Source organism: Dromaius novaehollandiae, chromosome W (genome assembly GCF_036370855.1).
Source record: "Dromaius novaehollandiae isolate bDroNov1 chromosome W, bDroNov1.hap1, whole genome shotgun sequence".
Classification (NCBI taxonomy): domain Eukaryota; kingdom Metazoa; phylum Chordata; class Aves; order Casuariiformes; family Dromaiidae; genus Dromaius; species Dromaius novaehollandiae.
This window is the reverse complement of record NC_088130.1, coordinates 27,677,830-27,749,384: the sequence shown is the minus strand read 5'-3', so window position 1 is coordinate 27,749,384 and position 71,555 is coordinate 27,677,830. Positions and strand designations below refer to the sequence as shown.

The window sequence follows — 71,555 nt, the reverse complement described above, 5'->3', positions numbered from 1 at the left end:
TGCCTCAAATGTTTGCATGCATTTCCTCCTGTTTGAGCAATCTTATGTTTAGTAGCCTTTTACATCTGCTTTAAATTAAGAAATATTCATGTTCTTAGGTTTATACCTCCCAATTTTAAGAAGGTTTTTCCCAGCCTGTATTCTGACTAGCAGTGTTCCCCTCAGCAGAAGTTTCAGGCTAGTTATCTCCACCTTAAGATTCATATTCCTATCTTAAATTTTCACATTTTTAAATTAAAATTGGCATGCTGAAAAAACTTGGCTACCTGGGAGAATTTCTTTCTGTTTGAGAGAGAGATCCCTCCTTGGCATCTGAGGCTACTTAGATGTGATCATCCCTGATCATCCTTTCTCAAAGATTTTTGAGGTTCTGTGTGCAAAAATCTTCTTACAGATTGGTAGATTATCAAAGCATTGGCAGATATCTTTTTCTTTCTTCCAGAAGAAGCAACACTGATGCTTGCCCAGAGAGTATCCTTTCTCCTGCATTTGTAGTGCTACCATGTCTTGGCATTCAGAGAGTGCATTTCTTTTCCTAGTGACCAAAGAATTGTAGACCTTCATACCAAGTGCACCTGGAAGTAGACAACATGACTGCTATAAGGGGAATGTTGCTGAGTGTACATAAACTGGAATTTTACTGGAGCTAGTTGAATTTTAAAATTTAAGTGGAAGGTTACAGTCAGCTAAAATGACCTTAGAGGACCTACGGATAAAAGACACAGAGGTTAATTCATCTGTAAATCTAAGCAGAATGGCATCGTGGTTGGATGGCTGTCTGAAGGGAAACAGTTAATCTAAGTAACTGCTGAAAATTACTTTTGTGAAAAAAAGAGAAATTCTGGAATAAGCGTGTGCTCTTCCAAATGGGATTAACTAGGGTGAGAAACGATGGCAGATGGGTTTTTAAAAAAAAAAAAAAAAAAGAGCGAGCAAACTGTTGTATACAGACACAAAGCAGTGTATCTTATAAATCCCACTAAGTTTCCCATGTAGACAGGGCCTAGGACACAAGGTCATAAGCTTAATTTTCATGATGGCTCCCAGCCATCTCTGAGTAGCCTGACAACAGTTGTGTTGCTCTTGAGTCTGCTAGACATTAGATGAGGTACTAGAAATTCTCCTACCATCTCTGGTGGAACTGAAAAATCCAAGACAAGTTACAGTAAAAGCAGCACATAAATTGGCAGCTTTAGTCAGTGCCCTTTCATCAAAACAAGTTTGAATATTCAAGTTTGCAAATGTAATTGTATAACTCAGAATGACTGCTCCACTTCTCTGCACTCTTTAGTTAGTTGCCATCTGCAATGCTTTCAGAAATACATGTCATGTAGACAATTCTATACATATGATTATTGTCTTACACATATAAAAATATTTTCTCTGTGTACATAAGGGTCTTTGTTTTGTGCTGCCTTAAACAGTACCTAAAGCCAGAAGTGTAAAAAATCCCTTCTCTTTATTTTGCTCTGTCACTGCTACCTGCATTTCACATTTAGTAATGCCTTACTGCAGGAGTAACAGTCTCATTAGTTTCAGTGGCTCATGGAACAAAAGCAGAATGTCTCAGACTGGTGTGATATGGCCAGCAGTTCAGTAATTCATATGTCTCTCTTTAAACCTGTGAATTGTTTTAAATATCTGTGTATTTAAAGTCAGGTGTATTCTTACATGACTTAATTAAATCAGGGCATTATACAGAACAAGACTGTATCTAAGCCTGGCTTACTTGCTCCTTCCTGCTGGTGTTGCCAAACAGTAAGGCCATGTCTACTAGTGTCACATTAGTGCAATCAGAATTAAAAAAAAAGGCACAAAATCAAATCTTGACTCTTCCAGGCAAGGCAGTTGCTCACTTGGGGATTTATTTGGCAAAATTTGTAGTATGTCAGATCTGAGTGAAGATCTGTAAACTGTGCAGTGTCTTGCTAATGTCTTTAATGGAGAAACTTACTCAAGATGAATACAATGACCACTGCAAAATGCCTCATGCATGTGAATAAAAATGCAACCAGTCAATTCACACTAAGAAATTCACAGCGAAGAAATGCTTTTAGAAATGCACATAGCTACTGCACTGTTGGGCTCCCTGATGGTTAAATCTCAGAACACAAGCTTTCGTCCAACTGACAAAGAGCATTCAATTTTCAAGAGTTTATATGGCCTGCTTTCTAGCTGGGAAAGGTTGTTCAAGCATTTCAGTTTTGTTTTTCCACACACTGTCAAAAGATTTTTTGTTGTGGCTTGTGTGCTTTCAAAGGCACAACAGAAATATTCACAAAGGCACTATTCATGTCAGCATTTAACTATTGATTGACACCTCTTCTTCTGCTTGCTGGAAGTGAAAGCTAGCTGAATTGTAGCCTTGGCTGGAAAGAGCTGATAGTGAAACTGAACACCTCGTCCTCATTCCCAAATATCCGTTTCTCTCAGCAAATCTAAAGGAGCTTTTATTGAAAGAGTATTATGTTTCGGAAAGCTAGGCAATAAAAAAATATTTCTTTGCTAGATCTTTCCTTGCATGTATTGCTAGAGGGCCCAGCCCTAACCTCTGCACTCTGGGTAGGTATTTCTACTGTCCTCATCAGTGTTCTGTCTTACAAGAAGTTGTGAGATTATTCTGTTTCCTCCCACATCAATTCAATGAAAGAAAGAGAAACTTACAATGCCAGCAATTTTTCTGCTTAAATATCCAGGGCAGAAGAAAAGCAAAGCTGAAGAAATTGATCTTGTAAATGATGAGCGCTTGTTTTCTATTGTGTCACTGGAAACTTGAGTTCAAACACGAGGCTTGAGTTCAAAATTGAAAAAATAGACATAGATTCTTGGTTTTACATATTTTAACAAAAGGTTATTTCAATGTATTTAAGCAACACTTACACACAGACTTCTACTAAAAGAAGCAAAACTTCTATAAAACAGCTGCCACTTTTGCCTTTTTCTAATATTTTGAGCTTTCATTTTAAAATCTCCTATTTTTAAAACACCCAGCTGAGTGTTGCAAGACAAGTATGTAGAATTTTGTCCTTCAGATACATGGAAGCAGCTTGGCATTCACCATTATTTGCCTGGGGTGAGATATTTAGCAGGCTTTTCATTTCAGAGCTGGACTTTTTAAATAGTTGTACAATGAATGAGGCAGAATCAGCCCTATCATTCTACAATATGAGGATATACAAGGAAGGAGTCTACATTAGCTTCTGAATTGTCTCTCTGGCAAGCAACTAAGATAAAGATCGATATAATTTAACGGTTCAGAATATCTTAATGTGTCAAACAGATGTGAAATAACTCAATCAATAGAAACAACAATATAAGAATCTTTAAAAGAAGGGGAAAAAACACTAAACAGAGAATAGCAAGCTGATCATAAATCTGTATTCCTTGTATAGTATTTTGACAGACTGTTAGTTGTTCTGTTATACTTGAAGGAAATTCCAGACCTCTGAAAGTTGTGCCTTGTAATTTCAAGGGAAAGGGGGTTTTGTTTTCTGGGTGCCCTGTATTTCTGCTACTCTCCTAAGTGTATAAACTCTGATATAGAGCTCACCTGTTGTCTCAAGGCTATTCATTTATTCACATATTCACCTATTCCTTGATGCAGAACAGACTCTCTTGCTCTTCACATTCTTTTAACTATTAAAAAGCAGAAGACCGTGGAGGTCAGATAGAGGTGCCTTATGTCAGCTCTTCATAGAGTCTGTCCTACTGGAGGAGATATCTAGAGGAGATGTCTTCTGCCATTGCAGTAATAAAGCTACTTGTGGCCTCCTACTCTTAACACTCAAAATAGCTATGGATATCTCTGCAACCTGACCATCAAACTTTCATTTGAAATTGTTGTTTACTATGGTTCTATTGACCTTTTATCATGACCTTAAAGACCACATTTCTCCAATTACTGATATATCATTTTACTCTTGCAAAAATCTATGAATAACATTTGTGGACATCTTATGGATGTGATTTTGAGAGCAAGATGATGGAAGAAAAGAGCTTCCAATAAAAGGAATGGATGTAAATAGCAAGTTCCTTTTCCTCTGTAATCTTGTTCTTACATAAACTGAAAACAGAAAATCAGTCTTATAAATGAGAACTATCTAAAAAGCTTTCAGAGAAAACTTAGGAAAATGATCCTGCCAAAATAAAATGAGAAGTTTGCTTGAAGCTATACAGCCATCACTTTGGTAGGGCCTGTGTACATGAAGTACCCTGAGGACTGCACTAAAATAAAATAATTATTCCTTCTTCATAATTCAGAAAGGAAATTCTTTTCCTCTATATAAAAGGAGACCTCTGTCAATGTCATCTCCTTAAATGAAAATTGCTTTATGATCTTCTCTTTCTATTTAATATGCATCTAAGTCTTGTACATACATATCCAAGTAATTGAATGTGTGCATCAGCATCAGCTTTTGTGGTATCCCAGACATTCCTTCACATTCAATTCTTCCTTTCCCTAAGTTTTTTGAAATTCAGCCTGTTGCAAAGCTTATGACTCCCTGGTTGCTGCAGGAAAGGACTATCCTAACATCAGAAGCATACTGCCAAGTTCAGTACCAGAGTCTTAATTCACAGTAACCTGCGTAACATAACAGCTTCAGAAATACATCCCTGTTTTATTTGAATAATGTGTGGGTTCTGTCACAACGATTAGAGTATTTTAAATAGACCTGTTTTGTGGTCCTTTCACTCCACCAGTAATTCTGGTCAGATGAGCAACACTGTTTTAGAATTTTATCCTAAGCCTCGTAGTCTCTTTCTACCGATAAAATGGATGTCCCTTCTCCCCATCTCTGTCCCAGTTCTGCTTCCAGAACTACTTAGAAGTTTGATCCAGGTTATCTTTCTGGACAGCTTTTTTGACCCGCATTATGGAAGACATAGATGAACTGTGTGTATGCATAAACCCTCAGCTGATCTGTTTTGATTTGTTATGGTTATACCTTGCCATGCACTATATTGAATATTAATCCAAAGAGAAAAATGGAGTGGAAGAACACTCTGGTAGCTAGGCCGGGAGAACTGGGGTCGGTTCCTCAAAATACCACAACCTCCGGTAGCTTTGAGCAAACCATCCTTGTCTCTTTGCCTAATATTTTGTGCCTCAAGAAGTGTGTAACAATATTTCCTTTCCCCAACACTTTTCCTGTTTTATCTTCAGACACTGTAAGCGCCTGGTAGTGGAAACTACTTGCTTTGTCCTTAGCTAGAACCAGAATGAGAAAACTATCAAATCTCCAACCTTTTATGCATTGTATTGGAATGACAATAAAATAAATGCTAAAAATATTTGGCCAGTTCTGTTGAGGCTTTTCAAATTAACATACTTTAAGCTGTTGCTTTTCCTCATTGTGCAGCAAGGTAGTTCTAAATATGTTACTGCTAAATCAGTGGAGCAGTTCCTGTATACACATAACTAGTTACCATCTAAACAGCCAAAACACCATTTATCACAAAGACCCTGGCGAGGGCGCATTTCTAATAAGAATTGATGTAATACTTACGCTTGTGAAACAGACAGCCAAGATCACCTATGTCTCTCCATCCCTAGTCTTTGCTACAAAGGCATATCTTTGTGTCAACAGGGTGATGTGACCTGTCCTCATCTTCGATAAAAATACTGGCAAGCTGGAAGAACTACAGCTGGCAAAGTTGGAAGTTAGCTCTGTGACTTTTGTTTGGGGTCAGATGACTGGGCTGAACAGAAACGAAGCTTTTGACAAGCAAAGCGCCTTTTGGAAAGGAAAAAAAAAGAGAGAGAGAGAGAGAAAGCTATGTAAATTTAAAGTCGAAAAAGTTTTTGACATGCACTCTACATCTGGGCAACATGAAGGAAAAACTTAAATATATTCTGACCAGAGGTGAAATGCTGAGCCTTGCCTGCATATGTTTGTTTCTCATTGTAATCAGCAGGAACTACGTGAGCATACATCCAAGGTCAGAGTTGAACCCTGATGTAAGCTCAGATCAATATATGCACGTGATTTCACCAGTTACAGATGACTGTAACAAAGTAGAATTTAAGCCATTGTATCACGGTTTCATGCACTTCATGTTTAAGCAAAGATACAGGACTTTATTTCAAAGGCAGCCCAAGGAAACAAAAATTGGTATATACTGAAGGAACATCTTCCTGTCTCCTCTAATGTAAAAACCCCAGCTATTTATCAGTGTATACTGATACTGTATTATCTGTGTATACTGATACGAGTGCAGCACAGTAAGTCTGAAGGAATAAGACACATGCTAAGAAACCAGACATTAAGGCTGCAGAAGGAGACCCAGCCAGCACGTGGGTTTAAGTTAAACACGTCACTTCTATTACAGTGCACAACTTTAAAGTACCAATCAATCTTTGTGCTTAAGTGCTGATGAGAACTGGAGACTTCCAGATCCAAGAAAAAAAATTGTTCACACACTACTCCAGTCCTTCTGCCATTGAATAAAGGAGTATTTTCCCTTTTGAGATTCCTACTACTTTAAATTAGCTTTGTGTCAGACCTGTTGCTTCCATACCTGGGTGTATACGCACATAATTAAATTTATAAAATAGCAGGTGCCAGGCAGCAGATGGGATGTATTTTTGCCTGACCAGAGACTTTACACTTCTATCTGATATATTTGGAGTAACTGTAGACTATTTCGGTGTTAAATGATATTTCCTGTTTGCACACAGCTGCATTCTGCTTCTTGTGTGACTGTCATAGTAAGTGTCAGATCATAGCATATGTTCTCCTCCCAGAACATTACAATTTTCAATCTGTTGCCTGTGCTGGTCACTCATTAGGAAGAGGACTGTATGAAACAGGTTTCTATAGTATAAGAGAACCCCCCAGACTATCTGCTCTTAGCAGTGCAAAGGGTTTGAAGTACACAGCAGACTAAGTCCTCACTCCTTTCAAGTAGAAGCCATGCAAAACACCTGCTCTAGATCTGGTCACACTTCCATGCATCCTATAAAAGTGGCAAGGCAGGAATTGCTATTTTAATTTAGTTCTTGAACTAATAATTCATATATCTTTGTTTATAAAGAGGCATACAAGATTGGTTGAATATAACAATCTGTCATAAACTGGCACATTGTTCATTGTAATTATTTCTGATGAAAAAGCCGTTTGCCAGGGAGTCTTCCTCATCTCTTCATGAAGCATTGCTCAATTTACATTTTTAGAGCATGAAAAATGACCAAAAAAAATTTCCTACTTTGCTTTTCTACAAATATTCAGCATAGCTAACATTGTAGATATCAAGCTAATTTTCTAAAAAGTAGAAAATGAGCCAAGTCAAGGAAAGTTTGTTTAAAACATTAAGTATTTTTGAAGTGTTTGCATATTATGAAATAATAGTCTTTACAAGTTTCTGTTTTCACAAGTGAAGGTAAGAATTTGTGTTATGGCATGACACAACATGTGCTCTATTTTTAACTGTATTATGATTTTAAATATTTTACTACTAAAGGAAAAGCACTCAGATCTTAAACAAGCTAGCTTTGGAGTAATAGCCAGATGTAATAAAAACATCTTCCAGCTACTACTGTGCAATGTAACAGCAGGACCCTTCCTGGTGACCACTTAGAGTTTATCTTATATTTAAACTTGAGCTGTTTTGGTAATGTGGGGCACAGTCCCATTCCCCTCTTCCATCATGGTCACACTGGTATGATGATACATCAACAGCATGCCACAGCACTGAAGATATCCACCAGAGCTCCCCCAAGAGTTACCACGAATTCTGTTTGAAAGAACAGCAGATCTGGCTCTTGAACTCTCCCTTTTTGCTTTCCTTAGCCATATACAACCTGTGAGAGTTTGGTCTTTAGTATTAAAATGAGTCCTAAGAAAAGGCTTTGCAGATTATGGTGACTCTTCATTCCGTGGGACAATTTCTTTCTCATTTCAATCTCCTCCTCCTCTAGCATCCCAATTATAACTGCACTATCCTATCTATCTGCCTTAAGGCAGGAAGCCTTAGTGCTAGCAAACTAAAGGTACCTATTTCCTTAGGGATCTATTACGTGCAGAGTCCCATAAGCCTTGATGTAACCAGCACTTGCAAGAAGAAGGGAGAAAGGCAAGACAGAGAGCCTGTCAATTTGGTGTACTCCTTCACTGGGTTCAAGCCTTGAAATAAGATATAGTTAGCAGATGTTCCAAAAGAACATTTTAGAATGAAAAAGTGAAAAAAAAAAAAGATTATACATCTCCCGCACTAGAAATATTGCTCTGCCTACCCATTTAAACAGCCCTCTCCACTTTGTCAGAACTTCTCCACATAATCAAATTCCCCTCTCCAGTGAGGCATACAAAATAAGATGAAGGGGGAGGGAAGAAACTAAGATATAAAGCCAGGCAGGAGAAGGGAGAGAAAATAAGATGGAAGAAGAAAAAAGGAGAAAATAAAAAGAGATTGTGAGCTAATGCTGCATTCTCACAAATCAAAGCTAGTCAAAAATAAGGTACAAACCCCATCAAGACTGCTCTTCAAAATGCCTGGCTTACTTGGGCTGCGTTTACAACAATGAGACATTACTCGTCAACTTCCTGTAAAGAAGAGACCATCCTAACTTAAGAAAAACATCATCTGTACTGGAGCATGTAAAATACAGCTGCAGAGCGAGCAATATTTTTCAGTGAGTACTAATGCTACTTAGTGGGTTAAGGCAAAAAAAAGGAAAAAAAAGTGTCTAATTGCAACTGTAGGGGGAAAAGTGTGTCTGTGTGGAAAAAGGTAACTTCCCGAGTTGAAATCTACCCAGGAAGGAGGATTGAAATAGTGGAAAACAGCAAACAAATTCCTGTCAGATGAGCTAATGTTGTGCCCTGTAAAGAAAAGTAATCGGAAAGTAAAGAAAACAAGGAGTGTGGAGCCAGAACATGACAAAAAACCATCACGGAGTCTAAGATCCCAACTAGCACAGGCGCTTCCTGTGCTAGGTCATTGGCACCTCTTGGAAGAACAGTCTGTCTCCTGTTCGGCACAGGAGAGTTCACCAGAATTTATACATGAGAGCTAAAGGAAGATGATTTTTGCATTCCTGCCTCTTTGAAGGGAACCTCACAGGTGTAAAGAGCATTACTGTTCTACTGCCCTTTCCAACCCTGCAGCAGCAAAAACTTACTGTGACATCATTAGGGTAGAGAGAAATCAACACTGTTGAATCCAGTTCTACTCCCGTGGGAGTCAGTGGCAAAACTCAGAGTTATTACAAAAGCACTTGTCTGAAGAGCTTTTCTGAACTTAGCCTTTCTCTTATTTTTTTTAGTTTCCCGTCAATCACATTTTAATGCTTGTTTTTCTTTTGCTGATATTACCCTTCATTAAAAGAATTCTATCGGGAACCTTGCTGTAAACCAGTGGATTATCATCTTAGTCATACATTTCTTCTAAGATGAGGTCATATGTGCTCATTGTACCCACGCAGGAAAAGGGTGTAGATGCCTGAAACTTGTCCATCTCTCCTAATTCTACCAGTTGGTCCAATAAAGACTGCTGAAAGAGGTAAAGTTGTATTTTGTGTAAGTCTCTGTTGCATTGTTTTCTTACTGATTTATGAATGGGGAAAAAGGCTTACAGTTAGGAGGCCTGCTCTATTGCAAAGACCCCTGTTGTGATCTTGTGCAAGTCAGTTACCTTCACTGCACCTCACAGTTTTCTCACATGAAAACGTCAGGATCATCCATAAAGGTGATGCCAAAGGAGGAGTGCATGGAAATTACTGATAAATCTGAAAGAGCCAGTGGTAACCTGAGAAGTTTAGGGCAGCTGACCTGTGAAGTCCTGCATCAGCACATAGGTAGGTAGCAAAGAATCTGTGCTTAGGAGAAACGCCAACAAGGCTGACAAACAGATCTGAGCTGCAGTGTCCCCAAAATGTGTCAGAGCCCAGTGCAGACCCTTACACAGCGGCCCAGCAAGTGTGCTGCAGTAGACCTCTATCAATGTTAAACTAGCAAAAAAGAACAATTCCAGATATACCCATGATTCATTCAAATGAGATGGCTTTAAGAAATACTGACTCCTATAATCCATAATGTCCCCACCCTCGCAGACAAGGCCACGTACTTTGGCCCTGAATAGGAGCTTCGTGTACTTATTCATCAAAAATAAATCTCTTCCCAGCACTACCGATGTTTGGTATGAGCTATTTGCATTACAATAACATGAATAGCAATAACATTGAGAAACCAGTAATGCTTTTACCTGTTAAGTCATTGCCCTTTCACCAATCAATAATTCCAGATCTCATCTAAAAGAATATTTTCCTCAAAGTCCTCAAAGGAATCTCCCAGGAGGAGATCTTACTTGATCTTAGGAAGCAGTAGACAGTGAGTTGACTAAAAAGCGCTAAAATTATTTTCCTCTGAGAGTTTGTTTGTGTGGGGAACTCTGGTCTTAGAACCTCATGCCTACTTTCAGGAGAATTGTTTCATCTGAGTTTATCAGATTTTTTTCTTTGCTATGTGGTTCTTCATGTATGGTTTTTAAAATTCTGTTTATTTGAACATTTGATCACGTCTGTGAACCCAGATTGTGAATACAGATCTGCATGCTATAGAAACTTAATATACTGCTCCTTCTTGTTAGTGCCGTGATAAAGAGCAAGCTGAAGCGGCTTGAAGTCACTGTATTTCTTAACAACAAGGTTAGAGTATCTAGGTAGAGGGTCAAAGGAACAGCTGGCAGTTCCAAGTTGTCGTCCAAAGAGTAGAACAACTGGTACAATACCAGAACATTTTCTTCCTTACCATCCTAAATCTGAAGGGTATAGCTGACAGTTAAAGTGGTTACTGCTCTACCATTTATTAGACGTGACCTGATCACCACACTTTCCTTCCTACCCTGCCCCGAGGGCAGCTAACAGTATGTGTAGTTGCTCATGAACTGTGGTGATTGACCACTCAGCATGTAACATAAATTTGACACCAATTTCAGTTTGTCTAAACAGGCCAAGCTGCAGACTGCAGTGATTCAAAAGCAGTTTCAGCCATCCCTGCTACAAGACTGCAGTCTTCAGAAAATATATGAGGTAGGTAGCTAGTTGGAGGTAGTAACCACTTAGTTTGTCCAATTTTAAATTGCTGTGCGAGTCAAGGTCCAGAGTGTTCCTCCATGAATTGTACAAATGTCTTCACACAGCTCGTCCCAGGGAGCTTGCAGCCCATGGCAAAGCCTGACCTTCAGAGTCGTTCTGTGCTATGGTATAGCTGGCTCTGAGGAAGGGTCTCAGCTCCCCACGCTGTGGACATGCAGCCATGTGCAGCCATTTCATTTTTCAAGTGACAGTGAGATGTCTTTTACAGCTATTCACATAATAGAATCATTTGCTTCAAAGAAATGACTTGCAATTGAGGCAAGTATTTAATACTGCAGTGGCTCCTTGACTCACTCATTTCCTTTGGGTTCTTTTACATCTCAACAAGCATCTCCACAGGTACAAATCTGGGAATTTCACAGGCAATGAGGCAATTTCTGCAAGTCAGTATTTGGCTCTTGTTTTGTTTAGAACTAAGTAGTTTCTAAAACCCCACCTTTATTTTAGTATGAGTCCATGGAAAGCATTTCTACTTGTTTTGAATCATTTTAAGCTCTGTGGAAAAGATCTGCAAAAATGTTTGGGAGTTTTGATTATGAAAGGTACTTTCAGTCGATGTTATAACTGTGATTTCACATGTAAAGACAACTAGAAATTTCTAATGTTCATTTCCATTGGGTCTGGAGTTTCCCTGTAAAGGAACATTTGCTATTTCTAAACCTTTTAGTCTCTCAATAGAAGTGCAGGGTAACTGCACAACTGTAGATGCCCCAGAACATTTATTCTCTTGATATTCCAGTTCTCCATGGGAGATGATGATAGTTTTTTTAACCCTCACAGAAAGAACGGCTAACTAAATGGACTGGAAACTAGCAGGGGGTTTGCAACACCTATATTTAGCTATTTGCCCTGTGTGACAGAAGGTCACTTAATTTCACTGTACCTCAGTTCACTTTCCATTAAAGGGTCTATTATTCCTCCGCTACCATAGGTTAGATATGGTGGAATAAAAACCGAAAAGATTTTTAGGAGCTCAGATACTACAGCAACTGAGGCTATACAATTAACTTAGATATAATTTAACTCATTTGGTGCATCAGAGACTAATTCCTAATGCGTATAGTGTACTTCTGAGATCCATGGAGGACCAGCACTAGCAGTATCACACTGCACGTAAGAAAGCAGCAATACTTTACATGCATGTGCCTTATGCAGTTCATTTTCTTTAAGAACCTTGAGTGCTTTTTCCGCCTGGTTCAAGAGAGAGTTCACAACTGGGATACTGCGCTGCTCTGCAGACTGCCCTAGCTGCTGTGTTATCAGCCATTCGAAGTTTGAGGAGTCTCCAGATAACTTATTAAGTTGGTTTTTCAAGTGCTTTGTGCCAACAGAACAGGGGCCAGAATCCAAGCCATAAATATTAACACAAGTGTTTTATTTTTCTGAGAGATTATCAGAACCCCCAAAAAGATACTACAAATGAAAATAACCTCCTTACTCTGAGTTTATGTTGCAATGAGGCGATGAAGTAAAGTGTGAAAACAGAGAGGTGAACTACTCATTTTAAATGACGCAATGGTCCAGGAAGAGGTTTTTCTCTCACACTTGCCCTTTGTTCAGAGACTGTAATTCTGGATACTCCTGGTGGACATGAAACACTGGCTGTTAAAGTTTTTTGTAAGCAGTGAGGGACTCCCTTTTCCACTGCTAAGTAACCACGTTCAGTGAGGGCCACACAGTCTGAAATCGCAGGTAACAAATGTAACCACTGTTAAGCACTTCCTGTGAGTAGGTGTTTAAACGACTATTGTCTCAACAGATGTAAAATATCATAGGCAGTTTATGTCAGCGTTTTTATTCCAGCCTACGTTGGGTAAAGGTCTTAATGCAAGAGCTGATAAAGGCTTCCTCCAGCCTCTAAGTTTAAATGGTGCTATTTTGCAGGTTTCCCTTGAAGTGAGCTTTCTCAAAAGCCATTTTCATGTCTATGAATATGCTCAGTGAATATCCTCATACTGGCAATCCCAAGCCTCTTTAAAGTCCTAGTTACACTAGAGAAATAATTGTGTGCCACAGGTCTGAGTGCTTCCCAGCAGGTTTTTCAGCATTTCGACTTCTGCAGCATTTGCAGAGTAGTTCTCCAATCCCCCAAGCCTTTCCTGCTCCTCCGCATTGCCCATGCTTGTGCTCAGAACATACAGCTTGAGGCCTCTCCTCTAAGTGAGCGACTGCAGGAGATCCCTGCACCTGGCTGCAAGGACCCACACAGCTGTTGTGCAATTCAGTTAAGGGCAACCCTGCCCACTTGCCTGCCGACAGAAGCAGAAGAAAGGCTTTTCCGAGTGCTGATTGTAAACGTGTGGTATGTCCCAGGGCCATCTTTGTCAGCCAGGGAGAAAAATGCCTTCTGCTCTCAGAGTTTCCTGAGACAACGATGATTTACAAACAAAAAAACCAAGCACTTGGCATTCACAGGGTGATTTAAAAAACTAACAAACCTGGGGGGGAGGGGCCCCCCCACACAGAAAAAACAGAGATACTGAGGGTCTGAGTTTGACTACTGAATGGGAGCAGACAGTGAGATGTAGCTTGTTTTCATAACAGAAGTCCTCCTTCCTAGTCAGTGAACGCACTATGCTCAGGTAGCTTTGTGACTTCTATGGATCTCAGGGACGCTGGCCAGATAAAGTGCTGCACAAGCCTCTTACATTGTTTCTCTAATCCTTAGGAATTAGGGAAGCAGACTGATTAAATGTCATCCTCTAGGAAATGCATTAATTCACATTTTAATCAACATATTGTTAAACATTCCTCACCACCTTTATTCATAGGCTAGCCAGCTAGCCCTGCCTAAACTTGGGAGAGCACAGGGCCCTCAAAAATATAGCTCTACATGAAGAAGATGAAGGAGGGGCTTAAAAATGATTGAAGCACAAGCCAGTGAACAGTAAATATGTTTTATCTTTGTCATTCAGTAAAAAAATCTTATACTGGGAAGTAAAGTGAAAATAGAGTGGATTTAGACAGTATGTCTTCCTCTGAACCTACAACAAGACAGGAAGGGGGCACACCTCAGATGTTGAGAAATCAGGCTTTAAAAGAAAATTATGTACTCATTTGTCTGTACAGGAGTTCTCTAGTGGGTTGGAAAGCAAAAGCAAAGAGCAGTGGGGCCTGGAAAAGAAGAAAGGTGTTTTGTTACTCATTTAGAGCTCCCCACCCCTCTTGTGTAGCATGCACGAAAGAGTGATTAGTTTAGCAGAGCTTGGCTATCCCAGCTTCAACGATCATCCATTCCTGAAGAAATACAGTCTAGCTTGAAGTGCCCACAAGAGTCAAGATTTTAGTTCTATTTATTGGACAAAGATTCATATAAGATACAGGGGTAGAACTAATCTTGGAGGACTGCACAGTTAGTCTGTGGTAGTTTTGCTGCCTTTATTGGCCAGAGAGGCAGGGAGTGCTGATCGTGCCTGAAACCTACCCCTTAAGTGAAGGCAGCTTACGGGCCAGTACACAAACACAGCTCTCAGGTGAGCAAGTAGAAAGAAGAGCTCAGTTAGGGGTGGGCTAATGAAGGATTAGGGTTCTCAAACACATTTTAAGCTTGCCAAACCTAGAAAGAAAAGTGAAGAGTACATAGACTGTCTGACATTCAGTGATAGCAAAGTCTTTCATGAGCTGAAGTAGAAGGAGCAGAACATATAGAATGGCTGAAGAGTACTGAGCTTCAAATTGTTCTGCTTGTCTTTGCAAACATCAGTCACTGTAGGTAGACTACCTCTTTTAACCTTGGGAAGGCTATATTCTTGCAACATAGCTTTCTCTTAAGCATGAGAGGAGTGTGAAAAATAGCTGTAAGGATTAGCTAGTGAACAGCACATCTTGTATCTTTTGTGGTTTAGGAAGATAGTTTTGTAATGGAAACAAAGTTACATATAAAGTGAATTTTGATTCTGCTGTGTCTTCTGTTTGTCAATGCAGGAAGGAGACGGGAACTGCACTCATCAAATGTCAAGATACTTAAATAAATGTCTTTCAGGCTTAAATAAAAGAAATTGAACTAATTTGTTTACCCAGAGATTCTGAGAGAAAAAATGACTCTAGGCTCAATTATCCACAAGAACATAAACAAACTGTATTTACCTGGCAATCGACCCTCTCCCAGCAACAATTCCTCTTAGAGGCTTCAGGGGTCCCACACTTCAGCATGGGGGGGAGAGAAAGCTGCTCACATGTTAGTTCCACAGGGATGGAAAGCCCCACAACACATTTGCTGAACTTCTGTGAGCATAGCCCTCATATGCAACAGCCACACAGACAGGGAAGAGTCTCTTTTGCTTACATATACCCTTTGCTACAGAAGCTCCCCATGTAAAACAAATATCTTTGATAAGTTACTTCTCTTTCTGCAAAATTTGTAATAATGACTCTCCACAACCAAATCTGCAGTTTGCTGAAGTCATGTAAATATTGCACTTCACCCCATTAATGGCATTACTCTACCTTTCTACATCTTCCAGTGGAAGTTCCTTCACTGAAAGCTTAGGCAGCTCACCAAATCAGACTGAGTTTTTAGCATTGCTAGCCTAAGTGACTTAGTAACTTCTACCATATTTTTCAACTTAAGGATCTGAGTTGTAACCCAGATAATTGTCAGTTACCTCTGAGTCTGAAGCTTGTGTACTTTCACATGCTGGAAGGTTTAACATATTGGTTGTTCAGTCATAACAATGTGGAAGTGCTATCGTGTTGTTACTGGCTTCTGTTTTAAGCCAACACAGGTTATGTAGACAAGTTAGTGTAAGTGAAAAGGTGGCTGTGTTTATCATTCTATCACTTGTTATTTATTGATTAAATATTGCTCTGGGTGAGTATTACCTTCATACTTGTGCCTTATAGAGCATAAAATTCATAACTCTGCTTAGGAAGTAACAGAGAAGACTGTGGTATGTGTTCTAAGGACTCTGGACCAAATTCATCATTTCCCTTCAGGTTTCTTGTATTAGTGCCCCTTATGTTGTATGCGCTAGCTTCTATGTCTCTGATACATTGGTTAAAAGTAGCTAGCAAGTACCTTATTCTGAAGCACTGGAGTTCTATTATTTTGTGCAATGTATGATGCTATGCTTACCATGTTTGAACAGTGTTTGGACCAGCTTAGCTAGATGATTGCTATCCCTTTTGCTCCTGTTTCCTCTGCTTCACTTGCCAGGCACATGTGTGGCTAGCTGGAATACTGTCAAACTCGTTATACTCATGGACCTCAATACGACTAGCTGCCACTGTCACCGCTGTTGTGCAGCTTGGTTGTCTCTCTGAGCTTTCCAGCACCCCCAGCCTGACTCAACCTGTGCTCTGTGAGAAGGTGTTGGGTATGTCTTTTAATTTTACCTAGTAAGCAAGGGAATGATGAATATGCTGTATGTTGTAGTTCAGTGAAACTGCTCATTTCCTGCGAGAAGGGGGAGGAAGACAAGGGGCAACGGGCACAAACTGGAATACAATGAATTCCATTTAAATATAAGAAAAAACTTTTTTACCACAGGGTGATCAAATAGCAGAACAGGTTGCCTAAAGGGGTTTTGGCATCTCCATCCCTGGAGATATTCAAAACCCAACTGGATTGTCCTGAGCAACCTGCTCTAGGTGACCCAGCTTTGAGCAGGGGTGCTGGAGCAGATGATCTCCAGAAGTTCCTTCCAACCTCAACTATTCTGTGATACTCTCACAAAGACTTGAGCGCTGTCAAATTAAGATGCTCTAGCCCAATATCTGACTTGAAAAGATTTTTCAGGAATTGGTTCACAATGAATCAGAAAGAAACATACTGAACTTTTGGGTAACTAGAACCCAGGAGAAGTGCAGAGGCTTCTTTATGTTAGAGGTGGTTATCGCTCCACTTGTTTCTTTCCCTTCCAGCTTTGAGCTGCATGTTTGCTTCACCCCTCTCTGGAACGTTATCCAAGTCTACCTCATGCAGATATTCGCCATTTACTGCTGATGCTTCTCCTTGTACTTTTGCCTTCAGGCCAGCTATATCTTTTCTTGCTCCCCTTCTTCTTCTTCCCCCCCCCCCCGCCCCCCAAAAAAGGAGTATTTCAAAGCAACTACTGCCTTCCCATTGGCTCTCAAAGGGTAATTGCAGCAGAAAGTCACCAGTTCATTTACAACTGCTATGCTGCTTACACATTTTTTGAAAAATGTGATAGAGCCTCCCAAACACAGGACCTCAGAAGGTAAATACAGGTTTTTTTAGACTTGTCAGTAAGGAGGGGAAATACGTGATTCATCTAAACAGGCTGCTTTTAAAACTTTAATGGCTGCCCAAGTAATGAGCAGTCACTTAAGACATTAAGAGACTTGCTGCACATTCTCTATTTTTGTCCTTATGTACTGGTTATACTAAATGACTACAATAGCCTCAGTGAAGGCAACTTTACTGATTTTGATACATTTTTAACTTTTTCAAGGTGGTTCTATCATTGTAACTAAATCTTGAGGATAAAAATACGCAGCAGTGAACTCAATGGCAAAACTCCCACTGACTTAACTGGGATCAGGGTTTCTTTACATGTAAAATACCTTTGACTTTTCAAACACTTAAATAGTGTACCACTTAGTGAGTAATGTGGAAATTAGTTAGATGTGAGGACTATCTTAGTTACCAGGAGATAAAGGCTGCAAACTTTTGAATTCTGTGCACAGATCCAGTTTTATTTTAGTTACCTGAAAGGAATTCAGTAGCTATACAGAGTACTTTGGAAACTGGACATTAGTTGTATTAAGTATGATTAGTCTTATTAAAAACCCAAATCTTTGTCCAATCACTTTTGAAAATCATTGTACATGAAGCACTTTATTGCTCCTATTTAAAACAAGATCTGACACACAGATTGTAAAAAATAAAGTAAAAAATGCACAAAACTATCAAAATGGCCTACGCATTAAAACCGAGAAGACTTAGTAAAAAAAGAGCCACTGTTAGTAGTATCTAGTATACTACCCATAGGTACAAGTGACTGGAAGCTTAAAAGTTTATATTATTATTAATTACATTGAGAGCATACATACATGTAGGCCTATTAAGTAGTGTCAGATGATGTTTAGAAACCCTATTTTTGATATTCTCAGTATGGTATCAAAAGTGGAATTAAAAGAGGCTAGAATCAGAAAACAAGCTACTTAATTCTGACTTGACAATAGCCTAAGAAAAGGCATCTAACCTCTGAAGTAGTTTATGGCACTAGTTAGCTTAGTGTTCCATAATCGGTATTCATTCAAGATAACTACAGGTTGCCTGGAAGCTGCCCTACTGTAGTTCTATGTACAAGTTATAGAAATATAGCTGGCTGTCAGCCTTAGCCATATGAGTCTTCTGTCCCTGGTTAAACATTCAGCAGGTCTCGAGCAAACACATGCTGGTGCTTCTCAGTTGTTCTCTTGTGGCACTGCTGTTGCCTAAAAAGAGAGATGAGAGATTTCTTTTTTAAGGACACTTAGTAGTAGACTGTGACCATCTTCATGTTCTTAACATGGGCCTTAACAATACCAGAGTAGCTCAGCACCTTAAAATATTTAATGTATTTCTTTTCAATACTCCTTGCAAGATAAAAAGTTACTACCCACATTTTATAGAGGATACTATGGTCCAGATACCATAGTACCTGGTAAAATTAGCTTCCCTGTCCATTGGGTCTCTGTGTGACCATGGACAAGTCCAGGGCAGAAGAGACAACTGAGGAGTGCTTTCTCCTTTAGGCTGCCTTTTCTGTCAGAAATACTGTGCTGTATTTCATTCTGACAGAAACCAGAACTCCAGTTTGAATAGGCTGCAAAGAAATGACCTACCCTAGGAAAATTCCTGATAGCAAGAACTTCTGATATGTGGTGACAGTCAGGAGACAAAACCAGGTTTTCCTCAGGGAACTTTCACATCTGTATTCTTATGGTTCATACCTGAACTGTGGAAACAGTCTTTCTTGAGCAAGTCCTTAACTTAGTTAACACTGTTCGTGTGTTAACTACCCACTATTTCAATTATTAGGTCTTCTAACTTGTTTATATATTTACTGATTAGTTAATTAAGACTCCAGCATAACCACTAGGGATTTACCTGAGTGTTTTACCTACAGAAGAAACTTCAGACAAATGAAGCACTGAAAGTGCTTTAATAATCTTCTTACTAATGAAGATATACAAGATATACAAAGATATACTTTACACTACTCTCCTTTTACTTTTAACATACAGTTCTCTGCCTTCCTATGTCCTTTTGAGATCTGGCAAACAGAGGAAGGCTTGAGTTTCCAGTGAGCTTTCCAGAAACCCTCATTGAAACCAGAAGGTTTTTGCAGCATGAAGTCATTTCGGACAGTTGGATGGCCCAGGCTAGCTACCACTCTTCCCTTACTGGAATTCCATTTACAGGAATTCATGAAAGAGACCCAGTGATTAAGATTTACCTCTCTCCTGTAAGCCAGATCCCATTTTCCACAAAAAGTACAAACATTGCCAGTCAGTTACAAATCAAGAGTAGGAAATTAGTCCAAGCTAAAATATCTAGTTTCACTTCTTATCTGACCTACTTCATATTCAATAAACACTTAAAATGAAAACAAGCAAATATTGAATTCTTATGTGAATTTTGTTCAACATTTTTTCTATCTTCATTTTCCTTTAAAATCTGAATTATAAATTTGAGCTTACTTTCTCAAAGACCTTTCAAACCTGTGAAGGTTAAAGTTCTGTTTCAGCTGTTTAGTAAAGTTCTAATCACTTAACGTGACAAGCTGCAAAGAAATAATTTACATTGGGCTTGCTGATTATATAAATCTTTAGCTGGATCTTATTAAAGGCTCACTCCTTAGAAGTCCACAGCACTGAATTTCTGGCCTCAGTGAAAGGTGGAAGTGTTCTGTATCTAACAAAAACAGTCTTTCTTTGAACCTCTGTGGCTGATCCAACAAAAATCTGTCTTTTCTCCCGTTGTATGTGGTTACGTTTCCCAACACTCAGAAGAGTGCTAAAAGGGAACCCTATCAAACCCTGCCAAATGTCCTGGCTTGGTCCCCCAAAGCTCGTTTAAGATTTCCTTTCTATCCAAATTCAATATCTTGACATTGCTCAGGAATGCAGACAACAGCCGACCAGTCTACTCTCTCTCAAAGCAAGTGTTTCCATTTAGAAGCTTTGATTTTAAAAAGTCTGAGTACTTATCTTGCCTTACTTCCAGTAAGTTACAGGGTTTAAAACAACTGGCTTGAAACGTGATGCTTTTTGGCAGAACAGTTTAGGCAGGGAATGTTACACATGACTTAAATTGGCTAAAATAATCTAGCTGCTTAACAGCTTTCCATTGACTAGGTTATATTTACTGTCTGAAGATGCTTAACTATAGCAAAGTTCCCATTAACCCTCTTCTCCGCACAGAATTACTCTCCTGCTGATAAAGGGCAGCTAGGCTCTTCCACCCCTCTCACAGCTGGACACCATCCATAGGGGAAGGGAGAGGGGTGGTGAGTGAAGCCAGGGCAGCCAAGTCCAGCATCATCACTAACAGATGGTAAGTTCTCAGCCTCAAAATTCCTATTTATAAAACGTGTGGTTGCATTACTGCACTTTCTTACAAAACAGGGAAGAGAAGTGCCCATAAGGGAAATGCAAATTGACAAACTGAAGAGTATTCTTGAAATAAATCTTACGCTGATCCTAAATATGGATGTCCCAGGAACTGTGAGATTGCTATAACTCCTGTCTGTCCTGCAGAGCCCCCCAAGAGCCAGTGGTCTGCTCTGTGCAGACAAAAGTGCAGTCCCTCTCTCCTGTCCCTGCATGAGGACAAGTGCTTGGTGTCAAAGACTTGCCAGGGACCGTATTACACAGAGTCCTTTCGCCAAACTTCCCATACTTACACATAGAGTCCTTTCGCCGAACTTGCTATAGAATGTCATTTTGACTTTGTGCTTGTGTCCAGTCCTTTGATCAAAGGTGTTACAGCTGTCGAAGGGTGGGCTGTACAAATGCAGGCTAACAGCAGACTCTGTGTGGCTTATGTTCTCCACACGGTGCAAGCCAATGGAGTCTAGACAGGTGAGGGCATGAAATGAAAGGTTGTATTAAAATTTAACGAGATCTCATAAATACGTGGAAGAGTGCCTTCTAAGCTGAAACTTCTGTAGAAGCCACTTAGTCACACCTGTACTTTGAGGGACAATGTGTAACGCAGTACAGCAAATTAGACAGCTGTTCTCTAGTACAGTTTCCTAAATACACTGATATGGCAGAATACCTTATCGCCTTCAACACTTATAAATTACAGGATTATCTACTATGGGATGAAGGCCAACAGAAATCCAAAGAAGCTTAAGGAAGGCCATGTGGTCAGTAATCTGCCAGCCGCCATTCCCAAATGAGTTTAAGGTTTACTCTCCTAGGAGATGATAATGTTCTCTAGAAGCAGGAAGATTTGTGTTTCTAAAAATCAGCAGGACGGTTTATGGGGAGACTTTTTATATTGCTAATTCTCAGCCCAGTAACAAGGACATCAATCACATTAAGAGTCAGCTACTTATATTTGGGGCATGGACTCATGGGCAGAGATATACTTGTCTTCTATTGAAGACATCCATTTCCTAATTAATCTTTCCAACTTATTAGTTTGGAGTAGAACAGTCTTTTCATTTGTCTGGTCTTTTGTCTAAGGTGACAAATGACTGGTGACTGGCATATTTCCAATCTTAACCGAATAGTAAGCATAACTGAACATGTAATAAGACACTGTCTGTTGTGTGGCTACTAATGAAGTAATGGCATTTTCTGGGACAATGGAGTAGATGCCAAGGTATTGCATAAAAATGTAAGCTATGAAAAATCAAATCCATAAAAGCATCCATTTACATTCTACATTAAAATGGAGTTTTTGAATTACTTAAGAGAGACCTTGAATTCAGGTTTATGACTCCTGCTGTAAAAAACAACTCAGGCCTTTGTATTTAAATTAATATGTCATATAATACTGAGACCTGTATTATGCAATATAGGCACAATACCCCGGGAACCGTAAGTACACTTGGAATGTATCAGAGTTCAGAGTGTAAGTCCTAAGTGTCATTAACCTAATTTATCTAAATAAAGGATGTGGGAAGAAAAAAAGCCCTAAAGGTATGCTTATGTAAAGGAAGATTCAAATAAACTCAGATTAGTGAGTGAAGTGTTCTCCATCTATGAATTTTGTGTTTTCAGTTAATGTGGCATACCTTCAGCTAGAGCATACCCTTTACGTTTCCCCCGTGGCGCTTGCCCTGGACTAGTCCATAATCGCAGCTGAGGCTGCAGATGTGACCCGCTTGAATTGGGGGAAGCACTCCAGGGGCACGCTGTAGTTATTCAGCTATCACACAGAAGGCAGACAGCCCCCTTCTCTGAGGCTTTTCCCTGAAGCGCTTGTTCTGCTGAACTCATTGCAGTTCAGCACGATGTGTAATGCCTTTTGCAGGGTCAGAAGGTGATGCCCAGCCGGTGACTCCCCGGCAGCCTCAGGCATAACGCAAGATGGCAATAGTTACAGGTATGCATACTGGCATGACTTTAGGTAGCTAGGGAACCTTACTGGCAAAGACAGGGGTCTTTCAGCATCTGTGGAGTTAGGCAATTGTTTTATAAATCGTTTGGGTAGACTGGAATAGTTCAGCTCTGCTGACACTACACTTCAGCATTACAGTCTTTTTTTGATTTGGACAAAAATTAACACTGAGGATCATGGCCTCCGTTCCTGGCTGTTCAATTTATTCCATGGACAACTGCTTTTACATTTTGCCCTATGATTTCCATGACAGATCACAAGGATTATTTCTTTGTAAAGTTAGGATGATTAAAAAGTTTAAACTTTGTTTCTCTTGTTTTACACACAATACAATTTAAGCTTTATGTTTACAGGCAATTTCAGACAGTTATTTGGGACACAGGGCTGAAAGCTGCTCAGTATAGAAGGGCTATCCAGCATCTTCAAGTACCAAGTGATTGCTGCAACCAAGTAAATGCTGCAAAACCTTAAGAGTGAGTTAAAAGGAAAATTTTGTTTGTACAAGGTTTGTACAACCCAGGTTTATAGAGAATTTGACTAGCCAAGTTCTTCAAGTGTGTAAAATGTATGATACTGTTGGAGGTAAGAGCTTAGTCAGCACATGAACTATCTATCCTATTAGGAGTCAGATTCATAGGTGGGTAGCTGTCAAATAAGATACTAGAAGAGCTTACCATTAATATAGGCACATTGATTTTCTCTCAGAACACGTTCTGATTTCTTACTCATTTCGCCATTTCCTTTTTTCTCAGGCCATTCAAACAGGGTTTCCTTTAGATTTCCCTGAAGGATCTTCATAAAGCAGTGTGAGTCAGTGTGATCATGGATACTGCTATATAAGCAAAAAGAATAACCAAACTCAGTGTGATAGTACACATTTAATTTAAATACAGCAAACGGAACAGATGGCATAGCATATTGTACCTGGACATAGCCCTAGAATGAAATGCTGTTGCACACTTGTCATGCACACACACAAAAAGCTCTTAGAAACAAACATCCACCATGCCTAAGGTATGCCTACTTAAAACTCCACTAGAAATGTGTTAGGATAAGCTTACATTTATCAGGACTTGGGGAAAAAAAATCAGTTATCTGTCAGCCTATCATGTTGCCAGAGAGAAAAGCAAAGCAAATATGGAGGAGGTAGGAGGACAGAAAAGCCTTTCAGAACATAAAAACTCTGTGGGCCAAGAAACAAAGGGATGGTTTCCTCAGTTTTTCATATCAGCCCATATTTCAGCCTGTATTCCGTATCAGGCTGAGGCCCCTATAGACTTGTACATACTCCAAGTATATTTGCAGATCCACAGAGCTCCCTCCCTAGACATGGGAGAAATGAGCTACTTCTTCATTTCTAGGACTTCTCTACTGTTGAGATGCACAGGAGTTTGCTGAAGAAAGAAAATACTGCCTTTGCCACTCTAATAGCACTAAGTACAACTGACTACAGCAAGCTGTTAATTTCCCAAGTTGGCAAAACATGAACAGTAGCAGGAGCTGGCATGATCTGTCTGCTTGCTTGATCTATCTGCTTACTCAGAAGTGTGTTTGAATTGCTACATTTAGAGGCATACAGGGTAGATATGCAATTTAGTTTATTTTTTTTTTTTTTTTTAAACAGAGGCCTAACTGTTGCAGAATGTGACAGGATTAGGACAGAGGCAGAGCTCTCTGCTCATGGCAGGGAGAGAGGGAATTTGACCCTCCCTGAAGTATAGTGCTAATGAGCTTCAACCAAAAAACTTGGTACTTGCACATTACTGTTTTCAATAAACAAATGTCAGCTTCTTACAAACTGAGATGCCGAGAGAGCGCAGCTTGCTTCAGGCACAGAACGGTTCACAAATGCCACGTTGTCATGCTCCATCCACAAGCCATGAGAACAATTTGATCCTCCTCATGTAGGAAGCAAAAATAAGTTGTGGTCTGAGTCTAGTACCTAGCAAATGCTCATCCAACTCGAACACAGTTGGACAAGAATTACAGTCTTGTGGGAAAAGCTCAGGAGAAGCAGAGGAGGTTTCTTGCATCTCTCTGGGTATAACTGCATTGCATCTCCAGGAAAATATTTTAAGTGTTCAGTATGCATGCTCAATTGAAAACAAAAACCAAAACGCGCCCCCCCCCCCCCCCCCCCAGCTTTGGGGGTTTTCTCTTTATGTGCAAGGACAATCAGTCAAAATCTGAAAGTTTTGTTATTCCACATTTTGTTTTATGCAACATTTTGTAAAAGACCCTCCAAGGGACAGATCCTGCCCTCACTTTTGCAGGACTATGCAATCCGGCATATGATCCATGTATGTAGCTCGAGGCCGCAGCAGCGGTGTGGTCCCTTCTGAGGGCGGAGCTGGGATGCCTGGAACCCACAGAAAGCCACACAGCCCTGGAAAGGGGCTTCCTCCTTGCACTGCACATTCCTAACCCAAACCCACTTTTCTCTTTGTCTCACAGAGACTGGATTTAAACAACATGAGAGAATAAAGACTATTTAAACTGTACCAAGTCCTGCTTCTGCAACACAAAGTGAGGCAGATTTCTCAGAAGCAACAGGGTCTGTTCAATGCCTGTAGGACCCACTGTATCTCTGGGATTAAAAACTTCTACAGACAGAAGAAAGCATAGATTTGGTAGAAGACCACGATTAGTATTATATTTTAAATGCTCTAAAAGTGTCCATAATGTACAAACTTGCAAAAAATATTATAGCAAATATTCAAGACTGGCATATCAAAGCAGTAAGTAGGAGTTCTGCACTGCCTAGTTGCCTGACATTTTCTAATAGTTCATTTAGGGCTGATTTTTTTTCCTCTTTTCATATGACAGCATTCCAAGCAAAAGATACCGTAACTTTGTATCTGTCTGATAAAACCATAATCTTTGGATACAAACCTGCCATGCCCTTCACCCCAGCACAAGATCATCAAGTTGAACTTTCCATTTCCACTGTCCACAAGATTTCTTGTATACCTGAAAGACAAAGTGTTTGCTTTTAAGAGTAATCGGTACTGACATGCCTATTAAAAAGTATACAGACACAGTTATGAAGAAAGGTTGCACCATATAAAAATCTTCTTTTCCATTTTCTTGAAAACAAAGTTTCCCTTGGAAAAAGTGAAATTGAGTTTCAAACTGTTTTTGTAAATGTACTTTTTCTGGAAAGAAAAAATTGGACATGGTTAATATTTGATAGTCATATTGCTTTTGAATTACATAGATGATTGGAGTTTGGGAACTGGGAGTCTGAGACTAGAGTGGATGATAGGATCAAATCAAAATAGTTATTGAATGAAGTCACTTCAGCAGCTGGCTTATAATTAGAAACAGAGGACTGCAATGAGAAAAGAAAAATATATGGTTGCATTCTTCTACAGTTCATTTTCAGATATTCTTGGCCGTCCTTTCTCTTGGGCAGCACTCCTGCATATTAGGCAGAAAAGGGAGAAGAAGAAGAAGAAAAAAAAGATGTCAGGCTTACCATACATGGTACTCTTACTGTTTTCTTGAAAATTCTGCATCTTGTACTGTAACATTCTTGTATGGATAAAATACCTACCGTGTAACTTCTGCCAGCATCTACTTCTAAACAAAGTTTAGCGTAACAGAATATTTTAAAAGGATTTTCTTATGCTAACTTAAAAATAACAAGGAATAAGCTTGTTTCTAAGGGCTTTTTATCCATATGTGTGTTCTAGACTGTGATTTGCTCTCAGGGCTTGAAGACTTTTTGTATCACAACATTTGAAGTTCTTTTCTGTGCACTCTCCTGCAAGCCTGCCCCGAGCTGTTGCTTGTCTCATCGCACTGAGAAGGTCCCTGGAGAAGGGACTGTGTTTTGCTGTAAACACTGCTTTCCTCAGCGAGGCCCTGACCCAGGGCTGGTGCTCTTGGTTGTCCTGGCACAAGCGACCAGCTCCGACCTGCTGATTCCTTCTCGGCTTTAGTCACTGGCTGTTCACAGGGTGCCAAGCAAAGCAAACAGCTTTGCCTGTGACGGGAAGACTCACTCTCACCTAACAGACTGACCCAGAACGGTCACTGATGACAACCGGATGTTTTGCATTAATTTTCTGATTAGGTCGTTCTAGTTTAACGAAGATATGCTATTCATAACAAGTTCATTTCAAAGCATTACATTTATATCTATATGCCGCCTTTTACTCTGTCCACAATCTGCGTTTTAGGTAGATCTATTTTCCCGTGATGTCAGAAGTTAAGCAATCAGTGTTGGCATTTGACTGGACTTTTGCAGTGCTGTTATTTCTGTACAGCAGGTCTGCATGGCCAGAGGAAAGGCTGCAGTGCTTACTTCTGGTGTTGCCATGCTTCGTTTTTTCTAGTTCTTAGCTTCCTGCGTTCCAATTTTGTGATTTGTTCTGAATGAAGGAAAGTCAATGTGAAAAGGATGGAGATAAAAAAAAAAAAAAAAAAAAAAAAAGACAAGCCAGAATGATGCTTTCATGATAAAGAGGTTGAAAGTAGGAAAAGGGTTTTTTTTTTTAAGGAGGTGCTAGAGTAAGGTGTATTTATACATAAATTTACAGCAGAGAAGCCACCGAAGGCAGGAATAAACGAGACGATAGCAAAGCGAGAGGGGCTTAAAGCCTTGACCGCTCCTTTCCTTCCCGCTGCAGGGGCCCCAGCCTGCACCGGCCCGGCGCGGGGGCGGCACAAGGCGCCGTGCAGCCAGCGGGGAGCGAGGGGCGCGCACGGCCCAAACCCCCGCGCTGCAGGGCCGCGGCCCCGGCCCCCGCCGCGCCGCCCCCATTGGCCGCGGCCGCCCCGCCCGCTCCCCGCCCCGCCGCCGGCAGCGCGGCCCCGCGCCCGCCGCCCCCCGCCGCCCCGCTCGCCCCGCGGCGGCGGCAGCCCCCGTGCCGTCGGTGCCGTCGGGTCCCGCCGGGTCGGGTCGGGTCGGGCCGGGCCGGGCCGGCCCGGCGCCGTGCCGTACCTGTACTGGTCAAACTTGGCGTACTGCAGCCACTCCTCGGGGCTGCTCTCGTAGGACTCCATGAGCGCCTGCACCTCCTCCACGCTGACCTTGTCCTCGGAGAAGAGCCGGTGCAGGATGCGGACCAGCTCCGCCAGGCTCCGCGCCTTCCACGTCTCCGTCTGCACCGGCGCCTCCATGGCCGGCCCCGCCGCCGCCGCCCCCCGCCGCCGCCCTTTATGCGCCGGGAGGCGCGGCGGCAGCGAGCCGCCCCGGCGGGCGGGGGACGGGGCGGCACCGCCGGCCCTGCCCCCGCCAAAGCCCCGCTCCGCCGGCACCGCGCCCCCGCCGCCGCATCCGGCTCCGAGTGCGGCCGCGGCGCCCCCGCGCCCCCCCCGACGCGGCGCGGGACCCCCGGGCGGCGCCGCGACCGCCCTCCCGGCGCGCCGGACCCCGCGGCCCGCCGCACGCGTGGCCCTCGCGCCGGGACCGGCTGGTGATAGCGGGTGTGTGTATGTGAAATCCAGGACAAAACGGACTCAGGCATCCGCTGCTAAGCCCAGAAGCTTCGGAAGAGCGATTCATTTGCCGCAAGGCGGATGGGAGCAGCGGTGATGCCCCGAGGCGCTGCTACGAGAAGCAAAAGGACGTTTTGCATCCTTCCCTGTTGCAGCTAACGCCTGAGCCTGGCTACACCTACTGCAGCTTCAAACCACTGTTACTGTTGATTATAGCTCACTGGTAACGGCCCACCCGTGTATTTGCCAAAGCTTTTCCTTAACTTGATAACCAAGAGCTCGAATTTCTCTAATAGAAAATTTTACGCTTCTGTTTGATCCTTATTCGAAAGCATTCACACTTTTTTTCACTTTGAATCTTTCAACATTGTTTGCGGATCCTGAAAAACTTCTATAGGATGTGATTACTTGATTGCATAGACACCATTAGGTACAATATTTATGGCTCTACAGTTTACTTTTTTGCTAACGTCCCATTGACAGGAACGCACGAGGATCTGAGTACATGCATTAATGAGTACATACATGTTAATGAGCACATTAACAGATCCTAGCCTCAGTCACTGAGGGTTTCTGTCACTGAAAATTAAAAAAAGAAGAAAAGAGGGCATTGTAATCCACACAGCACGGGAATTGTTTTCACATTCTCAGTCCTGTTTCTTGTAAAGGAGTGCACAACATTTTACCCATTTCTTTTCATTGCTGAAAATTATACATTTATAACTGTAGAAATGAACTGTTGCACATATATCTCAGCTGTTCATTAGAATAATATTCATACTGTGGGAGGCTATATTCCAAGAAACGTCAGGGATGCTGTAACTTTCAGTTTTATAAGAAAAATCTTAGGTCTTTTTTTGGACCAATTACTTAAAGTTTACTTGAAAATAAGCTCAAAGTTGAGACAAATGATACCGTTTACATTTAGACATTTTTCAACGCAGGATGCAGCAGTGCAGCTGGTATTCGTGAATTCCACTGACGGTTCCTCAGGAGCTAGACTGCACCAGTAATGGTATCATGGATAGTCACGTATCAATAAAGGTAAAAAGTCCACAGTCAATCCCTTCTACAACATCATTTTTTATCAGAACCCTACTGCACCCAACCTGCTTCACAAATTAGATCCATCATGCTGTCTTGGGGTAGTGCCAGTTGTCTCAGGCCTCGACTTTCATGATTACCAGGTACTTAGTACCACATTCCCATTAATTAATTCTGCAGAAATTACATTTGCTAGTTTCTGTAAGCTGGTTCTTGTATCTTGATTTTCAACCAAATGAGCTATCTGCCCTTAGCTTAATGATGGCACTCACTGTGTTTCTTGGAGAAGACACATAATAGCACTTGGTCCTAGTGAATCTGTATCATGCTATGGCATCTGTGTGATCAACAGTGACACTACATACTCATATATTCAAACAGCAGAGTACCTAAAGTGAATATATATTCTTTGGGCCAGAGAGAGAGAGAAAGGGAGAGCAAGCATGTAGCTTTAGGGAAGAAGCATAAAGGGATATCCTGAAATTCAATACTTGGTCCAAGGACTGTTTCTGTATTTCACATTATGTAGCCCCTGTGGAAAACACAGAAAGGCTCTGGAGCATAAATACTGTCATCGGTAAACTACAAAGTCAATCATTCTCGCATTCTCTCCTTCCCAGTGATAGGACTTCATTGACAGGCAGAGAGGAAACCAATAAGCCATTCTTGCTGATATGCTGGTAGTTAAAACAGTCTTGGGAAATGGGAGTTTGGCCTTTATCCACAGGGATTCAGCTTCCTGGACAAATGCTTTAATCACTAGGCTATTATCCAAAAGGCAGGTGCAAGCTCTTCAAACAATCAGTGAACAGGACCTCTAACTCCAAAAGAGACTTACCAGCTGAAGGTGCCAAGCCGGTATGGGCACCTCGCCTCCCATTGGGGTGCAGCTCACAGGTTTTTCCCTGGCTCATTTAGGAAAATTTTTTATTAGATTGCTGGAATTCATGAATGCCATTATTAGGCTCTTTGCACTGTGTTTTGGGCCTGGATATGTAGCTTGGGGTTGAAGATTTTTACGAGTCAGCCTATCATTCCAAATGAATACTAGTTGCTATTAAGTCCCTGCTCACCCTAGTTTCTTTACTTTTGCAGCAGACTGCAAAACTGGTGTAAGTTAAAGTTTGTACTTACAGCTGTAGTTCACACACACAGCATGTGGAGCCTTAGGGCACCGTGCCTTGCGGGTTTTGGGGCAACGTGGCTCAATGCTGATAACTGTTGGGGGCAGGGGATGAAGAGACCAGAACATTTCATCAAGCAGATAATAATATAGATAAGAGGCTAATGCCCTGCCCCAGGGGAACTTGCCTTACTGAAATACAATACTGTGTACTAAAGTCCCAAAGCACTACATCCCACAATAAGGCTACTGCTTTTTTTTTTTTTTTTTTTTTTTTTTTTAAGTTTTGTATGCTTTAATAAGGTCTGAAAACTTGAAGTGACTCAGTCTACAGCACCTAGAGATCTGACCCTTTTATTTCCCGTGAATGTCTTTGGGATCTTGGAAGGACACCATTTGCACAGAATAAACCTTTTGGGTTAGAATCGGGAGGAAAGCTAAGTGTGTGTTTGTTGCAAACATAACCCAGATTTCTATTTGGAAATACATAGTAATGTCACCATCTAAAGCAGCAGTTCCCGCACTTTGATCTGGGAGACCAAGCTAAATAATTGATGGATTCGATGGAGCCCTACATCCAAATGGGCCCTGGTAGTGGCCTCATTCTGGGGCTGTGGAAGAGCGCTGCAGCCTCCCCTCAATCGTGTAACCTGGTAAGTGGGATACATCCTTCAGTACGTGACAGGTTTTGTGTCAGACTGCTGCTTGCACAATGATTCTCAAAAAAGTCTGAGAACAAATATTTAGTTTGAGCTAATTAGTTTGATCTTCAATTTTGGTTGAAGGTTAGTATGCTATGTGGAAAGTGTGTATGTTATAAATAAAATATAAAATATTGACATTTATACACTGTCTGTGAGAAAAAAACAATTTAAAATAAATTTCATTTTCCTTCAATTTGCAATTTTTACACGAGAAAGTTAAATAAAGTCCTGCCTAGACTTTTCGGTGCTGACAATATTTACCGTGTAGTTTTCTATTTGGAATCCCTCTCTTCTTTGAGGTTTCCTGTTTCAGGGTTGGAGAGCTCTTAATGCATTTTAATTGCCAAGAGTCGCCAAGGATATTAGCTCTGTTACCAGGCTGGGTTTGAGGGAAAGACATTTTTTTTCTACTTTAACTTCACATATTGCTTTTTGCAACAGGAATATCTAACTCTAACCTCTTATTTTTATTTTTTTCATTTTTTAATGCTAAAGCCCTCCATGTCCCCTTACTATCCAAATAATAGCAATGATATTTTAACAAGTTTCATTCAGTCTGATTGATATATATAAATATTTTTCATGTGCAATTATTCCATTAGAAGATGCAGAGCAAGGACACTGAGACTACTGCACTTCTTCCTAAATCTTACTGATTAAGGTTCATCATCTACTTCCAGTAAGGAAAAGTATGAGTGAATTGAGATGTATAAACAGTATTTCCTCACCATCTGCAAACTGCATCCTTAACAACAACAACAAAAAAAACATTGCAGAATCTAGCTGTTGCTAGGCATTTAGAGTGAGTATATGTGTGATGATTACATGGAAGAAAAGCTAGAGAACCATTTAAAAGAAAAAAAAAGAGCTGTGAGATTGGTCCTAAGGTTAGAAGAAGGTGGACTTTTTTTTTTTTTTCACTGAAGTTTAATTCTATTCAATGAGATCATAAGGAATCAAATCTCACCTGAAACTGGGACTGCATACCTACTAACAAACATCCCAAGGACTGTTCTCCGGCACAGAAGCTAACTGGCAAAGAACAGTTTGTGTCCGTGTTATTCAACTCTCTTAAGCTCCAGAACAGGCTAATCACGTCCGAAGTGCCTACTAGAAAAGGTACCTTGCTAATTCATGAATTGTGCACAGGCCAAAATCTGTGCCAGCAGCTGTTCTACCAATTAGCAGTACAGATGACTGAGCTACAGTGCCCCAGAAAGTTTCCTGGCATTATTGAATTTAGTAACACAGATGTAGTCTGACAGGCTTAATGTTAAACATCTAACTTATTTCAGCACTCTTTTTAGTCCACAATGTGATTCATTCTACCTTTCTTAACCATCTATTCTAGGATGGAACAACTCAACCTCTAAGATCAGCTTTTGTCTCTCTAGATATTTAGACACAGAGTCGAAGTTTTCTAATGACTAAAATACAGTGAGATGTACCCGATGTTTCATGTTGTTACGGTTATTGCAGCACTTGCAAAGCAGGGACAAGAAAATTACATAGACTCTTCTGATGTTTAGTTTACTTTGGGAGCATATTAAGTATGATGCCAGCAAAGCTGAAGCGTTGCCTCGACAAATAAGAACAAACACATCTACCACGCTATCTTATCAAACGTTTTTGTTGTCTTAATGATCCAATATAAAATAAGGCTGAAAACAGGTCTTTTTTTCTATGCATGGCCTTTTATATAATAGAGTCAGAATTATCATGCAAAACCCAGAGTTAAAGGTATTTTTCCCTTTTCTGCCTCATCTCAAAGTATAAAGATGCTGTAGGCTAGATAATGCCTTGGGCAGCCTCCGTACAACATCCCTGAAGGGTAGTGAAGACTTCAGAATAGCTGAGAACAGCATAAGACAAAAGCCTGTACAACTAAAACCAGGATTTGATCTGCACAATGACTACGAACAGCAGCAGTGGATGAACAGAAACTGCTTCAGAGTCCAGGAGGAGTTTGCAGAATTGCTGGGTAAGCTTTTTTTTGTCTCCCCTCCATTTTACTCTGAGATCAGTACCTTCAAGATTATGCTGTAGAGAGAATTAACACAGACATCTCTTCTGTTAATACCTTAGCAGTAAATCTTCAGGTATTAGGAGTAAAAATGGTATTTGCTTAATATACCTAGAGCCGACATGACGATGTATCAGTTATCATTTCACTCCTAACTGAGGAAACCTTAGTTTCACTTTGCTCCTCTGTGTTTTTCTTCTTGCTCTTAGACTAGTTCAAGTTACAAATTAGAATTTCACAGAATAAACAGTGCAATAGATAAGATCAGATAAGATCACTTACCAGTTGATACTTGGATTTTAGATAAAGTCCCAATGGCCCTGGTAACCTTCTGATATTGAGCAACTCCTGTGAATACTATCAGTGCCAAAAACTTTGATTGTGCTACCTGCAGAAACAAATAGGGGATAAAATAGTCTTTTCAAAAAGCCCTCCTCTTCGGTGATCACTATAAGTAGGGAGAAGTAATCCTGTTCATGGACATGATTTGGGAGACCACAGTGGCTTTTGTACCATGACCATTTCTGTTCAACACATCTGAGAAGCTGCAAGACAATTGGGTGTAAGAGCAGTAGCATCATTAAGCTGGATAGAGGAACCTGGGATTTATTAATGCAGCAGAGACAACCTTGAGTGGCCTGTTTAATAGCTTTGTAAAATCAGCACATGCCTGTATTATGGTTCCCCCTGCACCTTGTAGCTGCCATTCAGGCCTCAGATTTAGAGAGCTGTTACAAGTTAACATGAATGGCAAATACTCTCAGTTCTTCTAACTGCTGCATATAGATTATCTAGTTCTGCTGATTTACAAAAAAAAAAAGCTCTAATTTATTTTCAAATAATCATCTAAATGTCTAGCAGTTCAGTTCATTACTTTCAATCTTTTAAAATACTTAAATTACTAATTTTTCCCAATTTTCCTTTTCTGTTCATTCAATTACATAAATCCAGTGAATTAAGTACATTATAACTGTTGATACCTTAGTTTTCATTGAACAGACCTGGCAAGAGCTGGATCAGGTGAGTAGTCACTGTCTACTGGCAAACCTAGGCCTAAGAAATAGTAAAAGAGTTGCAGTTTGGAGAAAAATTAAGACTGAAAACAGTTTCTCCACTTTCACTCTACAGAACACCAGGACTAATTACAAATAGATCTCTCCTCTCTGAGGCTTCAGCTAGGGGTACTCTATCCCCTTTGGAATACTGTACTTCAAGAAAGATATGCAGGTGATGGAGAGAGTCCAGATGAGAAACATGGAATAACCAGGAGTCAAGAAAATCACTATATGCAAAAAAAAAAAAAAAAAAAAAAAAAAAAGCAGAGAGCAGAGTATATTCATCTCCACTTCATCTGCAGATACGGTAAATCATACCTACATATAGGTAGCAGCAAGGGAGTAGGAAATAAAAAAAAAACCTTAAAAAGCAATATAGTAGTGTTATTGCCTATAGAGCTTGTGAAAAGCTTCATCGTTACTGATGTTTGTCTACTCAAATACCTACCAGGAACAATTAAGTACACTTAGTCCTGCTTTTGGATAGGGGAAACATTTCTGTTTTCTACAATTCTGCTTTCCCTGTACTATCTGACATAGATTTGGATTAGTGCTGCACTTGTGACAAGACAGGGGATTCAAGGACTAGTGTCACCTCTCAAAATCTGACAGAGGAAACAAAAATAAGCCATAGAATTAGAGTTACTGGGGAAGTTTCCTCAGTTAATAAAATAACAAAGGGTCTAGTTAAAAGAAACCATTAGAAATAGAAATGTAGGAACAAACTGTAATAAATAATTACATACAATTCAAAGAACATGCTGAATCTTAAGTTAATACTCATAGATTTTTGAACTTGAACAACTTACATAATTCATAAAGACATGTGCTGAATAAAGGAAATCAAAACCATTACTGTGGGGTTTACTTGACTGGACTACGAACTTTTAAGAGACTAAACTTTTTTTTTTTTTTTTTTTAACTCAAGAGGATAAAGCTTAACAATAGATTCAACATGAAGAACAACCTTCTACCATTCGGTGGCAAGATACAATGACCTACAATCCTCCTTCACCTCAAGATCCTACTGTTTTGTTTTTGTCTTTTATTTTTCTTGCATCACTACATGTATTTGCACTACACCAGTAGTTTCATTTGTTAAGATCAAGTGAGGTGAAAGACAGCAATCAAGTGTTCTTTAGAGAGAGCCAGACTAGTAGCTTATCTTAGGCAAACATACTGCCACACACAAGAGCAACCTACTTACATTTGTAAAACAGGTGAAATGGGCATATTAAAAAACACTGAAAAATGAAAAATCTAGAAAAAATATGCAAATATCTTTGTCCTTGTATACCCTCTAGTGGCTGTACAAGGTTACAATAGCTTTACAGTAACCAAGCAGGCAGAGTTGGTTTCAAGAGGACAGGCACAGAGTACTCACCTCCACATTAGTTTTGTTAAAAAGATTTACTATACAAAGATTGGTAAGATCAGTGTTTCGAATAGGCAAAAGTATGGATTAAAGTGTTTAAATTTGGGACCAATTCTACATTGTTAGTTGAATCCAATAAACTCCAATATAAACCTTCCACATTAAAAAAGTTAAAATTTAATCAAACTATTAATGTAACATATGTATTATACATTCAGGGCATGTGCCTACATTATCATGCCATATGTATCTACACGCAACAAAACTGCAGCAACATCAGTAGGGTAAGCTGAGTATTTGTTCTCCAGAAGTCCTGCAAGGACGGAAACATCTAATACATGGGTTGCAGAGACTGCATAAAGCCACCCACATTACACATACAGGTTGCATGAAATGGCAACAATGACCTCAATCAGTTGGACAAGCATACTTTAACCTAGAACAGGCCATTTTGTTTTTATTTGCTGAAGAATCAAATTACGTCATTGACCGAAACTGTCATCCAGCATAACAACATTCTCCAAGCAAACAGCTAACATTGAATTTAGTACAGCTTAAACAAACACAAAAGATTGTACAACAGACAACTTTAAATGAACTGCCCCCCCTCCAAGCAAAGGCTTATACCCTAGTCAGGGTACCAAGTCCTCTCCAAGATGAAAGAAAAAAGTCCTCATTAAGACTTACCAAAGGGATAGAAAATGCATTCTATTTCTTTGATGGAACATGCAGCTGGCAAAGCAGGAAAACAGCAGCAGCCAGAAGAAACAACACAGAATAGGTTTTTAACACCCCAGTATTGTATTTTTATTAACTGAAAGATGAAACAGCTTTTGCTAGTTGTTAAACAGTGTTAAAAAAAACATAACAAAACAAAAAACCCCTACCTTTTCCCTGGCAACTGCTAAAGTGCTCACTTTTCAACAAAGTACTGGACAATTGTGGGGGGAGGAAAATATTTCTGAGGCATATCATCGTACTGTTAAGTTAAAAATTGAACAAATATAAATGAGGTACATGCACTGACAATGTGAGAAAGGCACAAGGTGAAATAATTAAATTATATACAAATACCTAAATATTAATTATGAGAAAAATTCAAAATAATTTCTTGAAATGACATCAGATAGTGCATGTTCAAGATGAAGACTTCACAAAGAAAAAAAATCGCACACATCAGAAATAAACTGAATCCCAGTCCATATATGCAATAAATATCCCTTTTAATAAAAAGAAGCTCTATCTTCAGTACAGCACATCGAGTGACAGAATGGTCCAGTCCTCAAGACATTAAGCAGTTTCCCTTCAAATACAGCAACTGGGAGCTCAGCAGCAAGAGAGCTGGCTCTATTCTACAGATGGCACATGCAGATTTCTGTATCCCAGATGGCACTAGAAGAAAGTTACATGATTGGATAGCCTAGGTAGCTCTTCTTTTATGCTATTCATCTGCATTGTTTTTAAAGGTATAGTCATAGGCAGAAACGTTAAAACAAATCCTTCTTTCTCTGTGTTTATAGGCAGAGTTTCTGAAGGTTAGTCCCTTTTCCATTTCTGAAGATTGCACCTAAACAGCTGTATTGCCTGTCAGTCATCCCCATGCCTGGGTTTTGCAATAATGTAGTACCAGCTTGCCATCACTTCCAAAACACTGCAAGAGGGGGAAAAAAAAGTTAGATTATTCATGGGCTAGCACATACATGAAATAAAACAAAACCGAACTAGATAAATGTGTCATGGAATAGTGCTAGTCATAAGAAAGCGCATCATAATGGGAGGCATGACAACATACTGCACGTGAAGGATTGCTTTTCCAGAGATTGTATGAAATAATGTCACTTTAAATCATATTAATACAGATCCATGAACATCAACTATATTACACTAAATCTGGTATTACCAGCATAGCTAGGGATGATAGCAGATTTAAGGGACAGAAGTATATTGACAGATTCTGTTAAGTATATTTAGAAAAGATATTCAAATTGAAAGTCACCTCATAGAGGGTCCCAACTTCCTGGTCTGGGGATGGAGCAAAAGACTGATTCACATATATGAACTGCAAGAAAAGAAAACTGAAAATCAACATCTCCCTGTAAGGTATATAGAAGAAACATTCTTCAGCCAGCGGTGGGTAGATTTATCCTCTGTTCTCCGTTTATTTTGTAATCTTTAAATTCTGCATTAAACTACCATTGGTATTTTCACTTTAGTGCACAGGGCCAACATGACTTCCAGGAGTCATGTCTGACTGGCCAAAGCAAGTGTGCCCACCGCTGCCTTCTGCAAGCTCACCCATTAGTCTCCCACATGGCAGCATGAAGTTAACTCAGTAGTTTAGCTCTGGCTCTTATTTTGAGTATCCAACCCATTCCCACTATTGTAAGCTTGCTCAATTAGAACATTCACAGAAACTACAATTATTTTGTTCTTTTTTGAAGTCATCCTTCGCACTTCCTGCTCCAACAAAAACCCTTCTAGTAATCACTAGGTGAAATAGACTGTTAGTAAAACTGTTTACACATGTAGATTTAAATAGTCACCACACCAAGGATAGCAGTTTTTATCTGATACTTTGGCTATGCAGTTGCATATTTTAATAGATCTAGCTCTAACTTTATCTTAGATGAAAACTTTGAAGTATATGGATTTTAAGAGTTTACTGCTAACTGCAAAATTAATGCAATTGTATGTGTATATCTGTTCCAGCTGTTCCATCTTTTATTTTACCAGAAGGGCACCAGGGCTCCTTACGAGGAATGAACTCAAACAATATCAGCACTGGGCTTGCCAAAGAGCAAGTATTTCCAAACTACCCATTTTAGAAGAGGAAAAAAAAATCTGTCCTGTGACAGTAATCTTAAACTGTCTGGGGGAAAAGAAAAAAAAATGAAGGAAACAGCCACCAGTATTCAGAAAGGCAATCCCATACACTTTAGAGCCTTAACACTTTCTCCATATACCTGACTTTTAGAGCTGTACGGCAGTATGGCCCTTTCACTGAAACATCTTGCTGCACAACAGGCATGCAGCTCCATGCTGCAAGACAGCATCAGACAAGGAAAAACAAACACATAGTAAAAAACCAGAGAGGCTAGAACTGCAGCCCGAGCACATCCACATGGTATTGTTTCTGGCAGCTACGGCTCATCTCAGCATTATACCATGGGGCATCCTTTGAGTAGCTTTGCTGCTGCCCTTACACCAAGTTTCCTGCTAGGAGCCACGGCCTAGACAGTCTCCCCGTAAAGCCATTACTCCAGCAACTTGAATCCACTGCCAAGTGCAAAACCCTCTTCTGCACCAGCTCGCCGTGCTCCCCCTGCGATATCCAGGAGCACCCAGGCAAGTGGAGGCAGAGGGATGAGGTGGGGTGAGGAGAGGTGAGGAGGGGTGGGATGGGGTGGGATGCGGCAAAGTGAGGAGGGGCTGCTGCCCCTGGCCCGGCCCGGCCCGGCCCGCGCGTACCAGCTGCTCGGAGGCCATCAGCTTGAGGAACTTCTTGATGAAGTCGACGAGGCCCTGGATGGTGCGGGTGCGCTCCACCGCCCACTTCTTGGTCTTCATGATGGGGGTGTCCCCCACCGCCTTCAGCAGCACGTCGACTGCGGAGGCAGCGGGCGTTAGCGGCGCCGCGCGGGGCCCGCCCCCGCCCCCTCATTGGCCGGAACCTCGCGCTCCCACCGCCCATTGGCCAGCGCGCCTGCCCATCACGGCAGAATTCCCCCCCCCCCACCTTGCTCAGTAACGATTTCTCCCCCCTTTACTTTTCTTTTTAGTGTCGCCGGCAGGTTCTTCGGTGCCCGGCGAGCCAGCCGAGGGGGGAGCCGGGTCGGCAGTCCCTGCTGCGGCTCCGCCCTCCTGGGTGTCCTCTCCGCCCTCCCTGCGGCCCTCGCTCTGAGGCGAGACAGGCAGCAGCTCCCCCGCTTCCGCCATACTGCTCCCGGCAAGCCGCCGGCGGAAGTGACGCACGGCACCGCGCTAACGAGCTCGCTTTGGAAGGCATTTTGGCCCTCGCGGGCTGCCAGCCGCCTGTTAGGTGACGCGACGGCGGGTCACGTGCGGCGGGAGCCGTTCGGCCGCTAACGGCTTCGGCTCGGGGAGACGTGGGCGCGCGCGAGCTGCTGCCGTCGCCGCCCTGCGGGGGAAGGGGAGGGCGGAGCGGGGCGGGCGCAGCCAGCCCGCCCGCCGCGGCCCCACCATGATCAAAGCCATCCTCATCTTCAACAACCACGGCAAGCCGCGGCTCTCCAAGTTCTACCAGCGCTATGTACGGGCGGCGCCGGGCGCGCGGCGGGGCGGGGCTCCCCGGGTGGCTCGGGGCGGGGGCCGCGGCGCAGGGCGGTCGGGGGGTCCGGGGGTCGCGGGCCTCTGAGGGCTGCCGGCTCGGCCGGGCTGTGGCCGCCCAGGGGGGAGCCCGGCCGCGTCGCCAGACCGGGCGTCCCCGCCGCTGCCTGCGGCTGCTTCCCTGCGCGTCGCCTCGGTTGATGGTTAAGGGTCCGGCTGGCCCAGCCTGCAGACGGGGACAGTGCGGCCGCCCGCCGGCGGCAGGCCGCGTCCGGGTCTTGCCCCGGCTGTTTTGTCGGGTGTTGCCGTCTGCTGTTGTGTGCCTAAAGGCAGTTATGAGACGGGCTTAGAGAGTGGAGAAAAACAGAAGGCGCTGGGATTTTTTGAGGGGCGATTTCAGTGACAAAAATGAGATTGTAAAGAAAGCTGTTTCCCATCAAATATTATTTTCCCTAGAAATTATGCTTTAGTAGCTCCAAAGGTAGTAGAAGGCAGGTTACTTCAAGGGCAGATTAGGTTCTCCGATCTTATTTGTGGGATCTCCACTACAAACTCTGCGCTGCTTTTTATCCTAACTTTCTGCATCCCTGATGTAGTGCGACATGTCTCCACACAGCGGCGGCGGTGCTAGAGTTGGGAAGATGAGAATACGGTTTTATAGGACCCTTGAAAGTAATTGGTCAGTAAGCATAAGCTTTTCCTTTGAAAACTTTCAGAGAGCAAAGAAATGTAATGAGCTGGAAAAATATGTTCTTTTACATGGGAGGAAGCAAATTTCAAAGCAGCTCAGAAAATGCAGTGTAGGCACTTGGTCTGAAGGAAAAGGAAGTGTAGCCACAGGGAGTTAAGAAACAAACTGAAAACAGTTGATTTAATTCAAGGATCAGAGACATTAAGATAATGTTTTAATCCTGTGCTGCATTTCCTAGCAGGCAGGCAAAACTCTGCGTGGGCTGACCTTGGACATAAAACACAAGAGAACACATGATGCTTCTCAGAATTATATAAACAAAATTATTCTTTTTCAGTAATGCTGTTACTTATTCTTATTTATAGCTAGTTATTTACAATTCTGGCCATTACAAAAGTCATATTTAACTTTATTGGAAGGGATATATCTTACTTTGTACACTTCTAAGTAGAAATGAGGACTGTGAGAGTTCAGGTTGCGCCATCAGGCTTTTTAATAAAGGAGTGTAACTGATACAGGTCATTGTCATGGGTGACTGAATTGCATCCCGTCTCATAGGAAAGACAATATTCAGAAATTCTAATACCTGTTTTTAAACCAGTTTTCTCCTTTCTCCTGGATTCAGGGTTACCACGCAGATATCTTTTATTTACCATTTCAAATTCAAAAAATCGAAATAAAGCAGTCTCACTTACCTATATTGATAGGCATTCATTCTTCTTGTGTGCATCCCTGCTCCTTTTTTGATGACTTTAACTGCAGAGTTGCAGTAAATTACTAAAAAAGGCTTTTTTTCCCCCCTCCTGTCAGTCTGAATGTAACAGTTAATTGGTAAGATAGGTGGATGGAAGACATTGGTATGTAAAACCTGAATTAATGTGAAGTAGTTCACTTCCATTCTCAGTTTCCATTGTAATTTCACTTTTGTATCTTTTGTTAATGTTCTAAATGCATAGTCTTAGGTGGAGCAAGGAGAGAAGTGAATACTGAGAGAAAATCAAATTTTTCTTGTGAGCTACAGTCTAATCCAGTTGCTTTAATCATTGGAAGTAGAAAAAATCTTCAGTGCATGCAGTAGGTTAAGATGCCTGTATAAAGGGAGCACTTTGCAGATTTGAAAATTTAAATAATATGTTAAACTAAAAATTATGTCAGTATTCTTGTCCAGAGTTAGTAGTCCTTGGTTTGCAACCAAGCTGTTTTTGCATTGTGCTACCATAAGTGATTTTTTCTAAGTCTCTGTGGTGTATATAAACAGGTGTAAATGTTGTCTTAATTATCTTTTCGTGTGTGGCTTCAATAACATAGGATTATTTATGGCATTTTTGAAACTTATGCACACTTTGATATCAATTGAACCAGTATTAGAGAGAAATCTTCATTTCTTTTTACAAGTGGAAGTGTCTCTTTCTTTGTGAGAGATTATTTTGAGTCAGATCTGTGAAAGATGCATTTGTTTCCTTGGTGACAACAAAACTGACAGAACATGAGTGGTTTTTTTTTTTTCTTAAACCTGATACAGAGGATCGGATGTGTTGCTCTTGAATAAAATTAAGTTAATAATTCTTTGCAGTTAAGTAGAGTAATAATAATTCTCAGCAATTAAGTAGGAAGATGCATGTGCTGTGGTTTTATATTTTACAATATAGTCCTGTGGCTATTAACTTCCAAGTTCAGAACAAGTTTCTGAGTAACTTTGAAAGTAAACGCAGTTTCTGAATACAAAAGTTATGCTTTAGTTACTGAAAAGCATGTATCTCAGTTTCTCAAGGAAAGAAGACGCATAATCTCTTTCCTGATGTCAGAAAACATGGGGGAAGAAGGTGAGGTTACTGCACTAGAGGAAGGCAGACACGATTTAGGGAACACAGATTATAAAAGCAAAGGAACCCCGCATTTGCTTCAGCTGTGCTTCATGGAACAATTTACTGCTGCTCATGTGTTTTGTAAATGTCTTTGTGTATTCTAGAGCTTTTTTGTAAAATAACACATGAATTTGAGGGGAATAAATATAAACCAGGCTGATACCAAGCTTTGTTTCATTAGCAGTCACACAAGAGACTGCGGTTTTAGCTGAAGTCCCTTTTAAGATACATGCACTGCCTTAGCAAAGAATGTTATATATATTGGTATATATATATATATATAATGGTTTAAAATGACGAGTTATACTCGCATAGCTGGAGGAGTAACTCTTATGTTTGGTGACTTCAGGGCTCTGCGCTATAAAGCAAGCACACGATATGAAGAATTGTATGTAATTTTTTTGACTGTTGAACTGGACTATAAATTTGTTGAAAATGATCCTGCACTTCTAGATGGGTAGCAAAAGGATGTGTATGTGTGCGGTGGTAGAAGGACAATTACAGTGGGAACTTAGGAAGAGACCAGTGAATTCAGACTTTAGAAGTGATGTTTCTGATCAATGAAAGACTGTTAGAAGGTAAGTTAGTGGCTTAACAGAAGATGTTGCTCATGATACCATTGGATTTTGACCTGTTTCAGAAAGAGTGATGTTTTGTGGATTTGGGGTGTTTTTGTTTGGTTGGTTGTTCTCCCCCCCCCCCCCCCCCCCAAACTGTGTTTTTGCCCTGGTAATGGCTGAAATTAATTTCACAGCATGTGTATAAACATTCAGCCTACAGTGGAGATGTGAAGTATTCTGAAGCTTTTATATTTACTTGAAGGAATTATTTCTAAGTCTTGGTGTTTTTTTTAAGCTTCTTAAAAACAGTCAGTTTTTTCACAGGTTTTTCACAGTAGTTTAGTCCTCTGCTAGTTCAATTTAACTTGCAAAAATGTCTCCTTTTACCAGAGGTGTTGTTTTTATGCATTTCAATGTGCAGCTTGTTGCTGGGCAGACTTAAGGCATCAAAATTTGATAGTTTGAGGATGCTCATGTACTTTGAATTATATTTATTAATGGTGTGTGCTGTGTATTGCTGATTAATTCATTTTAGATTCACATCAAAAAATGTTTTCTTTTGCAGAGTGAAGATACACAGCAACAAATTATCAGAGAAACCTTCCATTTAGTATCGAAACGTGATGAAAATGTTTGTAATTTCCTAGAAGGAGGCTTGTAAGTACAAAGTTCAAATTAAATGTCCGATGTTCTTCAGCTAGTGAAGATAATCACTAATGCTTGTGGCATAACTGTTTTTACAGTTGTAATGTAAGCATCATGTCACTTGAAATATTTTAATGCACTGGTAACAATGTTATGTCAGCACTGAGTATACATATTCTTTACTACTGAAACATATGTAAATATAATTAAATGAGTTAAGCAATAAAACTTCCTTTTTCTACTACTATAATTGACTTAGTGGCTATAGGGGTATTTCAGACACAAGGTGGGGAAGAAACAGACGGATGATACCTAACCAGCTTCCTTATAATTTAGCTAAAGATTTCTGGCCTTATTCTAAGAGATATTGGCAGTTGTCGTATCCGCTGAGAAAGGTGAAATATTTTGTAGCTGGTGTTTAAGCTCGAGCTCCTAAAATTTGAGTGGACAGTCTACAATAAAACGATTCCCCCTACCTTTACATCAGAGTTCAGGCTTGCTGTGTGAACTAGGGAAAAGATATCTTTAAAATATGCTAACTAGTGCAGTTTTAACCAAGACTTTTTTTTTTTTTTTACTAATATAGACCAACCTGAGTTTTAGATGTTAGCTGTTAGTAGTCAATCCCAAGGTTCCTTGTTTAACACTTTCTGAACCAGTTTTGTTGTTCTTATATTTTGAGTAAAGGTCCACTTTAGAATTGTTGGCTAAAATGTCTCAGGGCCAGGTGTTTTAGTTACATGCTTAGGTTAATGCTTTTTGCATGATTTTCCTTTTAAGTATAGATTATAAAAGTTAGTTGTTGGGTGTTTTTCCTTTTTTTTTTCTTTCTTTTTTTTTTTTTTTCAGAAGGCACACCCAAAATATCCTCTCATGGATCATATCTTTTTTCCCTTTTTTTTAGTGTGGTCTTGCTTTGATTAAAAGAAATTCTGAAATAGAGGAGTATTTTTGGGGGGGGGTCAGGAAGGCTAAATAGTTATGAACAACCACCTTCTAGGAAAAGGAGTCATAGTTGATGTAGCAAGTTTATGATATTCTGTATAAATATAGAACAATAAACATACTATCATAATCTCTAATAATGGAAATTTCTAATAGATGAAAGCTAATGTGTTAATGCCCGAACTTACTGTATTCGGAGTTATGGTTAAACATGTACCTATACCATGTCAGCTATGATGTCTTTTTCCTGATCAAGGTGATCCCTAATTATTTATTATTTTTACTAAAATCCTTCTCTTTCAAGTGCTCAGCTGTAGATTTTTTGCTTCTGTGTTTCTGTTTTTGGAGGTGGTTACAAGCTGGAAACATGCTGGATTGAATTCTAGAAGTGAAAGACAAGCTATTTGTGGTCTTTCAAAAAATCATAGCTGTGCAGTAAAAAAAAGCCCCAAGAGGCAGAGGTAACAGTTCCAGCTTTCCTCCTGCTGCCTGCTTTCTAGAGTTGCCATTTCAATATATTTTTTCGGTATTTTTTCCCAGGGCAGGGATTGTTTTATAGTTTGCTCCAAGTCCTCAACAGTAACTGTATGCTAACTTTGTATGCTGAAGCGTATGGATGAATTGGGTAAATAAAGCACAGAAGAGGAAACTTTACATGTCATTTCTTTCCAATTCTATTTTTTTCCCCCTGATATTACTTAAATGTAATTCCTGCTGTTTAGGAACAAAGTTTTGTTTTGTTTTGTTTTGTCCCTCAAGCATTAACTAATGCAAGGCGAAGTGCTTAACAAATCTTTTAGGACACTTTTGCTTATTCCTTGCCCTTCCCCTCTCCCCCTGCACAGTTCCTGTGATAAAGACAAAAAATAAAGGGATGCTTTATTATTCACAAGGCTTGTGATCCAGTTCTGGTACAGTTTTAAGGGAGAATTGTGAGCTTCATAGGTGTGTAGCTCTAGGCTACAAAATATTTTCGTTTCTATTTGAACAGCACTCATACCACTGACAGCAAATGTTAATGATGTAAAGAACATCTCTTCTTACAGTTATGTGTCTCCTTGGGGAAGGCTACAGCAGAAGAGTAAAAGTACATTTCTGCTTAGAGATCTTCCCTTGTTCACTAACTTGATGTTTAGTGAGCAATAGAAGGAATTAAATTTTCGTGCACTTTAACATTGCATCATAAGCAATTGGTTGGAGTACAGTCGTCTCGTACTATCTAATATTATATAGCACAAGAATGTTACATGTTCTTGGTTATGATGGACGCCAATTTAAGGTTTTTTTCTTTAATCCAAACACCAGTCTGCATTATATTTTTCTTCTCTTGGTAGCTTCTCTGAGAAGGGCAGGGAATGTTGCTTAGGCATATGCTCTGTTCTTAGTAATGCAGATTAATGTCCATACAGTGCCCACTAGTGTGTCATGGAATTACATCTAATAACCATTTTTGGATGAACACTAGCCTGCATGATCTGTCTGAATTGATTGTAATAGGAAGGTGCATATGTCAGCATATTTAATGTCCATATGGATAACAGTAACTGTGCTTGTGTGGTAAATGTCACATGAGCTGTCTTGATGATTTGTTGTTTTTCTTCCATTTTAATTATATTTCAAAATAAAAGTTGTTGTCTAGTTGGATTTGGGAGAGCTCAAGCCATTAACAATAGGCCTCCTATTAACTGAGATAACTTTGGGGGTTTGTCCAGCTTATCCTGAGATGCTGACTAAGCTTTCCTCTTTTCTTTCCCATTTAGATTAATAGGTGGATCTGACAACAAGCTAATTTACCGACACTATGCCACCTTGTATTTTGTCTTCTGCGTGGATTCTTCAGAAAGTGAACTTGGCATTTTAGACCTAATACAAGTAAGTGTTTTGTTTTCTTGTAAGTGAGATTCTACTTCTATGTACCTTAGGATTCCAGTATTTAACATTGACTTTTTCTGAACTATTTGAAAGTAAAGGTGACTTTCATACTATGAATGTACTCAAAGTGCAGAGTATTACTTTTAGATAGTTTGCAGTTTTCTGGACTTTCCTTGACAGAGTTATTTCCCAAGTTGGTGATAAAGTAACAGTTCATTTGGAAGCTACAGAGCATTAATCAGCCATTTTTTGCTGCAGCTTTGTGAGGCTTTGCTTTGCCTCTAGAAGTGTTCAGGTCAACATGGTGCAGTTCAGACATCAACCAAAACAAGTTTAGATTGAGAGCTTTGATACATAAAGCTGCCACTATGTAGTAAGTGTGTGTGTGTGTGTGCGCGCATGCGCGTATTTATGTGTGTTTGTGTAGCAGGTTAAAACACCCAGTACCTCTTTGGATAAAACTTACCTAAACATCCTTGTTGTTTAAGAGTGTAGTCAGTTATGCTTTAGCAAATGATTATAAATACTGTTCAACTACTTGATGTTGAGGCATGTATGACTTAAGCTGGTAAATATGTCTGTACCTGTTCAGCAAGGAGAATTGTGTCTGGTAATACACTTCTATGTCAAGAGAATGCTTGACTACACTAGTGATTTTTCAACTTTAAATTTGTATGTGAACAATTTTTCATTGAAGATTGTAATTAGTGCAGTCAGGTGTGGTGAAAAATTTTCCCCCACAGCCCCTGCCCAAAATGTTATATATATCATTGCATCAAAACAAGTCTCTATCTCATTCACTTATATTTAAGCATTTTAAAACTTGATTCAATAGAAATAAATTGTTTGAACTACGTTTGTATTACCTACATATATTTGGAATATTACAACCTTTAAAAGCTTGCACATAAGAAAATTGATTTATTACATGACTAAAATCTGTGCTGTCTTGAGGCATGGGCCTCTATCTATTGATTATTTCACTGCAAAAAGCACTGTCAGCCTCAAAGGCTTCACAATTCCCTGCAGACCTTTCACCGAGATAAACAGCTTCTAAGAGTCACCTGTTAGCGTTGAAAACAGCTCTTCAGTGTTCAGTGCTGCTCTGGACAGTGGATCCAAACTGTCTTTACAGGTGGGTGTGTGGGTAGCAGAGACAGAAATTGTTTTCCTGGATTCTTATTTCATCCTTGCCAATAGACACATTCTGCAATATCTGAACAACACAAGTTAACCGAGTGAGGTGTATAGTGGACTCATCTATTTTTAGCAGTTTGTTCTACAGAGTTGTCTTGTTGGTTAGTGTATCTTCTTATCTGGAAGTGCTAAAATATTTATGAAGTGAGAAGAGAAGTTTTTTAATATTTCATATGACTTAGTGATGTTTTTCTGATAAAGTGGTATTTATCAATATCTCATGTTTAATCAGAGTCGATAAGGATAGGGAAGACTATCTGGGTCAGTCATTCTGACCTGCTGTATTTTGGAGGACCATTATGCAAAGTTCAACTAACACTTCACTCATTGTGGTCTACTTTATATATAAACAATGATGCTCAGCAGTTTCTAGTTATTTCCAGTTATGTAGAGTAACCTAAATTTTACTTTCTGATGTTGAAGCAAATTGCTGGAGCTTAGTGCTTCATATGTGTGCTGACCTGTCAAACAATCTGAATTAGGCAGTTCTTAAACATTTCTATAATGTTGTTGCTTTCTGTGACAGAAGTTTTTTAATTGATTTTGATCTCTCAATCTGTGTATTTCACATCTTTTCCATTAAGGCCCGGTGTTTAATTACATGACAAAATGTAGTTACTTGAAGCAGAGATAACAGAAATATTATTTCTGTTTATAGAAATACTTTTATTATGTCTGATACATATGATTTTGTTTATAAATACAGTCTCACCATTGTACCTGCACCTTTGCAGTGTTCCCATTTCTCCAATTCATTTTAAGCTGGCCATTTGATTATAGTTGAAAGTATACAGAGATCAATTAAACCTTTTTAATTTCCAGTCTGGCTCACAAGAGGGATCTGTTGAATCCTCGCAGCAATAGCAGTCAGAGTTAAATGTATCTTATACTGGGAAAGTGCCCTCAGAAAGCTTATTATTAGATTTCAACCCCATGTGCGGCCCAGACTGGCACCATATGCATATACACATCCACTCGAGTAAATAAGCTTTGTCTTTTTTATGTATTCGTAATTGTTGCTGCATTTTCATACACATTTTTTTACTATAACTCACAGTCAACACAGCTAAGAGTAAGCCATCTGGAGTTTGTTATGAATCGTACATATATTGAATTGTTTAAAGAAATGGTTATTTAGAGGGTCAGTTTATGATTTCCTGGAAGTAAATTGGTGAAATCGACCTACAGCTCAGTCTAGCATATAGAGAGTCTTTCTTGTAAATTGAGTAAATCTGTAGTAGATTAGATTACATATGGCAGCCTGCAGTTCTGTTCAGCATAACGTTTTTGTTGTATGTGGAAATACTTAGAGTACTTCTGGGAAGGCCTCTTACATCACCATTAGGTCAGAGCTTGGTTCTGACCTAAGAGATGCACTGCATTTGTTTGTCACAAGTTAGACACTCTCTGTTTTTTGTACTGGGTACAAACTAGCCGCGTTTGAACCTGACTTAATACCTCAAGTAAGTTCCCACTGTTAATTTTTGTCTGTTTTCTTTCTTTAAACACTTGTAAGGTTCTATTTGTTGTTGCTTTTAATTAATTGGATGGGTCGGCATGTGTATGGTGCTTGGTAGGTTTTACAGTCTTTTGGATTCAGTGTAAATTATGTGGTTAGCTGTAGCTATTTCAGGCTCTTCCCATTTGTCTGTGGAGTGTAATGTTAAAACACATGGAAATAAAATACATAGAAAATTCTAAGTAGCTGTAGACTGGCATGAGGAGAAATTGAATGAAATTTCCAATGGTACCTAACTACCTTAAGCACCTAAATGCTTATGTCAACATAAACATTTTTTTAAAGATTTTTAACCCACTGCTATACTTTCAAGGCACATTGCCCCAGCAAGTAGCTAAATCACTGAGATCACGGTCTTCCTGGGGAAGCTGTGGATAATCTTGCAAGTTGCTGTTGATCATTAAGGTTTGTATGGAAAAATACAGTACTGTTCATTTTGAAAGGTAGATTTCTCAGTTCCTTATGATAAATCATTGTGATCAGAGATGCTTTTACGCTAATTAAGATAAGAGAGGGAGAGGCAAGTGTCTGGGAAACCTATTTTGGTAGAAAAATACCCAACTACTTGTAAAGTAATATTTTAGTTTAGAACAGAGTTGAATGAAAAGTAGAGGGCAGGAATGAAAACTAGAATGAAAAAAACATTTTGTTTGGCATTTTAACCTTGAAAGTGTTAGCCTTGAAAGCTAATGCACTTTTGTTTTGATTGATCAGCTGAAGAGAGTGACTTCTACAGTCTTTTCATTATGTTGTAATCTAGGCCTGCTCTGTAGGATCTGAATGGCTAGGGTTTTTTTAAATTTATTGAAAGAAAGCTGCAATATCGGGTGCCAAGGCTTGTTGTTTTACAACATACTGTGTAAGCGTGGGAAAATGCAATGGTTACTCCAAGGATTTCCCAATTAGAAGGGCCATGGAAGTGCCACAGCTGATCTTGGATGCTTGCAGTGATATGCAAGGGTAACTTAGCACAGGTCTCAAAGCAGAAGAGGAATCAGGCTTGTGTATGGAGAACTGTCTGTATTATAAGACTGTTATGTTCTAAACTAGTTGGAGTATCAGGTAGTATTTGAACAGCAAAAAGCAGTGAAGGGAGGATCTTCTGTGGGCAGATTGAATTAATTCTCTCATAATGTTTACCACTGCTGTGTAGCCTAGAAAGGAGAATGAGATCTTCTTGATCTGAGTCATGTCTGGCTTTTTTGTGCTTCATCTTTTGCACCTGCACTTATTAGTATTTGATAGTAGTTGATAGCATCTAGCATCAGATGCATTTCATTGATTAGGTATCTACTTTTTCAGTTAGCCTTGTTATCTTCCCAGTCTGAATGTGTTTTATTCCTTTTTCTTAGTATTTGCCTAATTAAAAAATAGGCTCTTCATGGTAAAGATGACGTTTTTTGACATACTACTGAGTACTGTGAGCTCCTGCATTCTGTTGCTGTGTGTGTATCAAATAAGAAGCAAAATATCAAATTGTTATGGTTTACTCTCCAGTATGTATCTGGCTTTATTGAAGTTTATTTGCTATGAAAGGGAGTTGTGTGTGTCCGTCTCCCCCCTGCTGTTTACTTGCATGGAGGTGTGCATGGGCTTTGTTTTCTTCAAAGTGCGAAAGACTGTATGATTTCAAAGACTAAGCACAAGGGGGAGCTAGAAATTCACTTTGATTTTATAATTATTTAATCAATGTGAATTTACTCTTACATCTTTATTTTCCTGGTCTTGGTTTGAGATGACTTATTTCCATTTTAATTCTTTTATTTTTTTTTTGCACTAGAATTTGTTTCCTTTTTTCTTTTTTTTTTTTTTTTTTTTTTCTTTCTTTTAGAAGTTCTTTGAAAGTCAGCAGTCTCTCAGATGGTGGTTTTGTGGTTCATGTAAAGTCTGGTGGTTTGTCTTGTCTGATAACATTGCAAAGTACACTTCAACTGATGGTTGTTTTTTTTCCCTGAAACAATTGGTGTGTTTTCTGGTTATTTTGATCTGCAAGTCTGACACATCTGAAGTAATTACTGAAGTACTTAAATTCTGTATCTGCTTTAGCACAGCTTGTTATAATGAGCAATTTATTTGACTCAACCAAAATTATAATGGAAGCGAAGTGCCTCTAATTTTATGTACTACATATTATGTACTACTCATTATTCTGAGATGTCTTAAAACGGAGCAAGGAATGTTAGTGTAAAAAATAGCTTGCCATGTAGATTAGTGCTTTTAAAGACTAGTAATTCATAATAGGTCTGTATCGTATCAGTGTTGCCATTAGTCTGGACAAATTCTCCATCATGAATGGAAAATTGAGGATGTTTCAAAGGTTTCCATTAGAAATCTTTAGTTGGTGAAAACTCTACCTGAAGAATGCTTAGTGCCGGTAGATTTCCCTTATGTTACAAAAATGTTTAGTGTGTGTTGTTGGTCGTGCATTGCAGGCAGAGGTCTGAGAGTTGTGGACTGTGTGCTGTTCTTACTGTGTAACAGGTAAAGGTTTAAAAAGTCACCACTGTAGCTATGAATCAAGTGTTGTTTATGGGATAAGTCCTACTTGCTGGAAGAAGATCACAAAAGGTACTGTTGATATGTGGACGTACATACTGCTACTGAATATACATCTCTTCAGGGGTCTCTTGGCCTTTTGTAAGGGGGTGTGTGGGGTTTTTTTTTTTTCAGTATATAACTTTGTTTTTCAAGTCACTACATGAATGTGAAAGAATACCTAGATCTGTGTGCAAACTTAGTAATATATATGAATATTTTTTTTTCAAACTGTTAACTTGTATAATTGAAGCCTTTAGGAAGAGGTTACCTTTATCCTGTGTTTTCAATTTTCTTCCTGCAGTTAATGTCAAACAGCACTGTCCTTGTATCCCCATTCTGCTAAGTTACAAGGAAAATAAGAGAGCATCTCTGGTCAGTAGTGTTGGTACCCATAATTGTGAACTGTGTAGTTCGTGCTGCTTAAGATAACTTATTTACTTGCTCACCTCCCTTGTTTACAGAAGACTCTTATTGTCACAGCAAATTAACAACTACTTGAAGAAAAAGGTCTGCTTTTGTTTAGCTTCAGTAAAATTTAACAGAAACCCCTCCATTTAGTTTGTTAATTGTTGCCAGTGACCCTGTCTTGAGCCTGCTTATGAAAATGCTCAGTGTTCTTAGTTTAAATTATACATTGATGTTAAAGAATAATCCTTATTTTAAATGCACTGAAAATCTGTTTGATATAATTTGACTTTAAAATGGTGATTATTAATAGTAGTAATTAGCAGGAACAGAATGTGATGAATAAAATACCTTTTGAAAATCATGCTGTATCTGTGCTAGCCATCAGCCCTATTTATTGTATTGTTAAGTATACCAGTGATATGATTCCTTGCAAACTGGACACTGAAATTTATCATATAATTCACCAAGTACTGCATATCATTCTTTTTGTACTGTTTTCTCCAAAACAAAGGCCTATCTAGTTTCCAGAATAACTGATTCGCCACTTAGAATTTGTACAGTACCTTGGACAATTTTTAAACATGTGTCAACGGACTGGATTAATAAAGAATAAAGGCTCAAATTTGATTTCATATTCATAATTAATGAATCTAGTAACTTTGTAGGAACTACTGGAATGCAGGTATAGACATCTTTTCATTATCTGGCTTCATTGTGGGCTGGGATGCTCTAGTTAATGGACTAAAACTGTGCACCAAGGAATGTGTTACGGAGGTACCAGGACAGTGTAACACACAGCCCATATCCAGCAGAGATCATCAGTGGCTGGACTGTAGCAATTGCTTGGATTTTTCTGCTTTGTGAACTTTTATATTCTAAATTCAAGAAAGGGTTATTTGCCTAGGTGCAAACATCTGAGTCTCTGTGGTGGCATGCCTTGAAAGGATCAGCAGGTGTGATACTAAGCTACCTTTTCCTTGGTCCCTCCTGAATTGGGCAGGTCTAAACTAAGTGCAAGCTGCTGTACTGCTCCCTGAACTGTTCCCAAAGGATCAGCAGGTGTGATACTAAGCCACCTTTTCCTTGGTCCCTCCTGAATTGGGCAGGTCTAAACTAAGTGCAAGCTGCTGTACTGCTCCCTGAACTGTTCCCAGAAGCAGTGATGCTGGCAAACCCTGCCAGCTTGCATGGAGTCATTTTGGATGTCTCTGTGTGGCAAAGTTAACTGTAGTCTGGTTAACAGATGCCTGCAATGTAGTAATTGGTTTAAAAAAAAAAAAGTAGTAGATTTTTGCTTAATAATTGGGTTCTAATGAAATGAGAAGGAAAGCTTTGAATCACAGCTGTGAAAATTGTAGCACAATTATGTTACTGTTTTTCCAAGATGCAACTTACTTTTTTAGATTTTGTTTGTGTCTTTTAGCAGAGTTATAACATAAAATGACTTGTGCATACAATTTCTCCCTCTCCAACTGACTACAAGTAACATATTATTGACATAATAATGTTAACCACATAATTTCTGTGGGTGCTTTTAGTGTCTTAAAATCTACATGACGTTTATTTTCCATATTTGCTTTTGTTGAACATCACACACAATGGAATAATTGAGTTTCTGTTAAAGCTTGACCTTGGCTTTTTTCCCACCTCTACAGGTATTCGTGGAAACACTAGACAAATGTTTTGAAAATGTCTGTGAACTGGATTTAATTTTCCATGTAGACAAGGTACTGTGATGAATTTCTGTAATATTTCTTGTCAAATAAAATGTCTGGTTCAACTGATCCTACTCTTATTGTCAGTGAAATCTCGACAGTTTCTATCAACATATTATTTTTAAAACTTGAAAAATATGCTGGAACATGTCTTTCTAAAGAAAAAATAATGTGTCTGAGAGTTTTGTGTAGTTTTATTGCATAAATAATTGTAAAATTGGAGACACCTGAATATTTTATTTTTCAGGGTAGGACTTGATTTTATGAAATAATTTGTTCTATTTTGTTTATGTGTAGGTGTTATGTTACTCAGAATTGAAATTTTTACAGGGGTTTTCCAGTTAAATCTGGCAGTTGCCTTTCACATGCTGTGATTACGTAACTTGGATGCTGTGTGGAGCTTTCTCTTCTAAATCTCAAACCAACATTGTCTTTCTTTCAAACATTTAGATACAGTCTTGTTTGAATGTTCCCAGATTTCTGGAATAAGGGTCTTATTTATTAAACTAGTTCAGAGAAGAGCTGTTACTATTGTGATCTTTCATTTAGACGGACATTGCCATCTCTTGCTATAAGTAATACCTGAATGATAAGAATTGAAAATACAGCGATATTATTTTCATTCCTTCAGCTGCCTTTTGTGCCTGCTGTCAGTTTCTGCAAAGTCGCTTTTCCCCATCTGTGAACCTCTTTTTGCATCAACAGGAGAAGATGTGAATGGAAAATGAGACAAATATCACTAGAAGTGGACAAAAGATAGTAACATATTCACTATGTGACATTAACACTTTGAAACTGACTAAACTTGCATCAAACTCATGAAGTTCTTAAGGAAGAAGCATTTGTACCTTAAGCAGACACTGAAATGCCAATGACCTTGAGTAGGTGTTTGAACTGATACCATGTTCATGAAAGGTCATTAGGATTTTCAGCCAAGCAAACTATCCTTTGACTGGTTTCAAAACCACTGATTAAACTTCAAAAGAATTTGTAAAATGACTTTCTGAGCTTAGAGAACCCAAATCTTGCAGGTGTTGCGTGACAAGGAGTTTGGTCTTTATCCTTTGCTGCGGAATACATTTGTGGCTGCTACGCAGTCAAAGCTTTTGCTCTGTGGCATGTTTCATTCAATGGCATATCTTAACAGAGGTAATTTTTTATGCCTTATGTTTGATTAGGGATATATTTCTCCTGTAGATAACTTGGGGTGCTCCAGAAAGTAAATTTCTCAAAAAAAATACTTTACTTTGTAGTAGCTAAGTTATTAACTGCTAAAATTACTAATGACGAGATGATATTTTCTTAAATTTTGGCTTCCCTTTGACAAATGGTTTTCAACAAGTGAAGTATTTCAGCTAATTTAGTAAAAACATCACATGAGAATCCCATTAAATGTTCGGGCTAGAATTTTCAAACTCTGAACAAAATGCAAACCCTACATCCCTAATTAGATATTTTAGCAAAAGTATCCCATTTCCAAAATGAAAGATCAGCATAACCTTGAGCTGAAAAGTTTTTGCAAATGACATTAACCAGTGCAATGATTTTATTTGAATATAAATCTGCAAGAGTGTACAACATGGAAAGCTGAACATCTGTTGTAATGCAGGGCTACCACCTAAAGTTAGTGTTGTGCAGTTCTGACTAATCTGATGTCATTTCCATTCTGTTATTTTTTCAGCATAATTCATTGGTAAGACTTGCTTCATAGTATGAGTTAGGATCAAAACCCTCTATTTGATACAGTTTAAGTTTATTTACTATTCTCATACATCTCTAGAAAAACAGGATGTGTATGTGAGAGAATGAAATTACAGCTGAGATTTCTCTCTTTAAACCGCTGCTAAAGTCACCTTGCCAAGAGGCAGAATGTATCAAGTCTTCTGTATTAGCGTGTGATAACTTTCTTTCATCAGATGTTTGTGGCCTATATTTTTGATAGATCTCAACTGTGCAGTAGGGAAGAATAGTGATTGCTGCTGGGTCTTTGGTATAGGCAGACTCTTAGTTATAATGTGCGCTTATTAATTATATGCAGGAGCTGTTTGGGGTGAAATAATTCAGATACTTGTGTTTTGAGTGGTCTGGTGTTGAGAAAAGAAAGAATTAACTAATTGCTTTGTATGACCACCTGTTGATCTGTCTTCAGTGGTTGATGGAGATGAGGAAGGTGACTATCTTCCTCTCTCATTGTTAGAACTGTCTAAAAAAAACCCCAAGAATGCATTTATTTTTAAAAAATTGATTAGCATCAAAAAGACTTAAACTCAGCAGTTTGACTGTTGTTTCTTTGGAAGAACATTGTGGCATTTCTGCAAGGAAAAATTTATCGTCATCAGGTGGCCATCCATATACAGGACTCAGCGAAGGCTCATCATGACCTGGAGCCAAGAAAGATGCTCATTCAGGAAGAATATTGGTATACTGCTAGGAATTAAGTTGGCAAATGGAATATTGGAGAGAATGAGATAGTGTTTGTTATCTAACGTAGCAGACGATGACTTGGGGGGAGGTAATTCATGCAGGAGAGAATTAGGCTGCTTCCCCCCCCACCCCTCCACAATAAGCTTTATTAAACAAGGACTTGCTATAACTGGAGCACAACTTCCTCCAGAAGAGGAGGCTTATTTCAGTCCTATACCGATTCCCACACTGAGTCCAGCAGTGTAATGCTTCCTGATGGAAAAGACTTAATAGGCTATCATAAGCACCTTTAACAAGTAAAATACTGGAATCCATTCAGTTATGGATAGAAGGAAATACTTTTATTTTTTTCTACAAGTTTTTTTACTATTGAAGTATCCCTGGGAGTATCCCAAAAGTTTATTCTCTGAGTAGAACAGTGAACCTCCAGAATCAGATTGCAAAGTTTTGAAGACAAGAAAATATATCTGCCACATTTTCCAGGGAGAAGCTCTTGGTGCATTCCTTCACAACATTTGTTAATGCATTCATTCATGTTTTTAGACAGAGAATAGAATAGAAGAAGCACTCTTGATTTTGTAAAAGTACCTCAAAATTATTATTGCAAAATGGCAATTTCAGATTTTAAAAAGTTGATGCTCTCAACAGCCTGATCTCTTTTAGAATCTAAATGTAAAATGTTTCCATGTGCCATCAGTCTTTCAGTTAAACAGGTACATTATGCTTCACTGCCACTTAATGCTTTTTATTTCAGAAAACTTTTCTGTTTCTTTAGGAAAATACATAGTGAAGTACTTAATTAGAAAAAAAATAGAGAAAAATGACACATTCAGTAATATAAAATGTTTGCAGTGAAAAAGAAGAAAAAATGGTTAATGTTAAAAATGTTACCCTTGCCACTGCTCATGTGGCAAACTTTTGCTATTACTGATTTATTTTATAGTATGTTTAAGGGAAAGGAATAAATGTATTATAATATTTGCATAATATTTTTGGTCATAATCATTTCCTTTCATGCTAGCTTAACAACTCAAAATGTTTTTTTATTTTATTATTTAGAAGAGCATGCCTTTAGATGAGAAATGGAGAAAGAAGATTTCATTAAGTCACTGTCAATCCATGGTTTATACACATTTTAAAATACTGCATGCCAGAACTGCCTACTATATTCTGCATAGTGGAAGTAGGAAAAAATACAGAAAAGGTTAGCAAGCATGATTAAAGGTAGAGAACAGCTTGCAGAGAAGAAGAGGTTAAAGATCAATCAAGATTTTGGAGGCAGAGAAGGAAGAAATACGATGGAAATGTTGAAGGACCTGAAGAAGATGAAGAACAGTAGTTGCGTTTTATGAGAAACAAGAACAGTGGGATATTAGTGCCCCTGCCTGGCCTCCTTGGGTGGAAAAGGGCTCCTTATGGCCAGCCGGACCCCCTCTTGTCCCAGCTTCTGCCTGTTGTCCCTTGACCTCAAGCCATGTGCTGTGAAGAGCCCGGCTGTTTCCCTCTGCTAATCCTTGTAGGTGCTGGGGGTTGCTGTGAGGTGCCCCTGGAGCCGGCCCTGCTCCAGGTTGGACCAGCCCTCAGCCTCTCTGCACGGGGTGAGTGCTCCAGCTTCCCTCTTCCCCCCAATCTTGAGGGCCTTCCAGTGACCTCACTTTGGTTTAACAGTGTCTGGCACTTGGGGGTCCCAAACTGGATGTGGTATTCTAGATGTGGTCTAATTTACAATGTCAGTTGTGATCTAGAGGAAAAATTGATTTTCATTATGATTGGTGTTGAGAGAACTCTAATTACCTTTAGGTATTTGGGGGAAAAAAAATAGGCACCAGAACTGGCATAATTGTTCTGTTTCCTCCCCAAGTATGTAGGCTGGAATTTAGTCTCATCAGTACTTACCAATGCAGTTTCAGGTATCCTCTAGTCATCAAAATGTATTCTTCAACAATTAGAATATTATTCTGTTTTCCTCCCTCCTTTACATAAAAATTAATAGCTTCTGAATTTTAGGGCTTTTATCAAGTAGCAGTTGGAACTTTTTCCTTGATATCCCCAGCTCTTCCAGAAAGAGCCAGATGAGAAATACTCCCCATAAGTTCAGTCTGGAGGTGGGGACTGCAGTTGCTGTTTTGGATCTAGTTGTGTTTTTAAAAAGAAAATAAAATTCAAATCTATGATGTGCAGTAGAAAGTGATGATATTTATGCTGTTACACAGTATTTTTAATGAGACTTTAAAAAAAAAAAAAAAACGCACTATATCCACTTTAGTTGTGTAGGGACAGACATGAATTACTGATCAGTCCTGCCATAAGTCAGTATATTGCCCATGCAGAAATTAGAAAAGGGAAAGCACTCTACATTTCATAGCATGTTAAAATGCTTGCATAGTAAATGTTTGTTAAAATATAACCAAAATCACCAGATAAATACTATATTATGAAGAACTTCATAGGTTTTATGGTTTGTTTCCAGTGGTTGAAGAGGCTTAAAAGCATCATTGATCTTGGAATGGAGCATGACTGAGATCAATTGAGGCAGAAACATTTGTTTAACATTAAAACACATTCTTTCTACAATCTCCTGTCTAGGGAATTATCAAATCTAGTGTTGATTAAGTTGAACTATGATTCCACAATGTTTTTAGCCAGACTTCTTCCGAAATAGCAATCTTTCTGATCATTGCCAGTAGTAGAGATGTGTCATCTTCTAAATGCCATTTCTTCTATGATAGTGGTTATCATTAACTTTTCATTAAAGAAACAAAATTCATTCCACTTCTATTTTAATACTTTTTTTATAATGGTTTCAGTATCAACATCTTGATAAGATGCTTTTGATATCAAGTCAACTTTTTACATCATCAGCCTACATTAACAAGCCTTCCCTATGAGTAAAATTGAGAATTGCCTGCAAAATCATTCTTTGCAAATTTGCAGCCAGATGCGAATTCATCTAGTTTTCTGGGGGTTAATATTTCATGTAGCCTATCGCAATGGGCCACTTCTTGATTTTAGTTTCGTGTGCAAACGTGCCTCCGTGTGCTTGCGCTCTCTCTCGCTTGCTCTCTCTTTCTATATATATATATATGTACACACACACTAATTCTGACTTGTGTACAGCTATATACTGTTTCCTTATGCAATAAGTAAAAATAACTTTTTGGTAAAAAGGAGTAAATATTGGTAGTATGTTTCTTGCCAAGGAGTTTGTCAGTGTAGAGCATATTAATATCAGGTTACCATGTTTGCATCTTCCTTTCTGATTCTGATGTTAAGAGCTTTTAAATTGATCTGATTACAAGCCAGGGGAATTAATTCTCTGGTCCCACCTTTATTTTCTGCTTTTCAGTTGCATACGTTATCGGGCACATATTATATTACCAGAAGAAAGAGAATGGCTTAGTAAGGATTTTTAATCATCCTCAGAAATACTTGACTCTTAAAGCTCTGTTCAGCAGCAGTAGGCTGAGAGAAAAGAGCTGTTTTTGAGCTTCACTTAACATTTACTTTATTTTTCTATGGAAATATGGGAATGATTTATCAGAGGAATGACTTCAATATTGCTTTTTAGGTATGTCACTAAAACAGGAAGTGTGGTAGTTTCTTGATATGACTACTTGCCACTTAACTTTACAATTGTCTGATGTAGAGATTTACTTCTATCCTTGATGCACAGGGAAATGACAACAATATCCAAAATAATAGCAGAATTATGCTTTGAAGTATCAGATTATTTGTACTCTATTTTTAGCTCACAGAAGTAATCAAATGTTTCTTGCTTTCAGAATTATGATGAGACTGAAATATTATATATTACATTACAATACATTACCTCTGGATTTTTATTGCAAAGTATATGGAAGCTTTTTTTTTCCCTTCATTAGTCATTAGATAAAATGCGCGTACAGAGTCATGCGCGTGGGAGCCACGGCTCACATCTCCAAATCAGGAATGCAGACAAGATGGATTTTGGATATATCCATTTCATTAATGTCTCCTGTTGGCTTATTTAGTCCTTCAGTTTGAGTCCTGGTTGTGAATTCCAGTCCTAGATGTGAAATCTCCTTGTTTGCAGTGTAGGCTGTCAGCTCAGGTATATTAATTCTACTTCCGAGCCTCGTCTTGGTATCTATGGTGGGTGAGCATCGCAGTGTGTCTGTTCCTTCACAGCTCTACCCCAAAGTTGTTTTTACATGTCTACTTGTGAGTAATTTGCTTAATCTCACAGAACTTGCTCCTTAGAGGTATTACTACTATGGATGCTAATTAGAACTCTTGTTGATAGTCCTTGGAGAGAAAGCAGCCACTAAAAAAAAGATGGATGCTAAAGTTTCTTCTAGCACTGACAAGCAAAGCTGGTGAGATTGTAACAGGGCTATGAGCAAAAATACTGGAGAAATAAACATCAAGTTCTTATGAGCTTTGTACTCAAATAATTCTAAATAAATTGTTAAGTTTAAGTGATTGATAGAGTATGTGTTTCTGGGTTGATGAATCAGTGTCTAGATGTGTTTATGACATTTTGCATTTTTAAATTTCCTTGTGATCTCTTTTAGGTCCATAATATATTGGCTGAAATGGTCATGGGTGGAATGGTTTTGGAGACCAACATGAATGAAATTGTCACTCAAATTGATGCACAAAATAAACTGGAGAAATCTGAGGTAAGAGTGAAGCACTGTGTAGTGTCTGGTCTAAAAATACAATCATAATAAGTGCACTCTATATAACGCCGTTTGTCCTCTAATACCATCCTATATATGGCTGCTTGTTTATAATGCTAAAAATTGGCAATATATAGTTAGATTAGTATGTGGTGCCTTTTATCATGTGCAATAATTGCTTAGAAGGGTAGCTGATTAGTTTTGCTGTTTTTACCTAATAGCAGTGCATGTCATTGCTATTGGGGTGCATCTATAGTTCTGTAAGTATCTCTTACAGAAAGCCTTTTATTTCTAGTGCATTTTTTTATGCTGGAACCCACTAGTGAGTATAAAATTTAAATGAAATTAGGTAAGAACTGAAGTGTATATATTACATATTCCTGTCTGCTAGTATGTTTCTAGCACCTGAAATAAATGGTAGTGTGTTCAGTGTTGCAGTAATCCTGCTGCACAAAATAATAAATTGGAGTGAAATGGACATGTGATAGAATTAAAGCCTGTCTTAATCCCTTTCAAGAAATATGAATTCTGCCATTTTGGCAATATGAACATTTGGTCTTCAGGTGAGCATATTCAGATGGGAAGATCATATTTTGTATGTGCCCGTATCAGTCTGAGCAAGGGATACTTTCATAACTCGTGGGAATCTCCTTTTCAGTGAATAAGATAGCTGTGTAATTTCATGTCAAGCTTTGGATTTTGCAAATCTGGATATTAAAATGCTTGTCTTTAATATTGTTGAACTTGTGTTTAGGAAAGAAACTCGGAATAAGTTAAGAACTACTTTTGGAACTACTTCAGCTGTGGCAGAAAATATTACCATTTCTTTAATATCTTCAGACTTGTCTTGTTAGCCAATATACTGCTAGTACGTCTTAGCTAAGTCTGTGATTGATTCTTGTTGATGAGACCCAGTAATTCTAGAGAATACATCATCTATTTTGGGAAGCTTATTGTTATTATTCAAATTTGTAAACAAACTGGCAGAATTGGGACTATTTCTAAAGCTGAGGTCAGCTAGGTGGAGTGAAATATTGCAGGTGGCATAAATGTGAACTAAATGAGGGGAAGATACTGAGAACTTCCTAGTTATAACTTAAATGTATCTATATGTTAAATGTATCTACCAAACCAAGAGAGAAATGAATTCTTTAGCTTTTTTTGTCATTTGATGTACACTGTTCTCCTAATTCTGCAATCTGACACTGCACCACCCCGAGTCTTTTAATACGTGTAGTTGTCCATTTCACACGACTTCCAAACCCTATCTAGGAACAGGACAGCACTGCGTGAAAAACAGGAAAAAGCTATGTATGATAATATCATGCATGGCAGTAGATATCCAGAAGGATTGTATTGTAGGTTATGAAGATATCCAAAATGTTCATTTTAACATTTTTCACAAACTCAGAATGAGCTGTTGGTCATAGAGATGAATATTTGGTGGTATTCTTGTAAATTATGGCTATATTTGAATAGCCTGTGTATACGTATATTTTCCTTATTTGGTGCAAGGGTAATCTAAAGTCCCCAAAGCTGAAATAATTAAGCAGCTATGATATATGTTATACTAGGCTCATATCAGTTTTACCTAAAAGCATTTAATTAAGGTATTTATTCTTAATTATGTTAATTGTTATGAAATCAACTGTAGACCAGCCTCTGACCAGTCATCTGAAACCCATCAATTCAGGGTAGTCAGCCACAATACTTGCTGTTTCCCATTATTCATCTGTAAGTCATTCTTTCTTGTAAGATGCCTTTAGTATAGAATTAGGTGATAGAAAACATAAAAGAGCATATAGAGTTTATAGCCATATACAAGGCAAATAGCAATTCATTATTTTAGATTCAGCAACAAGTTATAGAAAGTAAAGAAGTAGCAGTGCTAAATTAAAACACTTGGTGACTGGGATGGAGTAGAACATTTCATAATCTGCTCACCACAAATACATTTTTTGAGTTCAGTGATGGTTTCATTCAAATTTCAGTTACTGTAATACTTAAATATTTCACAATACCTGGTAAACGTTTACTCAGATCATTAATCGTGTTACACATATATGCTCAGAAATGTCTAGATTGCTATTTCTTTTCCTTTTGTCTTTTTTGATCAAAACTGTAAGTCTTTCAACATCTTTCCTGAACATGTATTTTCAAGATACAAACGTATCCAGCTTGCGTAAATCAAAAGGAGTAATAACTTAATTTGTTTTGAATGGAGGACACTAAGAAATCAAAACTAGTGGATCTTCTTAGTTTTCAACCACTTCTAATCAAAAGAAAGAATAAATTAGTACAAAAATTCAGAAATTGTTATTAATATAGCCTGTAGTTCATAGGACTGCCGCATATGCCACAGCTCTCAAGTTTTAGTATTCTTGGCCTCTTAGACCTCAGTTATGATTCTTGCATCCCTAAAGTAGCTGTGCTAAGGTTGAATTGCATTTTCTTTTATAGCTGAAATGATGAATCTAATGAAATTATGAATTAGCTACATTTTCAGAAGTGATTTAAATTTTGTAGTGTATCTACATGACTATCTCTTAATGTGTAAAACGTAGTCATTTGACATCAAGTATATGGTCAGTTATACTACTAGGTTTCTAAACAGACTTTCAATTGGAATTTAGCAAAGAAGATCAAATGTATTTAATTCACAAATATTTGAGTAACATTATTAGTTTCAAAGACTTTGTTTTCAGCAAAGATTAATGTTTTAAATTATATTGGCAGAGTCCCTAGCTTTGATTTCTGATTCAGCTCTTCTGTTGCTTGGACTGGCTACAAAAGAAGTCTTGTTTCCACCTTGAAATGTTGTTTTTAATGCATTTCCCTGCCTTTACAGTTTAGTGTTTGTCTGTAAATGGTTTTCTGGTGAATCCTCCTAAACCCAAAGGTTCGTCATGATTAAGGGAGGGAATTTTGGGGAGAGGGGGCATTGGGGTTTTTATCTAGAGCTGCTGAAAGTTTTATAGGTAAACTTGGGCTACCTCTTTTCTATTTGGAGTGTTCGACTGCGTGTGATTTAGACTTTAAGTTGGACCTCACTTTTTCCGAACCTCCTGATCTTTTCTAGCTCTTTCCATTCTTCTCTCTTACAGACCTTTATCTTTCAGTCTCCCAGACAGGACAGGTAGACACAGGTATTGCTGACTTTGAGAAAAAATGTACTTTTAACAAAAAGGGAAAGCAAAATGATGTCAAAGGCAATAAATTATGTAGGCCAGACTCAAAAATTGTGTGTTAAAATACCCATACTAGTCCTTGTAGCCTACTTTTTGTGCTAGTTTCTTCTTGTAGTTGCCTCATCTTTTTCTTGGCTATAGTGTATTTTACTAGCTTTCCATTGACATCATATTTTTATTTTATTTCTCTTCCTGCATTTTAGAATTTAACTTTTCTTTATATCATTGTTTAAGTAATAAAGAAATATGAACTTGTATGGACTTAAGAAAAAAAAATCTTCCAAACTAATCTGAACAAAACTTGAACACACAGATAGCAAAATATGATGTGGTGATGTAGTAGGAATAACTTCACGACCAGGAGTGTTTTGTCCTTGATAATTTAAAATGCGTAATATGAACTCTCCTGCTTCACAACTTGGTATTTCAGATAAATAAAGAACTTCTACCTGCTTGCAAAGAGAAATGAAGTTTCAGAATAAGTTGCAGGTGAACAAAACTTAAAAAAAAAACAAACCTTAATAGTTTTATACCTATGCAATAAAATTAGTGTGCTTCGTGAAGATTATGTAGAAGTGTTAACAGTGATCTTCCAACTCTGTAATTGTATCAAACATAACCAAATGAGAAGGGCAGTCAGCACATACTAAACTTCAAATGTACATTTGCTGCCCTTGCAATCTGGATCACTGGATTTTGCTTTAAGAGAGATCTCGGTAACCGCAGTCACTGAATGTGAATATGAACAGGGAACTGAAAGAGGAGGAGGAAAATGCATATTTGAAGTTCAGTTTATGGTTGTTATGCCCCTGTTTGCCATTTGAAACATTCAGTTGAGCTCAACAGTTTGAATTTCAGTAATGTTAATTACACTATTTCAAAATTCATTGCTACTCATTTTAAGTATCTGTGTATTCAAACTACAGGTATTTTAAATAGCTGGAATCTTAAGCAGATGAAGTTTATTTTATTTTATTTACAAATAGCTTTGCTGTTGGCTTTTTGCATGATCTTTCTAAGATAAAGTATGTAATACCTTTAACATTTAGCAAATATAACTGTAATTAGATTTAATAGCACTGAGTTCTAAAGCATTAGTCCAAAAATATTTTTGGCTAGTATAAAACATTTTACCTAAATTTGCAGCATGTTATAGCGCATGAAGAAAATCAAGCGAATAACCTTCTTCTACCTAGTATGTCAACACTTGTAATATATCCATATTTCATTGTAAGAGTAGGGAGCTTGGTTTCAGTTTATTTTTTTATTTATTTGAACAAAGCTTTTTTTTCTGTTCTGCTCACAGATGTTCTGTTTTATTTTTGGGTCTGGCAATGAAAAACAAACAAACAAACAATTAATCATTCCCATCCATTACTCTCTTTGTGATTCAGGTGCTTAAAATTTCTAAGAGTACGTCTTAAGTCTTCTTATCTGTTTGGCCTCATTTTGATATACTTGCAGACTTCATTTTGTTTTTTCTCTAATTATGTTCATTTATTTAACCTCATAAGCAGGGGACATAATCATTCCTTTATATTATGTATTGCATCCTTTCATTCTTTCATAACCCTGCTGCTTTGAAATCATACTTGTTCTGGAAAGAAAGGTTGGTATGAAACACCAGCAGCAGAGAGATCCTAGTGCCTCCAGTATATCTGGAAAAGAGTGCTTTATTTTGCAAAAATTCATTATTTCGTTTTCCAGTAGGCTGTGTGTTTTTATACCTCTATTTTAATGATAGCTAGTTCTATGTAAAGCTGTTTGCAATGTCAGTGTGAATCTTTTTCTCTATTTGTAGAGCAAAAAAAGCAATATGCATATTAACTAAATTTGTGATCTGCAATACTTTTTCCTAATAATCTGAAAGTCAGTGTTTCTGGGGTCACCTTCATATAACATGTCAGTGGGGCATTATGAGGAAAGGTGATGATTAGAAAGAAGAAGAGTGATTTCCGTAGTAAATAATGACCTAGTAAACTAGCAACAGTTCGTATTTCTCACTTGATAGATTAGGACCAGTAGAATGAAAGTTTTGCTATTAAATGTGTCTATTTCGATCTTTAAAATAGCGTTGTTGTTTTGCTTACGTGGCACTGCTCATTCCCTCTAAAAGTATATAATCATGTTTACAAGCATTTGCAGTAACTGAAGCTAAACTATTAAAATACAGTGTTTCAAGATTAAAGTACAACCTTCAATAACAAATGAAATTGAGAATACAAAGCAGCTGTGGCAAAAATATGGTGTATTGGCTCTTTGTAATACCAGCTGTATGCAATTCGTACTGTATTTCTGAAATTTCATGAATGTCTGAGAAGTTTCATTTTCACTTGCTTAAGTCATTTGCTTGCTGTGAATATTCATCATTCACTGCATGTTTAAAGCTTGCTACATGTGTTTTTGTTTTTTCTTTAAGTGAAAGTTTTTTCTTTGCACCTCACCAACTTACCTGCTGAATTATTTGATAATGAGAGCAGTTGAAACTTATCCAGTGCAATGTTACAGTGATGGCTCTTTCATCAGGTACTTGTTGAAAACTGCTTAAGAGGACACTGGACTGGAAATATTTCTTGTAGTACCTTTGTCTTTTTGAATGTCGCTTACTTTCTGTAAAAGAAATGATAAATGGCAGGACTGCATACCATTTTACTGTTTGACATGCTAAAAGGTAATGCAAAGGCACTAAGATATAGTAACATTAAAAATAACTTTTACTAGTTACCCAGTTTTGAAGTTTGAGTATTTTTCAGGCATTTTATTAGACATTTTGTTGCAAACTGTTTGCTCTAAGTACTGTATGACTGTATCGTGCTTTATAGGGCTATGACATTAATTGTGATAAATAGCACTCTGCTATGTCATTATGTATACACTGAATCACAAGACCACTTAATATGGAGAATTACAGGAGAAGAGAGTGCAATAGTTTCAAAATGCATCTCTACTCCAGTATACGATAGCAAAAGAAAATCCTGCTGGCAAAAAAGAGGTAACCTGGAGTGTCATAGTACTTTTGTCAGGGATCTTTGCTGATCCTGTTCCAGAGTGGTCCTAATGGAAAGTGACTGTTGGAAATTGTAGTTGTATAAGGGGGTGGAAGGGCAACGGTTATGTCAGTTGTGGTATTTTAAATAATTCTCAATTGTGTCTCCATTGTATCCTATGCCATTGGGGCGGGAGGCAGGGACTGTATGTCTGTGTAAAGAGGATAGCTGCAGGTAGGTAAAAATAATGACCAGCTATACTAAAGCTTTTATATGTCTATTAAAAATAATTAACTTTCGTTAAACTAGGCTAAGGAATCTCCATCCTAGTCACCTAGAAGGCATCTCTCTTAAATTGCCAGCCATGCCTGTTTGTGTGGACCATGTCCATCACTTACAATATTTTTCTGGTTTCCCATTGTTTAAGTTCTAAATTGTATAATTCATTGCTTTTGTTACTACTTTATTAGTATTTTCACCTTCTCTGTGGAAAACAGTTTACATGCTCCACTCTGGTTTTTCTCAAAGGATTTTTTTTCCCCTCCAGTTACTGACTCTAGAATTTAAATGACAGAACCAAGTTAGAGAGGAAATGCATTTATTTTCTTATCCGATAAAACTTCATTGAAAGTTACCTCATGGTTTAAAATGGATATTTCAGAATTCACAAACGTAAAAGGGCAATGTCTAGCAGCATCATATCTTCTATGCTATTTTTGAAAGTGTAAATAGCAAAAAAAAAAAAAAAAAAAAAAAAAAAAAAAAAAAAAAAAAGATTGTGGTGTCTAATGCTGCTTTTTCAAGATATTACAGATTTAGGATTGCAGACTTGGGACGTTTGCATTTTTTTCAGTATTGGTAATGTTAGGTCCAGGCTTTCCTCTTCAAAGGCTCTTTCAATTCCAGTCCTTTCATGAAGTAAATGACCTGATACTGTTGGTGGCGTGAAGACAAGCCAAGGAAAAAGATGCTTTAAAAATACTTTTTTACACCCTTTTATTTGGTTACACTGGGTCTCTGCAAACCGGTAATTTTGATTATGTCAGTGGCCCAAGTGACAGCAAATTACATGGTTGCCTTAGAGGTTTATGATTTCCTGAGCTTTCTGCTCTCTCCCCACGTGCCTTTCCTACCTTTGGCATGTCTCATATAGAAGTGTTTGGCACGGGGGACGTAATAACAGATGACTCCTGGCTTTCTGGTGTCTGTTCCTGGTCCTAGGAATCCTCCTGTGACTAAAGTCTAGGGATTTATGATGCTTTAGCCTTTCCACATGATGTAAGGAGGTTAGTTCAAAAACAGAAACTTTAAACAATTTTGACTATGGGCGTTTTTGAAGGGAGGAGAATCTATACATATTTAGAGTAAAACAGTAGGTAGGATTTTAAGTGGAAACCTTATGTTAATTAGACGTTATGTTTATTTCTCATGAAAGAGCAGTAAAAGCAAGAATGGTTTTCAAAAACTGGCATTGTTATGTTATGAGTACGTTGAGTGTCTGTCTGCTTTTGAACATTAGTACAAGTTGATATGACAGAAGTCAAATGTACTCCTCAGTGTAATTACGTCCTTTAATTGCAATGAATTTCAGTAGAACTCATGAATCTGAAAAAGTCATACTTTGAGCAGCAGTTACTGACAAACAGTATTTAATAATTGGCTATGAATCACAAACTTCTTCAGAAGTTAGTTCTCCTTTTGTCTTGCTGTATTGCTTTCTCAGAATTATTTTATCTGTGTATGCACTGATTTCTTCACTCCTTAATACTCTTGCAGTGAAAGATCTTCCATTTCTACAGGTTTAGTCTTTTGTTTGTTAGACCAAGTTCTTAGCATGTTACTTTGTTTCTTATAGGTTATTATTTTTTGCTGGGTCCACAAGATGCCACACAGTTCTGAAAATTACTTTTGTGATTTTTTTGCAATTTTTTTATGCTACTTTTAAAACATCAAAATAAAAAGTACATGTTTTTTTCCATATATTCATAGAATTGGGAATATGATATATTTTTCTGCAAAATATAGGTTTTGTTTTCAAACCTTTCCAGGCTTTTAAAATACATTTTTTTCAGCAAGAACAAAGAAGCTTTTTGCATTTTTGTTGTTGTGAGGCAAGCCTGAAATAAAGCCATCCAGGCAATTCTAAATACATTTAGCGAATCTGAAATTTTAGGAGAAACACTGCCTTTATAATGAATGCCAGTTCTTCTATGTAGTAGCAAATACAGTAACAACTTAATTATTTGGCTTTTTTTTAAACAGCCCTTAAAGCAACAAAGTTTTGAAAAACTGTACTTCAGTCGCAGTAGGAAAAGATCACGTTCTGTATGTCTTCAGACTTCTGCGTTTCAAATCATTTTTGTTAGCATTTCAGTAATAAACCCTAATATGTAAACTTGACAGTTATTTTATCTGAAAGGCAGAACTCAGTGGAAATCAGTGGCAAAAACAAATTTCTGTATTGTTAAATTTATGTATGTATACAACAGAGCTGTGGCTTTAAATGTAGAGAGAGACTCCAGCAGAGGAATTTAACACAGAATAGGTACTTTAATGTTCAGTTTGGCATAACCAGGTTGTTATGTAATGTTCTAGTGTGCCTAGGGCCTTGTAGATATGTTAGCTCATATGTAGATACTATGGGATAATGGATTATTGCACTTCAGTTGGTCTGTAGTAGTAATCTTTCTGCAAGCTCTTTATCACCCACAAATGCAAGGTGTTTAGCCTTTTCAATTCAGACTAAGCCATCTTGAATTACCTCATATTTGCATGCATTTAGATAAGTAATATGGTTCAGCTGATAATCAGTAACTTTTTCTGAATTTTTAACCAAAGTTAGTCAGCTGTGTACCATGTAAGCTTTTAGAATAGGTAGGAGACAAAGACAGCATATTGGCCTTTAAATACCTCCGATTTATAACCTGCATATTGCATACTTTTGGATAAACCCCCTATTCCTCCCTGCATACTTTTCCATCAAGTTGACATTACATGTTTCACCAAAGAAAAAGAAATGTGTGAACTGTTTTCTCTTTCTGGTTTAATATTTCCAAATAACCCATTTCATTCCAAACAAAATTATCATCTGGTCTTTCTAATTGTGTAACCATGGAATTACTTTAAAAGTTAGTTGTCTGTGTAACTGCTAGCGATTCTTCTTGTAACCAACTTTGCCTGACTTGTGTTTTTCTTCTTCACTTTATATACAGGCTGGTTTAGCAGGAGCTCCAGCTCGGGCTGTTTCTGCTGTAAAGAATATGAATCTGCCAGAGATCCCAAGAAATATTAATATTGGTGACATCAGTATAAAAGTGCCAAACCTGCCCTCTTTTAAATAACATGGCTACTCCAGGTAAAAACAAGGAAAAGCGTAATAGAGGTTTACCACATAATTGTTTACTAAATAAATGACATGTCTAACTTTTACTATTTGGATAAAACTCAAGGTACTGTATAGATATCATGTGAAAAATCTGTGTGGAGTTGAATGTTGCTTTTGTCTTGCTCAGTGAAATTAAAGGAAATGGGTAGTTCCCGTGTGATTTCTAAATTACATTCCTATGCCCTTGTAAGGCATATCACTGTGTCTCGGCTGCTGCAGTATTTTGGGAAAGTATTTAAGATGTTCTTTACTTTGTATAACCTATAATGTTGAGGTTTTTGTATATTCACTAAGGTCTATAATTAGTGCATTCCTTAACTACTTCTGCTGTTTGTCATAATTATTTAAGATTCAAGCGCAAATGTTGCATGAAAACATTAAACCTTTTGTTTTGTCTGAATAAAATCATTACAAACTGGACTTCTATATACCTGTTTGTCTGAAATCTACTCTTTGCAATAAATCACTTTTTCCTATTGATTGAGCCAACTGACTATATATAAAGTACTATTGTAGCAAGCATTAGTGTTGTATTTTAATCTCTGAAAGAATTACACTGGCGTATTGTGTTGAACATACTGGCTCTTCACATTTCTCACAAAAGCTATTCATTATTATTTTGAGGAAAAAAATGCCTTTATTGAAGATCTGATAACTTTTGTTTACATATAGATGTTGAGAAGATGCTCATACCATCTGGTGGACTTTCCATGATGTCTGACTTTGCTTTGGGGAGAGAGGGGACCAAAAAGGGTCTCTGCAGTTGCTGTGTTGTAGGAAATACAGAATGGGGCAGAGAAAATTAGGCAGCTCAGAACTGTGAATAAGTGTATCAGGTAATGTGGAACAGAAAAGCACTCTGGAAGGATAAATGATGAAACTTTAATAGGACTTCTGTGCCTGGTATCATTTGAGGTCCTCTACTTTGAGAATTAGATTTATGTGATACCCAGTATTGCTGAGGCCTCTGATGCCCTAAGTGCTGTCACCCCTGTGTAAGTTGCTCAGCTCTTCTAAACTCTTCTGTGATTTAAAAAAAAATAGAAAAGGAATGGGGGAAGACAATGATTTTTTTTTTATAAAATCATGCTTTTAAGCTCTGTGTGATGTACAAGACTTTAAAAATGAAAAATAAAAATATCATTGGGATATTTAAGAATTCTTTTTCATAAAATAAACTTTTCTTCTCCACTAAAGTATGCAAATATAACTATATATGACAATGCAGGAATGTTTTATCAAAGACATTTCAGGACTGATCTGACAGATCCTGTGTTGCT

At 38.6% G+C, this 71,555-nt stretch overlaps 3 protein-coding genes across 5 annotated transcripts; 1 reads left to right on the top strand and 2 right to left on the bottom strand.

Annotated features, from left to right (window-relative positions):
* Positions 1-17,731: 17,731 nt before the first annotated feature.
* Positions 17,732-27,824, bottom strand: LOC112985820 (cysteine dioxygenase type 1). Its single transcript, XM_064499860.1, has 5 exons — positions 27,568-27,824; positions 25,512-25,589; positions 23,294-23,451; positions 20,950-21,119; positions 17,732-18,496 (listed from the first exon to the last, which is right to left on the bottom strand). The coding sequence occupies exons 1-5, from the start codon at positions 27,744-27,746 to the stop codon at positions 18,467-18,469; spliced, it is 615 nt and encodes a 204-aa protein (XP_064355930.1). The 5' UTR covers positions 27,747-27,824; the 3' UTR covers positions 17,732-18,466.
* An 8,770-nt stretch (positions 27,825-36,594) lies between these two features.
* Positions 36,595-39,365, bottom strand: LOC112985809 (ubiquitin-like protein ATG12). Its single transcript, XM_026104714.2, has 4 exons — positions 39,156-39,365; positions 38,857-38,993; positions 37,385-37,447; positions 36,595-37,039 (listed from the first exon to the last, which is right to left on the bottom strand). The coding sequence occupies exons 1-4, from the start codon at positions 39,322-39,324 to the stop codon at positions 36,980-36,982; spliced, it is 429 nt and encodes a 142-aa protein (XP_025960499.1). The 5' UTR covers positions 39,325-39,365; the 3' UTR covers positions 36,595-36,979.
* LOC112985808 (AP-3 complex subunit sigma-1) lies at positions 39,350-70,755 on the top strand. Of its 3 annotated transcripts, none has more exons than XM_064500665.1 (7): positions 39,350-39,658; positions 43,357-43,448; positions 46,142-46,253; positions 53,571-53,642; positions 60,608-60,715; positions 63,820-63,861; positions 70,103-70,131. In XM_064500665.1, exons 1-6 carry the CDS (start codon positions 39,590-39,592, stop codon positions 63,853-63,855), a joined length of 489 nt encoding a protein of 162 aa, XP_064356735.1. In that variant the 5' UTR covers positions 39,350-39,589; the 3' UTR covers positions 63,856-63,861; positions 70,103-70,131. The 3 variants fall into 3 exon arrangements, with proteins under 3 accessions (XP_064356735.1, XP_064356736.1, XP_025960496.1); XM_064500666.1 differs by having other exon boundaries at positions 66,430-70,131; XM_026104711.2 differs by lacking the exon at positions 63,820-63,861 and having other exon boundaries at positions 39,355-39,658; positions 70,103-70,755.
* The last annotated feature ends 800 nt before the right edge of the window (positions 70,756-71,555 follow it).

Coding starts and splice junctions, on each gene's coding strand:
- LOC112985820 (XM_064499860.1), bottom strand. CDS start 27,746: ATGGAGGCGCCGGTGCAGACGGAGACGTGGAAGGCGCGGAGCCTGGCG. Junction 25,590..27,567: donor GCCAAGTTTGACCAGTACAG/GTACGGCACGGC, acceptor TTTGTCTTTCAG/GTATACAAGAAATCTTGTGG. Junction 18,497..20,949: donor TCGGCGAAAGGACTCTATGT/GTAAGTATGGGA, acceptor CTCTCTTTTTAG/GCAACAGCAGTGCCACAAGA.
- LOC112985809 (XM_026104714.2), bottom strand. CDS start 39,324: ATGGCGGAAGCGGGGGAGCTGCTGCCTGTCTCGCCTCAGAGCGAGGGC. Junction 38,994..39,155: donor CGGCGACACTAAAAAGAAAA/GTAAAGGGGGGA, acceptor CTGCCTCCGCAG/TCGACGTGCTGCTGAAGGCG. Junction 37,040..37,384: donor AAGTTGGGACCCTCTATGAG/GTGACTTTCAAT, acceptor CCCCTCTTGCAG/TGTTTTGGAAGTGATGGCAA.
- LOC112985808 (XM_026104711.2), top strand. CDS start 39,590: ATGATCAAAGCCATCCTCATCTTCAACAACCACGGCAAGCCGCGGCTC. Junction 46,254..53,570: donor GCATTTTAGACCTAATACAA/GTAAGTGTTTTG, acceptor CCACCTCTACAG/GTATTCGTGGAAACACTAGA. Junction 53,643..60,607: donor TAATTTTCCATGTAGACAAG/GTACTGTGATGA, acceptor GATCTCTTTTAG/GTCCATAATATATTGGCTGA.